The sequence below is a fragment of the Lepidochelys kempii genome, chromosome 5, assembly GCF_965140265.1.
Source record: "Lepidochelys kempii isolate rLepKem1 chromosome 5, rLepKem1.hap2, whole genome shotgun sequence".
Taxonomy (NCBI): domain Eukaryota; kingdom Metazoa; phylum Chordata; order Testudines; family Cheloniidae; genus Lepidochelys; species Lepidochelys kempii.
In genome coordinates this window covers 12578774-12650097 of record NC_133260.1, presented here as the reverse complement: position 1 = coordinate 12650097, position 71324 = coordinate 12578774, and the positions used below count along the sequence as shown (strand labels likewise).

At 46.8% G+C, this 71324-nt stretch overlaps 2 protein-coding genes across 2 annotated transcripts; one reads left to right on the top strand and one right to left on the bottom strand.

Annotated features, from left to right (window-relative positions):
- The first annotated feature begins 126 nt into the window (after window positions 1-126).
- On the top strand, window positions 127-2644 carry LOC140912008 (uncharacterized). The gene is made up of 2 exons (XM_073346155.1): window positions 127-1465; window positions 2054-2644. The coding sequence occupies exons 1-2, from the start codon at window positions 883-885 to the stop codon at window positions 2593-2595; spliced, it is 1125 nt and encodes a 374-aa protein (XP_073202256.1). The 5' UTR covers window positions 127-882; the 3' UTR covers window positions 2596-2644.
- Window positions 2645-15527: 12883 nt separating this feature from the next.
- On the bottom strand, window positions 15528-56532 carry LOC140911919 (urea transporter 2-like). Its single transcript, XM_073346080.1, has 11 exons — window positions 56032-56532; window positions 36785-36944; window positions 35851-36040; window positions 29215-29343; window positions 26598-26632; window positions 26440-26501; window positions 22031-22178; window positions 21034-21168; window positions 19002-19051; window positions 17278-18053; window positions 15528-15567 (listed from the first exon to the last, which is right to left on the bottom strand). The coding sequence occupies exons 2-11, from the start codon at window positions 36927-36929 to the stop codon at window positions 15528-15530; spliced, it is 1710 nt and encodes a 569-aa protein (XP_073202181.1). The 5' UTR covers window positions 36930-36944; window positions 56032-56532.
- Window positions 56533-71324: the final 14792 nt, after the last annotated feature.

Below are 71324 nucleotides of genomic sequence, written 5' to 3'. Positions count from 1 at the left end.
CACCAAGATGCATCTAAAACCACCAAGTGCCACCCCTTGGCACTGTGCTAGTTTGTTGTATCCTCTTCTGTCACCCTCTCCTCAGGGGTTTCTTTCCAGATTGCAAGCTCTTAGGGGTAGGGACCATGTCTTCCTATGTGTTTGTACAGCACCTATCACAGTGGGGCCTCAGCCCTGACATGGGCTTTCAGGAGCCTCGTTCCTCCTGCTCAACTCTGTCATCTCTTTACAGTATTCCTACCCCTTATTTCCCCATGCTTGTATCATCTACTTTTCCCCACTTCTGCTCTTTGCTCAGACCCATAGGGTTTTTTTTAAGGCCAGAAGGGACCATTCTGGTCATCATCTGGTCTGACCTCCTGAATAACATGGGCCATAAACCTTCCCTGAATTAATTCCTGTTTGGACTAGAGCAGATCTTTTCAAAAAAACATCCCATCTTGATTTTAAAATGTCCATGAATGGAATTCAAGCTAATCTATTTCGGTCACAGCCCTGTGTCCAGCCAGCAATTCCATGTGCCTTAGCCCTGGTCTACACTAGGACTTTAGGTCGAATTTAGCAGCGTTAAATCGATTTAAACCTGCACCCGTCCACACAATGAAGCCCTTTATTTCGACTTAAAGGGCTTTTAAAATCGATTTCCTTACTCCACCCCTGACAAGTGGATTAGCGCTTAAATCGACGTTGCCGGCTCGAATTTGGGGTACTGTGGACACAATTCGATGGTATTGGCCTCCGGGAGCTATCCCAGAGTGCTCCATTGTGACCGCTCTGGACAGCACTCTCAACTCAGATGCACTGGCCAGGTAGACAGGAAAAGAACCGCGAACTTTTGAATCTCATTTCCTGTTTGGCCAGCGTGGCAAGCTGCAGGTGACCATGCAGAGCTCATCAGCACAGGTGACCATGATGGAGTCCCAGAATCGCAAAAGAGCTCCAGCATGGACCGAATGGGAGGTACGGGATCTGATCGCTGTATGGGGAGAGGAATCCGTGCTATCAGAACTCCGTTCCAGTTTTCGAAATGCCAAAACCTTTGTGAAAATCTCCCAGGGCATGAAGGACAGAGGCCATAACAGGGACCCGAAGCAGTGCCGCGTGAAACTGAAGGAGCTGAGGCAAGCCTACCAGAAAACCAGAGAGGCGAACAGCCGCTCTGGGTCAGAGCCCCAAACATGCCGCTTCTATGATGAGCTGAATGACATTTTAGGGGGTTCAGCCACCACTACCCCAGCCGTGTTGTTTGACTCCTTCAATGGAGATGGAGGCAATATGGAAGTAGGTTTTGGGGATGAAGAAGATGATGATGAGGAGGAGGTTGTAGATAGCTCACAGCAAGCAAGCGGAGAAACTGGTTTTCCCGACAGCCAGGAACTGTTTCTCACCCTAGACCTGGAGCCAGTACCCCCCGAACCCACCCAAGGCTGCCTCCTGGACCCAGCAGGCGGAGAAGGGACCTCTGGTGAGTGTACCTTTTAAAATGCTATACATGGTTTAAAAGCAAGCATGTGAAAGGATTACTTTGCCCTGGCATTTGCGGTTCTCCTAGATGTAGTCCTAAAGCCTTTGCAAAAGGTTTCTGGGGAGGGCAGCCTTATTTCGTGCTTCATGGTAGGACACTTTACCACTCCAGGCCAGTAACACTTACTCGGGAATCACTGTAGAACAAAGCATTGCAGTGTATGTTTTCTGGCATTCAACCAAAATCCGTTCTTTATCTCTCTGTGTTATCCTCAGGAGAGTGAGATATAATTCATGGTCACCTGGTTGAAATAGAGTGCTTTTCTTCAGGGGACACTCAGAGGAGCCCATTCCTGCTGGGCTGTTTGCCTGTGGCTAAACAGAAATGTTCCCCGCTGTTAGCCACAGGGAGGGGGGAAGGTTGAGGGGGTAGTCACGCGGTGGGAGGAGGCAAAATGCGACCTTGTAACGAAAGCACATGTGCTATGTATGTAATGTTAACAGCAAGGTTTACCCTGAAAGAGAATAGCGATTGTTTTATAAAATGTGTCTTTTTAAATACCGCTGTCCCTTTTTTTTTCTCCACCAGCTGCATGTGTTTCAATGATCACAGGATCTTCTCCTTCCCAGAGGCTAGTGAAGCTTAGAAAGAAAAAAAAACGCACTCGCGATGAAATGTTCTCCGAGCTCATGCTGTCCTCCCACACTGACAGAGCACAGACGAATGCGTGGAGGCAAATAATGTCAGAGTGCAGGAAAGCACAAAATGACCGGGAGGAGAGGTGGCGGGCTGAAGAGAGTAAGTGGCGGGCTGAAGAGAGTAAGTGGCGGGCTGAAGACAGGGCTGAAGCTCAAATGTGGTGGCAGCGTGATGAGAGGAGGCAGGATTCAATGCTGAGGCTGCTGCAGGACCAAACCAGTATGCTCCAGTGTATGGTTGAGCTGCAGCAAAGGCAGCTGGAGCACAGACTGCCACTGCTGCCCCTCTGTAACCAACCGCCCTCCTCCCCAAGTTCCATAGCCTCCACACCCAGACGCCCAAGAACGCGGTGGGGGGGCCTCCGGCCAACCAGCCACTCCACCACAGAGGATTGCCCAAAAAAAAGAAGGCTGTCATTCAATAAATTTTAAAGTTGTAAACTTTTAAAGTGCTGTGCTTAAAGTGCTGTGTGGCATTTTCCTTCCCTCCTCCACCACCCCTCCTGGGCTACCTTGGTAGTCATCTCCCTATTTGTGTGATGAATGAATAACGAATGCATGACTGTGAAGCAGCAATGACTTTATTGCCTCTGCAAGCAATGATTAAAGGGAGGAGGGGAGGGTGGTTAGCTTACAGGGAAGTAGAGTGAACCAAGGGGCGGGGGGTTTCATCAAGGAGAAACAAACAGAACTTTCACACCGTAGCCTGGCCAGTCATGAAACTGGTTTTCAAAGCTTCTCTGATGCGTACCGCGCCCTCCTGTGCTCTTCTAACCGCCCTGGTGTCTGGCTGCGCGTAACCAGCAGCTAGGCGATTTGCCTCAACCTCCCACCCCGCCATAAACGTCTCCCCCTTACTCTCACAGATATTGTGGAGCACACAGCAAGCAGTAATAACAGTGGGAATATTGGTTTCGCTGAGGTCTAAGTGAGTCAGTAAACTGCGCCAGCGCACCTTTAAACGTCCAAATGCACATTCTACCACCATTCTGCACTTGCTCAGCCTGTAGTTGAACAGCTCCTGACTACTGTCCAGGCTGCCTGTGTACGGCTTCATGAGCCATGGCATTAAGGGGTAGGCTGGGTCCCCAAGGATACATATAGGCATTTCAACATCCCCAACAGTTATTTTCTGGTCTGGGAATAAAGTCCCTTCCTGCAGCTTTTGAAACAGACCAGAGTTCCTGAAGATGCGAGCATCATGCACCTTTCCCGGCCATCCCACGTTGATGTTGGTGAAACGTCCCTTGTGATCCACCAGAGCTTGCAGCACTATCGAAAAGTACCCCTTGCGGTTTATGTACTCGGCGGCTTGGTGCTCCGGTGCCAAGATAGGGATATGGGTTCCGTCTATAGCCCCACCACAGTTAGGGAATCCCATTGCAGCAAAGCCATCCACTATGACCTGCACATTTCCCAGGGTCACTACCCTTGATATCAGCAGATCTTTGATTGCGTGGGCTACTTGCATCACAGCAGCCCCCACAGTAGATTTGCCCACTCCAAATTGATTCCCAACTGACCGGTAGCTGTCTGGCGTTGCAAGCTTCCACAGGGCTATCGCCACTCGCTTCTCAACTGTGAGGGCTGCTCTCATCTTGGTATTCATGCGCTTCAGGGCAGGGGAAAGCAAGTCACAAAGTTCCATGAAAGTGCCCCTACGCATGCGAAAGTTTCGCAGCCACTGGGAATCGTCCCAGACCTGCAACACTATGCAGTCCCACCAGTCTGTGCTTGTTTCCCGAGCCCAGAATCGGCGTTCCACAGCATGACCCTGCCCCATTAGCACCATGATGCATGCATTGTCAGGGCCCATGCTTTCAGAGAAATCTGTGTCCATGTCCTGATCACTCACGGGACCGCGCTGACGTCGCCTCCTCGCCCGGTATCGCGTTGCCATGTTCTGGTGCTGCATATACTGCTGGATAATGCGTGTGGTGGTTAATGTGCTCCTAATTGCCAAAGTGAGCTGAGTGGCCTCCATGCTTGCCTTGGTATGGCGTCCGCACAGGAAAAAGGCGCGGAACGATTGTCTGCCATTGCTCTGACGGAGGGAGGGGCGACTGACGACACGGCTTACAGGGTTGGCTTCAGGGAGCTAAAATCAACAAAGGGTGTGCCTGTACATCAAGGAGTATTTCAGGCAGGACTGCACGGAGGGTTCCAATAAGAAATGGTGCACCTAAGTTATCATTGTTATTGGAACAAGGAGGTTAGCCTGGCCTCTGATTGATACATGGCTAGATTTACCTCGCTGCACCTTCTCTGTGAGTGACTGCAGTGTGATCTAGACAGGGGAGGAGGCAAATGAGTACAAAACAAATCTGGTCTATTTCTTGTTCTGACCCACTCCATCTATCTTTTACATCTTTGGCTGGCAGCAGACGGTGCAGAAGGACTGCATGCCATCCACATCTCATGGCTGCTCGGCAGAAGATGGTACAGTATGACTGCTAGCCATCTTCATCTCTTGCCTGCCTGGCATAAGATGGTACAATACGACTGCTAGCAATCCTCATCTCTTGCCTGCCTGGCAGAAGATGGTACAGTACGACTGCTAGCAGTCCGTATCGCCTGCCCGCTCACCATAAGACGGTGCAATAGGACTGCAGGACTAAAGAGAATGACCTGGTCAAGTCACTCCAAATTTAGTCCCTGTGCCCATGTCTGCCCAGGCGCTCCCAGCCGACGTGGCCAGGAGCACCTCGGACACGACGAGGACGACTACCAGTCGTATTGCACCGTCTGCTGCCAGAAGGCAATGGGTTGCTGCTACTGTGCAGCAAAGCCGTACCGCGTCTGCCAGCACCCAGGAGACATAGGGTGACGGTTACCTGAGCGGGCTCCATGCTTGCCGTGGTATGGCGTCTGCACAGGTAACTCATGAAAAAAGGCGCGAAATGATTGTCTGCCCTTGCTTTCATGGAGGGAGGGAGGGAACGGGGGCCTGACGACACGTACCCAGAACCACCCGCGACAATGTTTTAGCCCCATCAGAGTGCTCCATTGTGACTGCTCTGGACAGCACTCTCAGATGCCCGATTGTTTGCCATTGCTCTGACGCTGGGAGGGGCGCTTACAGGGTTGGCTTCAGGGAGCTAAAATCAACAAAGGGGGTGGCTTTACATCAAGGAGTATTTCAGGCAGGACTTCACGGAGGGTTCCAATAAGAAATTGTCCTTATTGGAACAAGAAGGTTAGCCTGGCCTCTGATTGATACATGTCTAGATTTACCTTGCTGCACCTTCTCTGTAAGTGACTGCAGTGTGATCTAGAAGAATGAGTCCCCTAGACAGGGGAGGGGGGGAAGCAAATGAGTACAAAACAAATCTGGTCTATTTCTTGTTTTGATCCACTCCATCTATCTTTTACATCTTTGGCTGGCAGCAGACGGTGCAGAAGGACTGCATGCCATCCACATCTCATGGCTGCTCGGCAGAAGATGGTACAGTACGACTGCTAGCAGTCCGTATCGCCTGCCCGCTCACCATAAGACGGTTCAATAGGACTGACTGCAGGACTAAAGAGAATGACCTGGTCAAGTCACTCCAAATTTAGTCCCTGCGCCCATGTCTGCCCAGGCGCTCCTGATCGACCTCACATAGGCGACCAGGAGCACCTCAGACATGACGATGATGGCTACCAGTCGTACTGTACCGTCTGCTGCCACAAGGCAAGGGGTTGCTGCTACTGTGTAGCAATGCCGTACCGCGTCTGCCAGCACCCAGGAGACATAGGGTGACGGTTACCTGAGCGGGCTCCATGCTTGCCGTGGTATGGCGTCTGCACAGGTAACTCATGAAAAAAGGCGCAAAATGATTGTCTGCCCTTGCTTTCACGGGGGGAGGGAGGGAACGGGAGCCTGACGATATGTACCCAGAACCACCCGCGACAATGTTTTAGCCCCATCAGGCATTGGGATCTCAACCCAGAATTCCAATGGGCAGCGGAGACTGCGGGAACTGTGGGATAGCTACCCACAGAGCAATGCTCCGGAAGTCGACTCTAGCCTCGGTACTGTGGAAGCACTCCGCCGAGTTAATGCACTTAGAGCATTTTCTGTGGGGACACACACACTCGAATATATAAAACCGATTTCTAAAAAAACGACTTCTATAAATTCGACCTAATTTCGTAGTGTAGACATACCCTTAAACAATGTCCCAGTTGGCAGCTTCTGGCTGGAGCCTGCCTGTTGTTTGTTTACCTAACTTTATTGCAAGAAGTAATGTGAAACAGCATGGGCAGCCAGTTCCCATGAACTTTCCTCTGCAGCCATTCCCAGGAATGAACTGGGCCATCAGTACCTCGGTAACAGGTTTGAACTTCCCTGCAAGACTCTAACTCTGCAATAGGTTAAATCAGAGGTGACTGTGGGGGAGGGAGAAGAGGGCACATGGAGGGGGGGGGGTCACATGCCCTACCCCGCCCCAAGTTGCTGGTTGGCTTGTACTGAGCATGTTTGCATGGACTGAGTTTGTGCTCAGTAACATCTGCCGAAGCCACTGCCCTCACTTTGCCCTCCCACCCCCTATTGGCAGGTACGTGTTGTCTCTGGGTCAAATCAAAATACCTGATACAAACAGCCACAAGTTCTAGGGAAGTTGTGATCTGGATTGAAAGTCAGTGACTCAGGCCTATCTCTAACAAATGCAGGATGTGCGCTTTAGCACCCAAATCCTTGAGACAGCACAGAACCCAAACTAAGAGGAAGAGATGGTGGGTCTTAAGCCATGTTTATGTTGCATCGATTCCCACACATCCGCCTTCTTACAGAGGTTCTGAACATGGGATTCCCGAGGATACCCTATTGGTTTAAAAGTTCTGGTGTCCAGGTCCTGTGAACTAATGCTCCTTCTGGATTAAATCCATCCACTGATGGGGAGTGTGTACAACAATCCTGTTTATGCTACAGAGCCTCCAGGGTACTTAGGCACCGGGTGGGTCTCCCTGGCTTAGTAGCCATGGAGGCAGTCCTCCATATTCTCTGCCTGCCAGACAGAGGGCTACACCCTGACTTTGACATGCTAGGACAGAGAGGACTAGAGAAGAAGTGCGTGTGGGAGGGAATATCCCAGTTGGAGCCTTCCTTACACAACTCCAGTTCTAGGAACTGCCTGATAACAGGAACAGCCATTCTGAGGGCTGCACTGCCCAAGAGGGGTGTGTGTGTGTGTGTGTGTGCGAACGTGCGCATGTTTAATCACTTCAGCTGTCTAATTCCTTGAGCTCTTTGTGAAAGTTGAGTGTTCCTCTCTTTTATAGCAGTGCCGCTACGGCCCCTCTATGCCCTACACCGGCCAGACTCCCTTTGATTTTACTGGGAGTTTTGCACCAGGAGGAGCTGCAAGATTAAGCCCACAAGGGCTGGGTAATAAACCTAGGGCAGTGTCTGGGCTGCAGGGTAAGAGCCCTGTTGAGCTTGTGCAAGGGAACTGGGTGGTAGACCTACTACTGCTTCCTCTGTAGGCTTATGTATGTCTGTTGGGAAGCCCATCCCGCTATGAGGAAATTGCTGCCCTCCCCCATAATCCTGCTGTGGAGTGGCTACATTAAAGAAGGGTCAGCTCTGTCCCCCAGAGCCCTGATTGGCGAGGGCATGGGCAGACAGGGGAGCTGGGCCTAGAGGACAAGGTGGAAACACCACCCACTGACTTCTTGCTGCCCATTAGAGGGCAGAAATCTCTCTCCAAAACAAGGACAGGGCACTGGCTACAGGGCATCCAATTGGCTCTGGGTTAATTGGCTGGATCAGGGAGAGGGCTAGCGAGTGAACACAGATGCTAAGGTCTGAGCATACAGGGTGGTTGTTTGCTGCTGTCTGGGGGGAGCAGTCCCAAACGCAGCCTGAACCTGCGGGGAGAGGATCGGCCAAGAGAACAGACCGGGGGCACGGCTGCAGCTGGGCTGAGGGAGGAGCCAAAGCCCAGCACAGGAGTCCTGACCAACAGGTGACCGTGGGGGTGGAAACCAGTCACTGCAGCATGGACCAGGCCTCGGTGCTCTGCGCTCATGCCTCAGGCTCATGCCACCCACACCACCTGCACATGCCATTTTATCACAAGAAAGACAGTTTTGGCTGGGGCTGGTCTTGCGGTGACGTGAGATGTTCCAGTCCGCTGGAGACTCTGGACCCTCTGATTGGTTGCCCTCCTGGGGCAGAGTAACCAGTCAGAGCTGCAGAAGGAAGGGCTCGCTCCCCATAGCAATTTGAAGTCATGCTCAGAGGGCGGAGCAGGAATTGCCCAGCAGCTCTGGGCAGTTCTGCTCCCCCCACATCCTTTGAGCAACAGGAACAGCTCACCTTACCTGACCACTCTGGTTACAGTGTGTCTGGTAACACCCATTGTTTCATGTTCTCTGTGTATATAAAATCTCCCTCTTGTATTTTCCACAGTATGCATCCGATGAAGTGAGCTGTAGCTCATGAAAGCTCATGCTCAAATAAATTCGATAGTCTCTAAGGTGTCACAAGTCCTCCTTTTCTTTTTAGGGACAGGACAGTTCCTCTGCTCCTGCCCCCTCCCCTCGCTGCAACATCCACCTGGGAAGGGGAATGAAGAGCCCCTGGAGCTGCCCCACCCTGGAAGGGGAGAGGGGTGTGATGGGATCCCACGGGGTGCAGCCTGGGACTGTGAGACCACTGTGCTCCCTTATCTCTCCAGCCTGGGCTGTCTCTCACACTGCTTTACTAGTGACAAGCAGCAAACCCCTCCAGGCGCTGTGATCACTCAGCCACCAGCATGTGGAGCTCCACCCACAGCTAGATTGTATGAATGCTCCCAGAGCCAGCCAAATCCCCCTAGCTCCCAGCCTTGTACCCCGAGAAGGTACCATCTTGCACTGCTCAAGACGAGCAGTGCAAATTTATTAATAGGTTCACCACTTCATCAATTGAAAGTGGATAAACACCAGCCTTTGCAAACCTGAGTAGATTTACCACACACTTCGGGCAAACTCACTGGTAAAGAAGTTGATTTACTACAAAAGATAGATCTTAAGTGATTATAAGTGATAGACAAAACGTCAGAGTTAGTTACCAAAAGAAAAATATAAGCACGGAGTCTAAACTCTCAACCTATTAGACTGGGCAACATCTAGATTAAGCAGTTTTTCTCACCCCACTGGATATTGAAGTTCATAGTACACAGGTTTCACCCTTGAAACCTGGACCAGTCCCCTCTGTTGGGAGTCTTCAGAGTGTCCTCATTGCTTGCAGTGTAGGTGGGGGAAGGAGAAAAGCCAAGTATGTGGCCACTGTGTTCTGTTTTGTACCCTCAGTTCCATATGCTTGTAGAATACAAGTCCAGGCATGTCTGGTGGGCATTGCTGAGTCCCCAGGCAAGGTTGAAAAATTTCCCTGATGTGGCCTTATGCAGGTGAGTCACTGAATTGTAGCTCCCTTGCTGGACAATGGCTGTTCAGCATCCACCCGGGTGTTGTTTACCTCCCTTGTCATTGTCTCTGGAGAGCTAGTATCTGGGTACCTTCCAAACTCACAGCATATTTTAGTGACAACCATACAACACATTCTCATAACTTCATATGCATTGATGATATACATATTTAGATAGAAAAATGAATTTCAGCAGATCATAACCTTTCCCCTGATACCTCACACAGCCTGCTTTATATGCAAGATCAATTATATATAAATGAGGAATATGGGGGTTACAGAGCGCTCCCCCAAGGTATAGAATGTCACAAGGGGACCCTGCTGTACCTCCCCCCTGGCCTGGGAGAGGGGGGTGAAGAACCTCAGAAGGAGCAGAGGTGAGGCTGGGGGGGAGGGGAGGGCTGAATGGATGAGGGGCAGCAGGTAAGCTGATCAGAGAGAGCCTGGGCAGGAGATGGGCAGATGTGGGGGTGAGAGCTCCTGCAGCAGGAGCTGAAAATGCCTTGACTCAATACATCTGGGCCCGTGGGCACCAGTGACTAGCAGCCAAACCCTTTGGAGCTGGGCAGGGGGAAGCTGAAAATCAAAAGACAGACCAAAAGAAATGCAACTTCAAGTTTTCTTTATCTTTTAACCTAAATTCATGATTTGTGGGGTCTGGCTCATGCCTTTTGAGCACTTGAGGTTGTCAACACTGCTTCTGTGGCCAGTTCTGGGGCAGAAGATGCCCTGATTGGGGCTGAGAGACTGCGGCTGATGGTAATATGGACTCCTGTGACAAAGAGGGTCCAGACATCCCAAAGGGAGAACCCCAGGAATTAGCCTGGTGAGGGGAGTGTTAAACCCCAGGAATAATTAGTTACATCAGCAGATTACATGTAGTGATTTTGTATTATTAAAATACATCAAGTACGGTCTTTTATGAAAGCTTGCAGTGTTCTGACCTGGATGGCCATTCGAAGCTATGTCTATAGACTGTGGTTAGGAACGGTTTAGTGAGCATTAACTTGTGTATTTGGGCACTGGGGACTGGGTGCACTGCGCTACTGGAGGGGGTGTATGCGTGACTCCCTATAGGGGCCCCTGAATCGTCCCTCACCTGGTCTCTGTTTTGATGAAACTGTTCTGGAAGCCTTTGTTTCTGGGGCTTATTCATGCCTCCCCAAGCATAGGCACGGGAAGGGGGGGTGCTGCAGCATGCCCAGGTTTTATGCAAGGCCAGTGGCCCAGTGCCCCGCTTCCCTGGCACTGGCTCTTCACATAAAACCTGGGGGTGTTTCCTGTGCCTATGCCCTGCTCCCAGCCTTCTGCGCACACTTTGCTCCCCAACCCCTCATCTCGTCTGGGGCTCGGATCATGGCTGCCGGCTCCACCCCTGCTCCCAGGCCTCCTCTCCCAGGGCCCACCCCGCTCCTGGCCCTGTGCCCGGGGCTCTGCTCCTGGGGCCCTGGCCCTGTGCCTGGGCCCCGCACCTAGCCCCACATGTGGGGTCCTGGCTGCCAGCCCCTGCCTGGGGCTCCGCTCCTGGCCCCACACCTGCCTCCAACTGTGGCCTCGGCCTCCTTTCTCCTGTCTGGGTCCCCCTTTCCCGAAGGCACAGCCCTGCTCCCAGCCTTTGGGGAAGGGTAAGGGGGCTGGCTTTCAGCACCCCCACTACTAAAAGTGTTCCAGCACCACTGTGACCCCAAGGGCTGTGGAAGGGTCCCAATGGGGTTCAGGCCAAGTCAGAGGCAAGTGGAGTTCTCAGGCACGGGGCGTGGTATCTAGGAAGCACTTAACCAGCCTGGGTGGTTCCTGCTCTTCCAGTACTTCCCAAGGGGTAGATTCCTGCCTCAGCAGGCAGAGCAGGCTATTGCCGCTCACCTCTCATGGCACGCAAAGCACTGGAGTGCTACCAAAACACTAATCTCCGTATTCTCTGAGCCATCTGTGTTCCTTGCTGGCTCTGTACCCACTCAGGCTCAATGATGCTCAATGCCTTCACCTGCCTCTTGAAATTTGAGGTGTGACGTTCCCCTCTGGTGTTATCTGGACCGGTGATCTGCTAGGTCATGCCAATCCTTGACTCTGGGAGCCAGCCTTACCCTGCTCTGCTGTGAGAACCCCCATTCCTGGGCTGTTCACGCACAGCCTCTGGCATGTAAGCTGCTCTTTGGATTGTGCAACCAAATGACACTAGCCAATATCTCCGGTCCCAGATGCAACCCTAGGAACCTCCGTCTGGCAGTATCCAGTTATGCCTGCTGGATGCTGCAAGCTTATATGAGTTCATCAATTTAACAAAGAAATTGATATGCACCAGGCTTGTTATCCCAAGGGGAGTCTCTGAGGCACTTCAAACCAAACACATGGCTTCAGGTAGAATAAACAAACAGATTTATTAATTATAAGGATAGATTTTAAGTGATTATAAGTCAGATTTGGTCAAATGAAATAAAAGCAAAATACATTCTAAGCTGATCTTAACACTTTCAGTGCCCTTAGAAACTTAAATGCTTCTCACCACAGGCTGGAAGGTTGCCCTTCAGCCAGGCTCTCCCCTTTGATCAGAACTTCAGTCGCTTGGTGGTGTGTCTGTAGATGGAGGTGGAAGAGAGAGGAAGAGCATGGCAAATGTCTCTCCCTTTTATCATGTCCTTTCTTCCCTCTGGGTTTTGTCCCCTCCCCTTCCGAGTCAGGTGGGAATTACCTCATTGCAGTCCCAAACTGACCAAAGGAAGGGGGGCAATTCCCTAGAGACTAGCAGATCCTTTTGTTGTTGCCTAGGCCAGCTTCCTTTTTTCCTGTGAGGGTGGGCGGGGTTTGTCCCATACATGCCCGGGTGAGGTGTGAACTGCCTCTCTGTTCTTGGAGAGTTTTTGCCTGGGCTGTCTTTAAGCCATGAGGACACATTTTCAGCCTCATAACTATATACATGAAATTATAACCTATAACATTATTGTAACAATTACTATAACATCACTATAACAACCATGCCTTCTGAAGACACCCAACATGACAAACTTTGCACTGAATCATAGAATATCAGGGTTGGAAGGGACCTCAGGAGGTCATCTAGTCCAACCCACTGCTCAAAGCAGGACCAATCCCCAACTAAATCAGATACCACACAATCATTTTACAAGGATGAACAGGCTTTTACAAGGCTGGGTGTTTCCCCAAGGTATAGAGCATCACCACAAGTGGAGTTCTCAGGCAGGGGGTGTGGGATTTGGGAATCACTTAACCAGCCTGATTGGTTCCTGCCGTTACGGTACTTCCCCAGGGTAGATTCCTGCCTCAGCAGGCAGAGCAGGCTATTTCCTCTCACCTCCCACAGAGTGCAAAGGGCAGGGATGCTGCCAAAACACTAATCTCTGTATTCTCAGAGCCAGCTGTGTTCCCTGCTGGCTCAGTGCCCATTCACACTCAATGACTGTCAGTGCCTTCACCTGCCTCTTGAGATTGGGGGCGAGGGATGAAGTGTCCCCCTTCTCCTGAGGGAGGTTGGATGGTTGTTGAAGAACTGGCAGCAGGAGTGGAGATGTGCAGATGCAGATACTGGTTGAGGGAGTCACAAATTTCATTGATGTGGGGTTATTGTCCAGGATGGGATGCAGAGGTCATTTATGTGGGTCTGGGAGCAGGGTGAGGTCGCAGGGGTAACTGATCTGACAGTGCAGGCGTGCAGAATTAAACTGATGTAGGACTAGACCGGGGGGAACATGTGAGACTGAATTAGGGGACACACAATTAATTAATTGGCATCCATGTTTTTCAGGAGGAGATGGAAATCCTTTGGTCATCAAGCAGAACTTGATGCAAACATTCTAATTTTATTCAAATGTAACTTTTTAATGTAGCTTTAAAAACTGCTGGAGGGGTTTTGTGACATGATATTGACGTTATGGGGGCTATGTAAGAAGGAGTAGGACAGAAAACACTCAGAGTGAACAGCTCCCTCATACTGGAGACATTTCTCATAATCCCAGAGTTGCTCATATTTCAGTGCCAAAAAAATGAGAATGCAAAAGACAGCTTGAAAACTCGCACAATTTGTGAACTCCGAGTATAGTTTATTTGGTATAAATGACAGAGAAATGCAACAACATAGCTTCAATAATAAGGTAAGTTATTTCTGTAAGCAAGGATGGAGCTGTTTGTTATCCTGCGAAACCGTAACAAAATAGATTCATGTAGATACAACAGTGAATGGCAGGGATTCCTGGACAACATTTCTGTGATAAATTAAAGTCTATCTAATATGCACAGTGTGGAGTAGACTATTTGTCATAGTGAGACAAATGCCAGTTCTGTATTTGATATATATCGTCTAAGGCACAGTTCACTGCCAGCGACATACAGGATCTTATGAATGATTTAAGAAGACACTTCATCTCTATTTTTTTCTGACTGACTTGCTTCAGTATTGCTATAACAACCCCGATTCTCAGTGGGTATAAACTGAAATAACTCCATTAAAGTCAGTGTAACGAGGCTGATTTCCACCACCTGAGGCTCAGGCCCTTAAAATGTATACGCCATATAATGCTCTAGATTTTGCAATATCAATAAAATCTGGTCTTCTCCTGTCCTCTGTGGTTTTTACCTTCTCTGTTGCAGATTCTCTTGACAAGGTAGAAAGAAAAGGAGTACTTGTGGCACCTTAGAGACTAACCAATTTATTTGAGCATGAGCTTTCGTGAGCTACAGCTCACTTCATCGGATGCATGCCGTGGAAACTGCAGCAGACTTTATTTATACACAGAGAATATGAAAAAATACCTCCTCCCACCCCACTGTCCTGCTGGTAATAGCTTATCTAAAGTGATCATCAGGTGGGCCATTTCCAGCACAAATCCAGGTTTTCTCACCCTCCACCCCCCCCACACAAATTCACTCTCCTGCTGGTGATAGCCCATCCAAAGTGACAACTCTTTACACAATGTGCATGATAATAAAGTTGGGCCATTTCCTGCACAAATCCAGGTTCTCTCACCCCCTCACCCCCCTCCCAAAAACCACACACACAAACTCACTATCCTGCTGGTAATAGCTCATCCAAAGTGACCATTCTCCCTACAATGTGAATAATTAAGATGGGCCATTTCCAGCACAAATCCAGGTTTTCTCACATCCCCCCCACCCCCATACACACACAAACTCACTCTCCTGCTGGTAATAGCTCATCCAAACTGACCACTCTCCAAGTTTAAATCCAAGTTAAACCAGAACATCGGGGGGGGGGGGGGTAGGAAAAAACAAGAGGAAATAGCCTACCTTGCATAATGACTTAGCCACTCCCAGTCTCTATTTAAGCCTAAATTAATAGTATCCAATTTGCAAATGAATTCCAATTCAGCAGTTTCTCGCTGGAGTCTGGATTTGAAGTTTTTTTGTTTTAAGATAGCGACCTTCATGTCTGTGATTGCGTGACCAGAGAGATTGAAGTGTTCTTCGACTGGTTTATGAATGTTATAATTCTTGACATCTGATTTGTGTCCATTTATTCTTTTACGTAGAGAATGTCCAGTTTGACCAATGTACATGGCGGAGGGTGAGAAAACCTGGATTTGTGCTGGAAATGGCCCACCTGATGATCACTTTAGATAAGCTATTACCAGCAGGACAGTGGGGTGGGAGGAGGTATTTTTTCATATTCTCTGTGTATAAATAAAGTCTGCTGCAGTTTCCACGGCATGCATCCGATGAAGTGAGCTGTAGCTCACGAAAGCTCATGCTCAAATAAATTGCTTAGTCTCTAAGGTGCCACAAGTCCTCCTTTTCTTTTTGCGAATACAGACTAACACGGCTGTTACTCTGAAACTTGACAAGGTAGATTTCAGTTCAGACAGAGAGAGCTAACACTTTCCACAGGAATACAGCTATACAGAGAAATATAAACATGCACATGCTCAGGACAAAATATGACCCAATCCAATACCCACTGAAGGGACCTGTTGACTTGCAAGAGAATTGGATTGGACTCTTATGCCTTGATATTAAAGACCTCATCCCGGCCTCCGGGTCTGCAGGCACAAAACTGGGCCTTCAGTTACCTGTGCTCACAGCTGCAGGTGCAAAAGCGAGCACTTGTGCATCTACTAATTGATTTGTGTGGCATTGTTCTAATGTAGAGGCAATTAATTGAAGATGTAAATTTGCATGAGCTAAAATAGGGGCTGAGTTGTAAAATCAAACCCTAAATATTGCATCAGGCTTTGGTTACAGTCTCCTAAAAATCTGAAAAGCCACTGATTTTCCTGTTGCTTGTCTTCACATAGAACTTACGTCTTCAAGCTCTTTTTGGTCTATTTGCTACCTTTAAGATCACTTAAACAATATGTACCTTTGAGAAAACTCTGTGACTAAACAGAGCAAGAAAATGCATATCTGACACCTAGATGTGCTATTTTTTATTAACACCACAAAATGCTCTGCAGAGCTTTAGCAAGTAAAGCATGGCAAACGGTATCATTTTTCAAGTGATTTTTGAAGCATTGTTCATATTTAAATATTCCAGTTTGAAAAATCAATAAAAAATTTTCAGGAAAATACTGCCTAGTCACCTTGAATATTTCTCTTTTGGCACTTGACTTACTTGCCTTCACTTTCAAGGCCCTTCACAGCTTATCCTCACCCTACCTCGCATCTTTCATTCAGTTTCAAGATGCTGACTCTTGCTCCCAGTAGGCCCAAGGTATCAGCCTCCTTTGCCCACTTGTTACATTTTCAATATCTTTTTGCTCTCTCCCATGTGGCCCCCCTCACACCTCATAAACACCCACCAGGTGTGGGGGAGCAGGTTCAGCCCGGCAGCAGGATCCAAGTGCAGAGGGACTTTGTGTGGGGGGGATCCAGGTGGGGGTAAGAGAGTTCTCTGTGGGGCAATCTGGGTGTTGGTGGCTTAGTGGGAGATCTGGATGCACAGAAGCTCATTGGGGGGGGTTCCGAGTGCTGGGGCAACGGGACTCTGCAGGGGATCCAGGTGAAGGTGTTTGGGGCTCAGCAGGATCGGGGGGGGAGGTGGGGTTCATTTGGATGAGGGTCCAGGTGCAGGTGATTGGGGCTCAGTAGCAAGGGTGTCTGGGGAGGGGTGCATTGGGGTGGTACAGCTGCAGGGGAGGTGGGGCTTGTCAGGGTGAGGGTTTGATGGGCCTGCTGAACAGGGGAGCCCCAGCTTCTGCCAAGGGGATGCCGCATGCTGGGCTCTAGCTTCCCCCCTGCCCCTGCTTGCCCCACCCCCTTCTCTTCCCCCTCCCATGCCCCTTCCCCACTGCTCCATCTCCTCCCCACCCCACCCCTTCCTTCCCCACTGCCTCTTCCCCCCTACCCCCGCTCCCCCTATCCTTTTCTCTTCCCCATCCCATGCCCCTTCCCCCCAGCTCCAGCTCCATCTCCTCCCCATCCCACCCCCTTCCTTCCCCCCTGCCTCTTCCCCCCCACCCCCACTTCCCCTATCCCCTTCTCTTCCCCATCCCATGCCTCTTCCCCATCGCTCCATCTCCTCCCCATCCCACTCCCTTCCTTCCCCCCTGTCTCTTCCCCTCTGCCCCTGCTTCCCCCATCCCCTTCTTTTTCCCATCCCCACTGCCCCATCTCCTCCCCACCCCACCCCTTCCTTCCCCACTGCCTCTTCCCCCTGCCCCCGCTTCCCCTATCCCTTTCTCTTCCCCATCCCATGTCCCTTCCCCACGGCTCCATCTCCTCCCCATCCCATCCCCTTCGTTCCCCCCTGCCTCTTCCTCCCTGCCCCCGCTTCCCCTATCCCCTTCTCTTCCCCATCCCATGCCCCTTCCCCACTGCTCCATCTCCTCCCCAGGCTTGGGGGGCAGGGGAGAAACCGCCCCCCAGCACAAGCCAGCGGAGCAGAGCGGGTTGGGGTCGGGTCGCTCCACTTCCTGCCGGCCGGCGGTTGCAGGGCGGGCCCGACCCCACACTCATGGGGCGTCAGGAAGTGGAGTGACACGGCCCCAGCCTGATCCGCTCTGCTCCCCTGGCTCCCAGCCTTGGGACTTGGGGGGTAGGGGGGAACCTTCCCCCAGCACTCACCGGCGGCGCGGCTGGGAGCCGGCAGAGTGGAGCGGCCTGGGGCCGGGTCGCTCCACTTCCCGGTGCCCAGTGAGTGCAGGGTGGGCCTGACCCCTGCTGCAGTCCCCCATGATGCATAGCTCAGGGAAGGGGGTGGAGTGTGGGTGGGGCTGGGGCGGAGCAGGGGTGGGAAGTGGTGGGGCGAGGGTGGAGCATGGGCGGGTGCAGCTTTCCTGGCCGGCTCAGCTGGCTGGGGGATCAGGCTGGCCGGGGCCCCTTCTGAGTCTGGGCCCGGTGCCATGGTGCCACTGGAGCTATGGTAAACCCGGTACTGCTTCTTCATTGTGAGGTAATACACTCGGTTGGCTTCTGGGTAAGTGGCTTTGGCGAGAGGTAACTTGTAGATGGCGGAGTTGTTTGTGGTTAGTAACAGAAAGGTGAGTGCAGACAAGCAGAAAGGCCAGGTAAATGATGGTAATCCAAACTGAAAAGAAGAGAATATTCATCATTTTAATCATTCTATGATCCTCCTTAACTTAATCCTCCAGCCTTAAACATAATTCAAAGCTAGGTGGTCCACAATGAGCCTTCTCAGGGGAGTCTTGTTTCCCAAGAGGGTAGCTGCCTTTTTCCTCTTTACCAAAGCATAGCCATTTGCTTGTGGGATGGTAACAACATTATGGGACCGGTCACATAAATGAGTACGGGCTGCACAGAGAATGGTATATGACTAAATCTTTCCCTCTGTCACATCTATGCAACTCCAGTGAGGTCAAGTGTGAAGCAGGGCAGAATGTGGCCAACAGGCTATAGATATGAATGCAGGAGTAGAAGCCAGAAAATTAACTCTGCCCTGGTTCTTGAACCAACGCCTTTTGGGGACCGGGGCAAGTTGTTGTCCTCATCATCATCATCATGACAAATCCCAAAGGGACCTGGCTTCCTTGCAAATTGAGGGCCATCTGGATCAATCTCTGGCTCGGTCCTTAAGGTGGTCTACCTGGGCAAGTCACTTAGTCGTATGTCCTCAAAGGCATTCAGGAGCCTAATTCCCATTGTGGGAGTTAGGCGCCTACATACCTTTGATGAGTGGGACTTTAGTGTCTTCAGCTGTAAAATATGGCTAATGATCCCTCCCTTGTGGAGATATTGAGGGACGATTAGTTAATGTAGGGCCTGCACTTTGAAGATGAAAAGTTCGAAGTTATTTATAATATATTTTACTGAGCACTGCAACTGTCCCATGTGGCAAAACCTGTTCCAGCTCTGGCGGGCTTGAGGGATGCCTTCTCAATGGGATGGATTGGCTCTATTCATATAACCTGTTTATACCACACTGGAGATTAGGAAACTAAATATCAAGGATTTAAATCTGTCTTTGGAAACACATCTCACTTCCCTATTAGTTGGCCCCGAGCTATTAAAAACTTACCACAGAAAACATATTGGCCACAGTTGCTCCCAGGTAAGCACAAAAGAATGCTGTGAAAAGAGACAGACAGACAATTCCTGATAAATAAGATTACTCACAGCACTGAAGAAACGAGTAAGGACAGCGGTTTTGGGCAAGACCTACCACTGCACTGTACAATCCCCTCCTCGTATCATTCATGAGAGCATAAGGATTAGTCTCATTCTGAACTCTTCTTTTCACAGAAAGTGTGTGCTCCTTCCAACCGTGCAAAAGGCACAATAGTTCATGCCCAGCAATAGAAATGAAACAACGAAAAGATCTAATCTACCTGGATTTCAGGAAAGCAGTCCCACATGGGGTATTATTCGTTACATTGGAGAAGATGGGGATTAATAAGAGAATTGAAAGGTGGTTAAGGAACTGGTTAAATGGGAGTCTACAATGGGTCATGAACTATCAGGCTGGAGGGAGGTTACTAGTGGAGTTCCTCAGGGATCAGACTTGCCACCAATCTTATTTAACATGTTAATTAATGACCTTGTCTCAGGGTCTCAGCTGACTGCTATATTTGGGATTGGGAAGGAATTTTCCCTCAGGTCAGAGACACTGGGGTTTTTTTCACCTTCCTCCATAGTGTGGGTCACTTGCTGGTTTGAGTTACTGTAAATAGTGGCTTCTCTGTAACTTGAAGTCTTTTAATCAAGATTTCAGGATTTCAGTAACTCAGCCAGAGGTTATGGGCATATTACAGGAGTGGGTGAGTGAGGTTCATGAGGTGAGCAGTAGGTCAGACTAAATGATCATGACCACTCCTTCTGGCCTTAAAGTTTACAAGTATGATGGGATAACATGATTTTGGCAATTAACTGATCTTTAACTATTCATGGTAAATAGGCCCAACGACCTGTGATGGGATGTTAGATGGGGTGGAATTTGAATTACTACAGAGAATTCTTTCCTGGGTATCTGGCTGGTGAATCTTGCCCACATGCTCAGGGTTCAGCTGATCGCCATATTTGGGGTCAGGAAGGAATTTTCCTCCAGGGCAGATTGGAAGAGGCCCTGGGGGGTTTTCGCCTTCCTCCGCAGCATGGGGCACGGGTCACGGGTCACTTGCTGGAGGATTCTCTGCACCTTGAAGTCTTTAAACCATGATTTGAGGACTTCAATAGCTCAGACATAGGTGAGAGGTTTATTGCAGGAGTGGGTGGGTGAGATTCGGTGGCCTGCGTTGTGCAGGAGGTCAGACTAGATGATCATAATGGTCCCTTCTGACTTTAATATCTATGAGTCTAAGTCTCAGAGTGTGACTGTGGAGAGAGAATCATTGGAAACATGTCTGCTGAAAATGCAAGGATGCACCACGAAGGCTGGTATGGAAAACACTATTCCCCCCTGTATCTCTTTTGTCTATAGGATACAGCCAGACTATAATGCGTGAAGCCAGTGAAGAAATCAAATCTCATTTGTTGACTGAGAAAAGGGTCCATTCCTGATGCGGATATACTGAAACCTGACATGGAATTGCTTTATAAAGGCATATCAAGAACTCTGTGCTAACTCACAATTCCACTCTCCATTTAAATAGGGATAGTAAGTTGTGCAATGTAGTTTCAGGTAGAGATGGATATGGAGCAGTCTGGTGCTGATTGTCTCCAGAGTTTAGGCATGTCCATATCTGGGGAAATAGTTTGGGTCCATCCCTAGTTTCAGCTATCCCAGCATGACATGTTGAAGAGCACGGAATAGATACATTTTATACATCAGAACATCTAGTGATAAGTCACAGAGTCATTAGGTAAACAGCTCTTGAAGGATGTTTCCTTTGGCATGGCAGAAAGCAAAGGTATCATTTTTGTTTTGATAGCATAAATTATAGGGATGGTTCCTAATCAATACCTTTGACGGAAATAATCTTCAGCCTTGCCTAAGTTCATCTGCAGACCTAGCTGTGAACTTTGTGGCTTCACCCCTCTCTCGTACAAAAGCCTCCTGTATTTTCGTTTTCAGAAGGAATCACCCTAGTAATAGACATCCATCAGGTACATACCACAGGCAATTGCTAGCAGGTGGGTCTGCCATGTCAGAGCATAGAACATGCCCCCGATAGCGATGCATGCGAGGCAACTGTTGTAATTCCACAAGCCAGCATAGATATTGCTAAAAGGTGCTGCTAGGCTCAGTGCTGTAAAGAAAGTCAGAAAAATGTCACTGCTGGGCTTAAGGAATAAAAGAAGCTAAGAATTAGAATGAATCAGACTTATAAAGGGTTCAGTTCTGCGCTCAGGGGTATCACTCCCATTGGGCCAAGCTCTGGTTTCATTCCCACTGGTGTAAATCCAGAGTTACACCAACAAAGCCAGTGGAGTTACTCTGGACTTCCTGGGTGACTGAGGACAGAATCCCTGTCTTCTATGACCTCACTGGCAGCCGATGAATTAAGGCAGATTTGGACCGTGAGGCCTAGATTCACAAAGGTATTTAGGCACCTAACTCCCAGGGGAAGTTAGCCATCTAGGTACCTTTGTGAATCTGGGCCTAGCAGCCCTACATTTCAGAACCACAGAAATCTCTTGTTCTTTGTACAGCTGGTCAAAAAGATTGGTATAGTTCTTGAACATTTTTTTGTTTTATTTGAACTTTACCACAAAATATATTTCAAGTTTTCAATGAAAAATTTCTAAACAAAATTTTAAAAAAGATATTTGAAAAATGTTGTTTCATTTTGGTCTGTAAAAATCACTTGCACTCTCTCTCTCTCGCTCTCTTTCTCTCACTTTTTTTTTTTAAACTGTTTGTCCATTGAGAAAGGGGAGAGGAGAAGTGAAAGTGGCTTTCCCCTCTCACTGCAACAAAATGTTTTTTTTTTTTTGAAAAAAGCAAAACTTCAACCAAAACGCTTTTTGGAAAAGTTTTCATTTTTGTCAAAAAAGCCATTTTCCATGAGGAAAACCATGTATAGATTGCAAATGTTTCCACCGGCTTTAATTCTTTTCATATTAAGTGATCGTGTATGACATCTGTAAGAGAGAAATAGTCTGTAATACCTGCCAGCATCCCCACTGTTGATCCAATTGCAGCATGCAAGCAAATGAGAGGAGAGGAGAGTAATAAAGCAATCAGGAAGATGCCACCAGTCCAGGGGTTATCACAGCCGTACACCTGGCCGACACCGACTGGAATGGATTGTAGCAGCTATAGACATTTTAAAAGGAGCGGTTAGTATATATTATTTGCAGTGCTGTTGTAGCCATGTTGGTCCCAGAATATAAAAGAGACAAGATGGGTGAGGTAATATCTTTTATTGGACCTACTTCTGAGGTGTTAATGCCGACTTCATTTTGAATATTTTCTTGCCACATGTGTTAACTTCTTACGCTTAACAATCAGTTCCACCTTGTATTTCTCAGTGACACTTGAGGTATGTCTACACTGCAATTTAACTCCCATGGCTGGCCCAGATCTGATGACTTGGACTAGGGGTGCTTGGGCTATGGGGCTGTATAATTGCAGTGTAGACTTTCAGGCTTGGGCTGGAGTCTGAGCGCTGGGACCCCACAAATCAGGAGGATCTCAGAGCCCAAATGTCTACATGGCAATTAAACAGCCCCACAGCCTGAATCAGCTGACTGGGTCCGGCTGAAGGTGGTTAACTGCATTGTAGACGTACCCTCTGATTACCTTTCCTAGTTCTGAGGAAGAGCCCTGTGATGCTTGAAAGCTTGTCTCTTTCACCAAGAGAAATTGGTCCAAAGATATTACCTCACCCATTTTGTGTCTCAGCTTGTTATAGAGTTCGTTATTTCATTTTTCTGAACATACAAACAAAACCAAATAAACGGGGATTTCCCATAGTAAGGACACAGGGATTAGGAGGAAGAAATCCTCACTTCTAGGGCCTTATGCATCTGAGAGGAGGGCGCTACTAGTGCTTATGGATTGGAGTAGCAGATAGAGCCCACATTCGCCCCCCCCCACTCATTTTGTGGCCCCATGAATCTGCACTGGACTTGTACCCCCAATAATGGAAAGATCCTGTATAATTTAAACTAATGGGATTCAATAAAAAGCCCTCCAAATACCTATAGAATTTAATAAAAATGCCAACCTGTTTCTATGCAGTGTGGCTGTAGCCAGGTCGGTCCTAGGATATTAGAGAGATGTGGTGGGGGAGGAAGAAGCAGCTCTGTGTGGCTTGAAAACTTGTCTCTTTCACCAACAGAAGTTGGTCCAAGAAAAGATATTCCCTCACCCACCTTGTCACTCTAACAACTTGTTAATAGTTTATTTTTTAATCAGCCTACAAAATTCTATAGCCTGGATGTAGTTTTGGATCATCCTATAGAATTCAGTAGAAAATACTCACAGAAAATGTATCTATTAAATTCTACAGGGATTTTCCATAGGGAATGGCCACACTCCTCGCCACCCACTTCCTTTAACCCCTGTGATGAGCCATGTAATTTTTAACCATGATGCACAGAGGATAGGATTTTGACTTTATCTGTGCTGGGTCCTCCTTTATGGAGCAGATCTTCATAGAAACATAGATTTTAAGAGCGGAAGGAATCATTATATCATCTAGTGTGCTTTCCTCTCTATCACAGACCATAGAATTTCATCCAATTACTGCTGAATTGAGCACAGTAACTTGTGTTTGACTAAACACTATCTTTAGGAAAGGCCTCCAGTCTTGATGTGAAGACATCAAGATACAGAGAATCCACCACTTTCCTTAGTAGTTTGTTCCAGTAATTAATCAACCTCACTGTTAAGAATTTGTAAGTGGAATTTGTCTGGGTTTAACTTCCAGCCATTGATTCCTATTATGCCTTTCTCCACTAGGTTAAAGAATCCTTTACTATCTGGTATTTTCTTCCCATGAAGTGACTTATACACCACGATCAAGACATTTCTTGATTTTCTTTTTAGATCAGCTAAACAGATTGAGTTCCTTAAGTCTCTTACTGCAACTGCTGCTCTCAGTCCTAATGCAACTGCTTCACTGCACACTGTTGAGGTAGAAAAAACACCAGAAAGGCCCCCTTCTGCCCCTCAAATTCCATATGAAAGTCTATGGGAGAGTTTAATCAGAGTGAAGTCCTGGCAGCAAAGCTGAAGCTTAAACAGTGGAAAGAAAAGGAGGACTTGGGGCACCTTAGAGACTAACAAATTTATTTGAGCATAAGCTTTCGTGAGCTACAGCTCACTTCATCGGATACATTCAGTGGAAAATACAGTGGGGAGATTTATATACATAGAGAACATGAAACAATGGGTGTTACCATACACACTGTATCTCCCCACTTTATTTTCCACTGAATGCATCCGATGAAGTGAGCTGTAGCTCACGAAAGCTTATGCTCAAATAAATTTTTTAGTCTCTAAGGTGCCACAAGTACTCCTTTTCTTTTTGCGAATACAGACTAACATGGCTGCTATTCTGAAACCTGTCGTTAAACAGTGAAGTATTTCAAAGCCAGGCCTCAGGCTTTCCCAGTGATTACTGCCAGTCTGTGTTCTGTGGCTGCCACCACCTGGATCTCTTGGGGATTTTACATTTCATCTGATAGCACAAGGCCTGATCTAATTCCCATTATAGACCATAGGAGTCTTTCCATTGACCACAATGAGCGTTGGATCAGGCCCATGGTCCCTGGAGTTGAAGAAGGCTGTTTGTTGTTAGTCCCTCCCCTGCCCTTGCATTTCAGCATTCTAGATCAGCACCTCAACATTCTCTTCGGCCTTTTGTTTCATCTGCACAGGAGAGAAATTAGCCTAGTGTAAATAGGCCAAAGCTCCTTCAGACCTCCTGTCAAATTCAGGCGCTGCGATTTCATATGTATCAGCCTCCTTTCACTTTGCAACAAAGCAGTTATTCTGAAAATTCTATTCAGGGTGTGCCAGGGGGCTGACACTACTGACCGTGCCTCTCTGTGACTTACTCTCTGATTGTCCTGCAGGGTTTTTCGCTCTGTGCAAACCTAACCAAGGGATGTGTTAATAAGTAATCCAGAAACGAGCCACGTGGATGGTGAGCCTTGGTAGTCACCTGTTCAAAAGCACTGACAGCTTTCACCTTTTCCTGCTTCAGGCTGCAGACTTCCTTTGAAGTATTAGATATTGCAAGGCGAAGTCACCAGCCGGACATTTTTTTCCCATGACTGATGTTGTGTTCAAATATTGATACCAGAATAAATGGAAAGCTGATGCTTTGGCCTCCCCCGCCCGCCAAAAGGCCTCATTTTAATGAACATTAGTTCCATGGAAACGGCTCTTTCTGTCAGCAGATAGTTCTTACAGGTTTGGGTAGCCAGCTGGCATTTCTAGATGATCTTCTCTTTCACCTTTCAAGTCATTTGTGAAGATAAGAAGATGTTTCTAATTCTTTCCTTTAATATTAATAAATCTCCACTGAAGCAGCGTTTATGTGGTCTCTAATAAAGATATTTTCCAGGTAAAGGCCAGGCCACATTCTTTGCTGTCATAAATGGGCCTCCTTCCATTCACTTCAAAGGAGCTTTGCTCATTTCCCTCAGCAGAGAATCTGTTCCTTCCTTTGCACCCCAAATTCTCTTTGGAATCAATAGGCATTTGAGGTGTGCACGGATTGCAGTGTTGGGGAGGTCACCAGCCACATATAGAGTCATTTGCAGTTTTGACTTAGTTCTATGGCTCTCATTTGATGATGTGCCCTGTGGAGTTGTACTTTGTTTTATTGCTCTACATATATTTTAAATTCTTGTTAGAAGCTTATAAATAACATCTATTATCATTGGGGTTTTTTGGTTTTTATTGTTCTCCACTTGGCAAAGGTTGATTTCCTTTTCCTATCGGTCTTAACAAGTTTAAAATGGAAATACCCATTTCTACAAGCTTTTTTTATACATTGGCATTAATTAATGATGGCAGCACAACTGGTTGGTATATAGTAGAGGGACCACTAAAGTATAAAAGATTGTTTTTGTGTAGGTCCAGCATAAATATTGGCTATAAAAAAATCTGGATGTCCTCCTGTATATGAGTTTCTAATGATCCCATCCTGGTAGTGTCTGTGCCAATTTCTTAACAGAAAGGTGGTTTTAAAAAAAAAACTTAATGGACTATATTAATCATATGTGATACAAAGGTGTAATCCCGGCATTACATGAAAATTTGAACAAAACTATGGAGCTATGTCTCCATGGTAATGGATTACTAGAAGCCAAAGAAATTCACTGAGGATTATAGCATGTATTTAGGTCCAGTTGTGTGCTTAAGATACTTGGCAACTCTAAAACTGAAGTCACCAAAACAGACAGTTGCCATAGTAAAGTATTACATATTGTTTACTTGTTACCATGTAAATACAGAATTGTATTTTGGGGCTCTGTCTTTGTCATGCAAAATAAAAGGACATGACTGTTTATTGGCCTACTGTGTAAATGGCGTGGAATGTTTCTTTAGTGACTCTTACCTTTGGCACATCAATGTTGGACCAGGTGATATTGGGCACTGATGATATAGGTTTAATGAGGACTGTAGGGAAGAAAAGGTTGTAATGTCCAGTGGCCGCAGAGTATAATGTCAGTGCTGCATTGAAAGGCAGGGTGAAAACAGGAATATCCCACTTACTGAAGATTGAGCCTAAAGCACTGGAGAAAACAGGGCTGAAAGAGAAAAACAAAATTATCTCATTAGAAGCTCATGAAGATTAATTCCTCAGATCGCTCAGCCAGGCAAAAACTGTCCATTATCCTGACAAAAAATTTAGGAAACGCATACTCTTCATGCCTTTTGGTTTTTGTTAGGAGCTGTTTGAGTTCCAAAGGTCCTTCTGATACAATCAGATTTATTTCAGGTTATCTTGAAAGTCCTGCATCCATACTTGTGCATTGCAATCAGCAATATTCAGATTTCCTCCCTGCTTTAATTACCCTAAAAATATTTAGGGACAGATTTTCAGTTGATGTGAACTAGTGAAGCTTTATTGACTTCAATGAAGCTGATTTACACCAGCTGAGGATCTGGCCTTAATTTATTATTGCTAGAGAGGGGCCCAAATCAGACCAGAGCCAAGCCTTGAGCTAGGAGAAAGCTTGGAGTCTATCCAAGCTTATGGGTTGGGACCCTGGATAATTAAAACAATAGACAAAACCTATGACCATTCGAGTTACAGCAACAAAACTGGTTATAATTCACCACCTGATCTTCAGGCAGACAAGAGAATCTATGAGTTTCAGCCCTTTCCAGCAAAATGTCCTGAGTTCAGAAGATGACTGCCAATCTGCCTGGGCACATCGTTGTTTGATAGGCCAGTAAAATATCATTAGTTGTTTTCATTATCATCCATCATCATGGTTAAGGGCAGGTGAGTAGGTTTTGTGCCTGGGCTGGTAAATTTTTATAACATTTTTACAATACCCATTTATACAAGTAAAAGAATAAATGAAAAAAATATGGTTTACAAGGGCAGGGAAATGGTGAAAATAATGTTGTTCTTCACATTACAATGGGCAACTGACATACAGCCATATGGCTAACATTGAGGACATTGAATTAATTTCAGTTAAACATGGAATTTACATGTAAACTGGGAATTTATTTTAGAAAGGATTAATCTAAAATGTATAAAGGTAAATGACAGCAAAAAATCACAGCTTTAGAAGCCAATACCTGTGTGGTATACTCCTGAGGGAATTCTGCATCCCTCCCCCCAAAATTCTGAATACAGTATTTTAAAATGTTGCAAATTTTTTCAATAAATAAATGTGGAGTCTCCCACATGGCCATGGGGAACAGAGGCCACTGGCTGCACAGAGGTGGGAGATCACCCTGCAGCCCCCGGCCCTGGCCCCGGACTTGGCGGTGAGGCTGCACCTGCCCCAGAAACACCCCAGGGCTCTGCTTCTCCACCCAGGCACACCAGGTGTGGCTGGGGAGGCTCAGCCTGGCAGGAGCCAAGTGTGGAGGGGTTTATTGTGGGGGATCCAGGTGTAGGGTGAGAGGGCTCTGTGCAGGGCAATCTGGGTGTGGGCAGCTCTGTGGGCGGTCTGGGTGCGGGGGACGGATCTGGATGCACAGGGGCTCATTGGGGGACAATTGGACTCTGCAGGGGGATTCAGGCGAAGGTGGTTGGGGCTCAGCAGAGGGGGTCTGGGTGTGGGGGACTTAGGGAGGGAGTGGGACTTGGTGGGGGTCCAGATGCAGCTGGTTGGGGCTCAGTGAGGTGAGGGTCCGGGTGGTCCAGGTGCAGGTGGGATGGGGCTCACCAAGATGGGTGTTTGAGTGCAGGGAGCTCAGTGGGGGATGGTCTGGGTGCAGGGGTGGGGGTCCAGATGCAGGGAGGGTGGGGATCAGGGGAGTCCGGGTGGGGAGGTGGGGCTTGGTGGGGGAGTCCGGGTGCAGGGAGGTGAGTCTTGGTGGAGTTGGTGATTGGTGGTAAAGGTTCTGGATGCTGGGGGAGTGAGGCTCGGTGGGGGATCTGGGTATGGGGGGATCCGGACGTGCAGGCTTTGGGCAGACTGGGGAGCAGCTCCCTATACAGTGACCCATCTCCCCATGACTGAGGAGCGATGGGGGCAGGAAGTGCATGTGTGTGTGCGTGACAGCTTCCTGCAGCCTGAGGAGGTTTCTGGGAGTGGGGCTGACCCAGTCCTAGCCGCTCCTTTCAGGAGAAGAGGAGTTATGCCTGGCACAGGGTAGGAGCCACCAACCAGGGCGTTCCCATCCCCTAACCCCCGCGCTGGTGCAGTGATTTCCCTCTCTGCTAGCTGCTCCAGGTGCCTGAAACGACTTGCCTGCGCTCCTGGGGAGGGGCTCATGACCGCTCTTGCGGCTTCCCTTTACTTCCCTGTCAAAAAGTCATTTTTCTGCAGAGAAGCAAAGAAATCTGTGGGGGACATAAATTCTGCATGTGCACAGTGGCCCAGAATTCCCCCAGGAGTAAGAGTAGCATGATTTTATTAGATATTATTAAAATAAATGCAAGACAACATATGACAACCAATGTCTCAGGAACAGAAGGAATCAGAATCCAAGCACCGGTGCACCTCAGTTCCTCTTATTCTCTGCCTGTGACACATAGGAGTCTAGTCTGTGGGGGCTGTAATATTTTGGTCTCATTTCAGTTGTTGGATTTAGTGGGTGGGTGTTGGTGGTCTATGATATGCAGGAGATCAGACTAGATGATCTGGTGGTCCCTTCTGCCCTTAAATTCTACAACACAGAAGCCTAAAAGTGTGCGACTTACCATGTCATGGATACAAGAGCAACAGGCAGTAGAAGCCACCAATAGAAATCTCCCTTGTCAGAGAATACAGCTATGAGCAGTCCCACCAGGACCCCATTATAGCCATGCAGTCCTGCTGCTATGGATGATCTGTGGGAGAAAGACAATTGACTTGAAGGTTTTGTTGTTGTTGAAATGCATCATCACTTAACACTGTCCCTTCACCTGTTGTGAATCGCTGCTTCCTGTGCTGGAATGTAATTTCCAGGTGTGCTGCATACCAGTGGAATTATACCAGTGTAAAACCAGTGTGAGAGAAGAATCAAGCCCTAAAAGTCCTGGCTGCCAGGTCCTTGGTCTTGTGGTTAAGGTACTGGACTGCTCATTGAGAAATCTGGATTCAAGTCTCACCTATGATACAGGCTTCTTGATGACAAGGAACAAGTCATTTAACTTCCCTGGGCTTCTGTTCCCCATTTGTAATGGGGAAAGTGATACTTTCTTTCTCCCACCCTCTGCCTGTCATGTCGATTGAGACTGTAAGCTCTTTGGGGCATGGATTGTCTCTTACTATGTGTATGTACAGTGCCTAGCACAGTTAGGGTGACCAGGTGTCTGGTTTTCGACCGGAACACCCAGTCGACAAGGGATCCTGGTGGCTCTGGTCAGCATAGCTGACCGGGCTGTTGACTATCTGGTTGGCAGCACCATACAGCAGGGCTGGCAGGCTCCCTGCTAGCTTCTGCACCATGCGTGTCCCGGGAAGCAGCCGGTATGTCCCCACTCCGGCTTCTATGCATAGGGGAAGCCAGGAGGCTCTGCACTCTGCCCCCGCCCCAAGTGCTTCCCCCGTAGCTCCCATTGGCCAGGAACCAGAGCAGGGTGACATGGTGGGGGGCAGCATGCAGAGCCTCTGCATAGGAGCCAGAGGGGTGACATGCTGGCTACTTCTGGGAGCTGCTTGAGGTAAGCGCCACCCAGAGCCTGCACCCTTGACCTCCTCCCGGGCCCCAACCCCCTGCCCCAGCCCCAGCCCTGATCCCCCTCCCGCCCTCCGAACCCCTCAATCCCAGCCTGAATCATCCTCTTGCACCCCAAACCCCTCATCCCCAGCCCCGCCCCAGAGCCTGCACCCCCAGCCAGAGCCCTCACTCCCCCCTGCACCCCAGGCTCCTGCCTCAGCCCTGATCTCCCTCCCGCCCTCTGAACCCCTGAATCCCAGCCTGAAGCACCCTCTTGCACCCCAAACCCTTCATCACCAGCCCCACCCTGGAGCTTGGACCCCCAGCAGGAGTCCTCACTCCCCCCCCTCCCACACCCCGCCACACCTAGGAGCCTAGAGCCTCCTCCCGCACCCTGAACCCCTCATTTCTGCTGAACAAGACTGTGGAACATAGATGTTTGCTCTCCCTAATACTGTCTGTTTCCCCCCCATAGAAAATAAAAGATGCCCCCAAAGAAGCTTTCAGGAGCTCAGTATAGGAAGTGAAAAGCTCAGGTGCAATCTCGTTTGCAGCAAGGGGCAAATTGGATGGGAACATATCTGAAACAGAACAATACAGACTGGGCTTTAGGCACTAGTGATCATCCCAGTGCAGAAGAAATTGAAGAGCAAAGCATAAATGATGGAAGTCCTGTTACTAAGGAATTAGCAGATTTACTTAAAGATAAGGAATGGAAATGTGAGGAAAGTGGTGAAGAATTGTCCAGTTTTCCTGGCGGTGTAAAGGAGAGTGATGATAAAGAAAAATCTGGTTTACATGAAAAGGAGAGAAACAATAGAGAAGAATCAGCCTTGCATGATGACAGAAACAGCAGTGAGAAAAATTGCACCCCACAAATCGATACATCAGGTCCCGCTTTATGGCCAGTGATCCTAAACTCTGCCGATACTGATCGTACAATTTTGAATGGGCTGGGCAAAATCAAGGACATGACATTTCCAGTCAGTGAGCAGAAGCGACACTTCTCAAAGTCACACTGCAAAAGAGTGCTCAAGAATGGTGAGAAGCTGACTCGGTGTTGGCTAGTTTACTTGAAATCAACTGACAACATATTCTGTTTTTGTTGCAAAATATTTGACCAGAATACTAAATCGTTGCTTGCGCTTTCCGGGTACAGCTCCTGGCATAACTTAGCTGATGATCAGAAGCAACATGAAAAGTCACCAGGTAATTTTACAGCCTACTCCCAATGGATGGAAATCAAGTCCAGGCTCAAGTTGAATAAACGCATAGACACGGAAAACCAGCAGAAGACCATTTTCTGGTTTGTGGATGATGCTACTGGAAAAGGCCTAACAGAACTGTTTATGAACCTTTTGAATGAGAATAAAATAAAGCTTCAGGACTGCCACGACCAAGACTATGACAGTGATGCAAACATGAAGGGAAGAAACAGTGGTGTCCAGGCAAGGATCCGTGCGCTGAATCCAAGAGCTTTCTTCGTGTCTTGTGGCTGCCATTCCCTCAGCCTGGTTCTGTCAGATGCAGTGTCATCTTCATTAGATTCAATATCTCTCTCCAGAGTACTGCAAAGGAGATACATCCTGTCTTCAGCGTCAACTATCAGATGGAAGATCCTCACAGACAATGTTACAAATCAGTGATACTCACTGGGAGAGTCGCACTGACAGTGTAAGGCCAGTGAGATACCTCAGTGACTGAGGTTTACAATGCCCTGATGGAACTGGCACAATTGAGTAAAGCGGAAGCCGGAATCTGACATGAGGCGTAAAGCCTGGCAAACCACATCACCGACTTCAAATTTCTGGTCTCAGTTGTGGTTTGGCACGATATCTTGTTCCAAGTAAATGTTGTAAGCCAGGGTTTATTACAAACCTCAGTCAGTGGACATCGCGACTGCTACTACTTTGATGAGAAGCTGCCGTGATTTCACAGTGGCCTACAGAGACAATGGATTTGAAGATGCTACCACTACTGCCAAAGAAATGGCAGAAAACTTAAAGAGTTGAGCCTGTCTTCAAGGAAATTTGTATTCATTGGAAGAAGAGACAGTTTGCTTATGAGGGAAGAGATGAGGTGATGGGAAGCTTGGAAATAAAATTCAAGAGGAGTTTTTCTGCATGCTCATAGACACTGCTCAAGTGTGTATCAAAGAAAGGTTTGGACAAATGAAGCACCATGAAATGACCTGGGGGGGTTTGTATGACCTTAGTAAGCTGCTGGCGGACAGGAAAACACTCTTGAACAATTGCACGGACCTTTGCCGGACGCTGACACATGGGTAATGTTAGGATGTCAATGATAAAGGCCTCTATGTTGAATTGGACAACATCCGCCACATTTTGCAACACGGGAAGCACTCTCCATTCCAAGTTCTCCAGTTCATTCATGAGGCAGAGCTGAAGGACACTTTTCCTAACCTGGGGGTAGCTTTGAGGCTTCTGCTCACGGTGCCGGTCACAGTTGCGAGTGATGAGTGCAGCTTTTCGAAGCTGAGGCTTGTGAAACCTATCTTTGACTGATGATGATGACTGGTGCCTCCCTATATTTGGGGGGGCACCAGCTAAAGTGGAGGACACGTGACCTCCCCACGTGTCTCCTCCCTGCCTCAACCCCAGCCCGGGGCCCTACACTGTCCCTGCCCCCTCACCCCACCGTACGTTACCTGTGGGGCGGGGGGAGGGGCTCTGTCCTTCTGCTGTGCCAGCTTCCCCTTCCACCCCCGGCTATGTTCAGCTGCTCTCCCTGGCAGCCTGCCCAGGGCTGGGAGCGGGCCGGAGCTGCTCCCAGTCGCTGCTGCTCGGTGCAGCCTAGTCAGTTGTCTGGGAGACAGCCTGGCTAGAGAGGGGCGGTAGCGGCAGCCCACTCCCTGCTGCAGCTCAGCTTCCGGGACACAGGCTGAGCAAGCTGGACCCCCCCTCCTCCTTTCCCCCCCCCCCACCGGCATGCTCTGTGCGCAGCAGCACCTGCCTGGGAGAGAACCTGGTCAGGGAGGCGCGGCAGCAAAACCTTCTCCCTGCCCAGGCTTGGCTTCTGGGGACTTTAGGGGGGCTCCAGCTTGCTTGGCCACTGTCCGTGGAAGCCCAGCCTGGGCAAGGGGCAGCCACCACAACCAGGTGCTCTCCTAGGTAGCTGCTGTGCTCCGGCCCCACCTCTTCCAAGGCTGTCACCTATTTTAACACTATTTGATACCGGTCCACCCAGTGCTGGTCCACACTTCCATTTCTTGATGTCAGTTATACTTAAAATTAAAAAGTTTCTATAAGCTTAGAGGAGATCAATTTTTTAAATTTGCTTATATATGGCAAGAATAAATACAGATGTACAGATCCTAGCGTGCAAATTTATCGTCTTGTGTGACAGGGATAAATCATGTATGCAAATCGTGCATCAAAGTCATGCAATGAGCTACAATGCAATAAAAAATAAGGTATTCAAAAGTTTAATGGAGGGGGAGGGGCGCCAAACACGCTCCTCACCTGGGGTGCCATTCGGGTATAGGGCCAGCTCTGGGGAGGGGTTGCAAGGGCTTTGGAGGATAGGATGAAAATTCAAAATGGTCCGGACAAACTGGAGAAACGGTCTGTAGCAAACAGGATGAAATTCAATAAGGACAAATGCAAAGTAGTCCACTTAGGAAGGAACAATCACCTGCACACATACAAAATGGGAAATGACTGCCTAGGCAGGAGTACTGCAGAAAGGAATCTGGGGGTCCTAGTGGATCACAAGCTAAATATGAGTCAACAGTGTAACACTGTTGCAAAAAAAGCAAACATCATTCTGGGAGTGTTGTAAGCAAGACACTGTAGCTCACGAAAGCTTATGCTCAAATAAATTGGTTAGTATCTAAGGTGCCACAAGTACTCCTTTTCTTTTTGCGAATACAGACTAACACGGCTGTTACTCTGAAGACACGAGAAGTAATTCTTCCGCTCTACTATGTGCTGATTAGGCCTTAACTGGAGTATTGTGTCCAGTTCTGGGTGCCACATTTCAGGAAAGATGTGGACAAATTGGAGAAAGTCAGGAGGAGAGCAACAAAAATGATTAAACGTCTAGAAAACCTGACTTACAAGGGAAATTTGAAAAAATTGGATTTGTTTAGTCTAGGGAAGAGAAGACTGAGAGGGGACATGATAACAGTTTTCAAGTACATAAATGGTTGTTACAAGGAAGGGAAAAATTTTCTCTCCTTAACTTCTGAGGACAGCCATGGGTGGTGTGCGACTCCTGCATTTGGGGATGCTGTGTGCAAGTGCCGGACACTCCCTAGAAGTGGGGGACCATGCCCCTTGCTCTGCTTCGAGGCCCACACCTGCTTGGCCTTCTCTCCCTAAGGCCCCACCCATTCTCCATCCCCGCGAATGCGGATATAAATTGGATGTCCGTGGAGCTGCAGGGCTTTACTGGGAACCGCTGTTCCTAGTCATGCAAGTGGCTGCACGCTCCTGGACAAGACTAGTGCGACCAGGGACAGCTGCTGGTGAGCCTGGTGCCCTTCAGCCACACTGGAAGAGCTGCCGGCGCAGGGCATGGGTTCCTGGTAGCAGCGGCCCAATGTGCTGCTGGTTTTGCTGTTGTGGTTCCCGGTAGAGCCCTGCAGCTTCACGGATATCTGATTTATATCTGCAGATATCTGCATCCATGGATATACCTTCGGATCCATGCAGGGCTTGACTCTTCACCCCTTCCCCCAAGATCCCCTCCTGCCCACTGCTGGCCCCTTTTCACCCCCTTTCCAGACCTGCCCTGCCTGCCGGGGGCGGAGAGGTGTGAGTGGCAGGTGGGTGGGGTCTCTGGGTAAGGGGAGGAGTGGGGACAGGAAGAGGGGGAGCGATGGCGGGCCTCAGGAGGAAGAGGCGGAACATGGGTGTAAGAGGAGCAGCGTGGGCAGGCCCATAGCCCCAGCACCCTTTCAGCAGTGGCTCTCCAAAGGTGGCAGTTCGGCGCTCCTCCATAGGAAGGTGGCTTAGCCTCCCCTGGCCTATTATACCCACAGCTCATGAGGGTAGGACAAGAAGCAATGGGCTTAAATTGCAGCAATGGCGGTTTAGGTTGGACATTAGGAAAAATTTCCTAACTGCCAGGGTGGTTAAGCACTGGAATAAATTGCCTAGAGAGGTTGTGGAATCTCCCTCATTGGATATTTCAAAGAGCAGATTAGACAAGCACCTGTCAGGGATGATCTAGATAATACTTAGTCCTGCCATGAGTGCAGGGGACTAGAGTAGACGACCTCTCCAGGTCCCTTCCAGTCCTACGATTCTATAATTCTATGATATAGCTAGCTCAGACTACAACCGCAGTGAAGCCATAGCAGCCTGGGTTGTACAGCCCCGCCCAGCATTCTGGTATGTACTTCAGCAGCTATGGCTTCACTGTTATTGTTATTCCAGCTGGCTAGGCCAAAGCTAGCTCAGGTTTGTCTATTGCAGCGTGCACCTATCCTAACTCCTGGGCTTGTTTTGCCTCAGTTAGGATTTCAGGAGCTCGGGCCATGAAGGTGTAGGAAAAATGTATTTCTTAGTGAAGACAGCATTCCCCAGAGGTTATGTTTCAGAGTATAACAACCTATATAAGCACTTTTTCTTTCTATTAATATGTTAAGCTAAGGCAGTACTAGCTACTCAGCACATCAGGATCCTATTTCTCACTTATCGCAATATTCTAAATCACAAGAACAACCTACCTGTCCTGACTCAGAATAAGTGCTGTTAACGTTGAGACAACAGTTCCTAAACAGCCTGTGAGCGTCCACCAACGATTCTGGACAAGGAACCCAACAATCATGATAAGCCCACTGATAGGGTTATTGACGAACATCACCTGGGATGTCCCTCGCAGGACCCAGTCGACAAACTGAAACGGGAGCGGTTTATCTGAAATAGATCACATTGTAAACACTTGGTAAATGAGATGGTCTGTCCAGGATGGTTTTCTGGAAACGCATGGAGAAATGCAAGGATGCCGCACTGCTTGGCAGCAAAACCAAGGCATGTATCAACGAGGCTGTAAAACTCAACTCAGATTTTATGATTGCCTGGATAATGGTCTGCAGCTGGAAAACTAACTGAGATGAATAGCACAGCTGTTAGAATTCCCTATTCTAAAGCATACGGTGCCAGATTTATACAAACTGCTGACGTATGATGTCTGCATCTTGGATGGCAGGTTAGGTGAGTATCTTGATGCTGATTTATTGAGAGATCAAAACCCATGGATGAATGATTTAACTTCACACTGGCGTTTGGGCATGATAAACATTAGTCTGTGGGAAAGAAAGGGGCACATGATAAGGAATGAGCCAGCATTGAAATAAACATCCTCTGTTACGCTCACAAGATGAAATTCACTCCTCTGCAGAGGGGCCGGCACAATGGGGTGAATTTCAGCTTATGCACCCTCTGGACTTGGATGGTGGATGAGCCTTGGTTTGGCTCTTTGCACAAGGGGGCATTTCCCCTACAATGTAGGAATGGTTCAGTATTATCATTTCTGTTCTGCAGTTTATTGAACCAGCTCATCCTTGAATTAGTTAATACAGATCGAACATGCTGGTCGCTATTTATTAGCCACAGTGCTTTTCTGATGTATTCAAATTGGCTCAGTTGAAATGGGCTTACCTTGAAGCCAGTCTCCAAACTCTTTCATGTCTCCTGTGATATAGCAAATGGCTTTGCAGACTTGTTTCCCACATTTTCTCACTGGAGTCTGGTTTTGTGTCTTCTTTTCGCCTTTCATTTCTATCTTGACTTCAGCACCCTCCATGGTTGCTTTCAGAGCCTTTGAAGGAATTCAGGAAAGGAGACAATGCATTACGATGCCCCAATATGTCTGTTATTTATTCCCTCTGCCACTTAGTATGTATTGCACACTGGAATTGGGAGCAATTAGAGAGAAGGTGGTCTATTATGGAACTATCTGCTTTTCTTTAAAGTATCACTCTTCACTGGAAGAGAAGGTCATATCTTTAATCTCTCTCAGGTTCTCTGTATTGCCCCTCACCACAATACCCAAGGTCAAGATTTTCATAGTTTCATAAATCTGAAGGCCTGAAGGAACCATGGTCATCTAGAATGACCTGAGGCATAACCTGGGCCATAGTTTATCTCAGTAATAACATGTGGTTCAGCTACAACCTAGAAATAAATCAATCCTTGATTTAAAGGGTGAAACCATGGCCCTATTGAAGCCAATGAGAGTTTTGCCACTGATGTCAGTGGAGCCAAGATTTCGTCCCAAAACTCCATGTTATGGAGAATCCACCACATCCCTTGGGAAGCTGTTCCAATGGATATGTACACTCACTGTTAACATTTTTTTCACCTTATTTTTTGCTTGAATTTGTCTAGCTGTTTCTTCCAGCCATCAAAAGAGAGTGCTTAAAGTTAGGACCACATATCCATATTTAATCACTTAAATGAAGTCAAATACAGCAAAGCACAAAAAAAACCAGGCTTAACTTCAAACATGTGCATTGTCCCTCACACCACTACTCCCTTGCATAAAGATAAGCGTGTGCTTATATGTTTGGCTGAATTAGGGTCGTAGGTGCAGATCCTCAAAGATATGTAGGTGCCTAGTTCCCATGGAGATCAATGTGAGTTAGGCATCTAAATGTCTTTGCGGTTATAGGCCTGAATGCCTGATTTTCAAAAGTGCTCAGCACTTATTTAAGAGACTAGGGGCCCGATCTGAGGACTGTTGAAGTCATTGGAAAGACTTTATGAATGTAGGATCCTAATCACACAGACAATTTTTGAAACTCTCGTCTCAAGTGCTTAGGGAGCAATTCCCAATTTAGCACCACGAGCTCAAAATCCACAAAGCTTTCACTGGAATTCACTCACTATTTGGAGTGATAGGACCCATCCAGGCCAATTGTTGAGGAAAAGAAGACATTGCAGTGAACGGCAAACTAAAGCTACATCTGTTCTGATTGGTGGACTATTGCCTACACAGGAAGCAAAATGTACTAGGGCACCCCTACTGGTTAAGACAGTGAGTAGATAATTTAAATATGACACTATATTTCACACACAAAGATTATAATAAATCTATAGCTGGTTAGGACTTAACAGTTATCACTATGCTGCACATTATGGTCATTTGGAGCTTCATGGCAGCAGTAGGGATAGAAATCATGCTCCAAAAGTACAGGCCCTATTATTTACACTAAAGGAGACTCTCCCTTAGCTGTAGCAGTTTAGGGCCTATAACACACAGCTGAGCAGTTCTGACTCAGTCTGGAGGAACACATGGTTACATGCACACACTGGTCACCAGTTTACTGCCATAGACTATGGCACAACTTTGAAAAAAATATAAAAATCAGTTTTTGCCCAAACATACAAAAATCACATTTTTTTTTGAAAAACCAAAACTCTGCTAGTGTAGGTGCCTCACCAAAACCAGTGCAGATGTGATCCCTGCTTGGAAGAGCGTACAATCTTACTTCAGGTGTGTGACCCAATCAATAGGCGGTATCAACAGACCAGTAAGGGGAGCGAAAAGGAAGAAAATGATGACAATAATAAGATCATGTGGTTACTCAGTGCAGCACGGGCTGTGCGTACATATCTCCATGGTTCTGTTACTCATTTTTGTTTTTTGTTTAATCTTCCCACGTTCTTCACTTTCCTAGGCATAATCGCTGCACCAGATGTGTTGTACTTTTATTATTTTTTAAATCTTTCATTTCAGAATGGGGTTCTACTTGGCCATTCCAGTATCAAAAATCAAGTATCAGAATTTTCCCATCCGAGAAAAGTGCTTGCAGGCAATGGATGAATGTACAAACAAATGACTCAGCACTTAAACAAAATAATGATTCCCCCCCCCCCCCGTTAATTATTATGCAGAAAAAAACTGGCTACTTCATAAAACCAATAGAAAGTGTGTTTTGGGTTTGGCAGAAAAATGCAATCTGTATGCAGCATTTAGCATTCCTCACATGCTTCCTTGCATTCTAATGGAGTAACTAGGTATTTGTGTACACGATAAGCCTACTGATAGGGTTATTGACGAAGATCACCTGGGATGTCCCTCGCAGGACCCAATTGACAAACTGAAACACGAGTGGTTTATCTGAAAGAGATCATGCAGTAAACACTTTGTAAATGAGATGGTCTGTCCAGGACGGGTTTTTTAAAACACACAAAGAAATACAATGACGCCACACTGCTTGGCAGCAAAACCAAGGCATCTACCCATAAGGCCGTAAAACTCAGATTTTATGATTGCCTGTACAATGGTTTGCAGCTGGAAAGCTAACTGAGATTGTTTACATCAAAGTAATTTGGAAATGTTACACAGTAGGGAACATAATGTCCCTACTAAGAAGGGTCTGCATACCTGGTCAGGTAAGTTGTATAGTAGAGATGAAAATGGTATATGCTTAAGGCCTAAATTCAAGACAGCACATACTTAACTGTCTGTATATGCACGAGTCCATTCCTATTCAGTAAGGAATTTAAAAATAGGCTTATTCCATTGAAGCCAACAAGGGATTTAAGTGTTCTGTTGAACAGGAGCCTACATTAATAGTGAAATTTAAACTTTATTGGTGCGTACTGTCTATGCAGAACCTGCCCTGTGATGAAAAACATGGTTAGGGCAGCTTCCAATAGTTTTCGCTCTTTGTTCAAAGGAACACTTGCCCTGGGATATAGATTAATGCTGGCACATTAGTGCTTTAAGCTTCAGTGAAATGTGGAGTTCTTAATGTAAGAGAATGTGTGAATGCCAAGAGGACCTAGTCATTATGTTATTCATCAGGTCACGTGTTCTGAAATGCTTAAGGGGACAGTCAATTAGTTTAAATACAATTATCTTATGGGACAAATTCTGCTCTCCACTATGCAGGTGTACATCTGGGGAACTCCACTGAATTGAGTGGAATTGCCCTGGATTTTCATGGGCATAACTGAGGGCAGAAATTGCTCCAGTTCTCTGTGACGGGCAGCGAGGCAAAGTGAGAGGAGAGTGTGACATTTGTTTGGATGTCCTGAACATCCACTGTCCTGGCCTGAACTTAATCCTCAGAAGAAGCTGCATTAAAGCTATGCCTATCTGTTCTTCCAGCATATCCAAAAGCGGCACTCTTGCAGGGAGGTCTGGAGAGTGTGCTGGCCAGAGGTGGTGCTTTCACTCAGATTCGTTAGGCCTGCGTCCATCAAGAGACGAGTCAGCCGAGAGTGGCCTACTGGAGATGTCACAAATATGGCTCAGAGAACATCCATTCATTCCTCCTACATGTGTGTCATGTGTGATAAAGGGCAAGCATAAGAAAATCAGTAGGAAACATGCCCACAGCAGCATGGCATGTAGTAGGCAGAGTTCATGATTAATCTCAGGAAGGGTCATGGGATTATTAAGGGCCAAATCCTGTTTTCATTGACTTAAATGATGCAGGATCAAAGCTTGGATTCCAAATTACTGGCTTATTCTTGTATGAAATGGCTCATCTATCAAAATAGCTATGTAATGTGTCCTGGCTTTCTTGCCATGATATTAGCAGTATGCTTGCTGCTGGAGGATGGGGAAATCACCTTATTTTGCCCAAAAGTCTTGTATGATTTGGTCTTTATATTGTTATAAACAAATATATTAATAAAGAACAAGATGAGTATCTCTCCTACCCAACCCTGCCCCTACCCAAAAGGACAGAGAACTCTGTACAACCTGCAAGGTGTAAACTAAATATTTATGGCTCCATCTCATGCTCAAAGGAAAGCTGAAGTGAGATCTGACCCATTGAAAAATTGAGTCTGACAGAGGAGGTTTTTGAATGTTTTTAATGAAACTGCAGACTTACAGAGGTTTTCATTGCAGTCTAAGATACTATAAGGTAATAACATGAAATCTTAAGTTGAAAAATGTGCTCACAGGGCCACATTCTGATGAAGGTTACATGGGAGTAAAGTTGGAGTAAGTCTCTTGAATTCATGGTAGTTATTCAGGCCAGCAAGTCGTCCTTTAATAAATAAATATGCTATTAAAGTAAAATTAACATTGATTTTTACTCTTCTAAAGAGCATTTTAAAGGAGAGGTGAGGAGGAACTGGAAAATGTACATCAAGGGACAATTCTGCAGTGACATGTGACTGGAATAATTGGCTTCAATTTCTTTTGTTTCTCTCTGAGTTTCGTGATCCTGTAAAAAAAAATGTTTTTTTTTTGTTCTAAGATTCCAGTGAATGGTTAAATTCTGTTCTTGATTATGACAGGTTTCAGAGTAACAGCCGTGTTAGTCTGTATTCGCAAAAAGAAAAGGAGTACTTGTGGCACCTTAGAGACTAACCAATTTATTTGAGCATAAGCTTTCGTGAGCTACAGCTCACTTCAGATCCGATGAAGTGAGCTGTAGCTCACGAAAGCTTATGCTCAAATAAATTGGTTAGTCTCTAAGGTGCCACAAGTACTCCTGTTCTTGATTATGCCTCTGTAAATCCAGAGTAACTCCATTGGTCTCTATGGATTTACAGTGATAATGTATAACATGTGCTCCCTACTGGTTTGGTATGAAATCATTAAAAAAACAAAAACAAAATCTGCTGGTTGATCGATAGAACCTACAATAAAAGTAGATGAGCTAAGGAATATTCCTTATTTTGTGGGAGTTTCATTTGGAACACGATACAACTCAATGTATGGGTCTGCTCCAACTCCTATTTTATACAGCTCAAGAGTGAGAGATAAACACCCAAGAACTGCATTTAGAAAGTGATCAGGATGCAAGGAATTTATCTGGCCAAATTCTGACCTGTCACATCACAGAGTTACTCTATTTACTGCTGATTTACACAAAGTGGGTGCATTGCTTACATTATCCAAAGATTCCAACTACTTTTTTAGACTCCCCTTGCCTTGAGAATTTTGAGCTGTCAGATAAAATATCTCACTGTAGCCGTAAGTAAATTATAGCCTTTCGAAGAACAATACTGTTTAGTTAAAATATTTCATAGTTATAATGAAATAGCCCTATCGGAAGAAAAAAAACCTACATGAATTTCTGATGTACAAAAATTAAGCTACGGAAGTGATTCTTCTGCAGTGAATGAGAAGCCAATTGATTGTTCTCTCTCATCTATCCAGAACCAATATGTCTTAAATGGAGCTCTGGGTATTGCATAAGTTTATCCTCTCCCCAAATCAAGTCAATTCCATTCTGCTGTACATTGCAACCATAGCATTCTGCTGCCACCACACCTACAGGAGTGACCTACTAAAGCTGAAGAGAGGTGAAGTGGATGGTGGGGTTTGAATCCTGGAACATCTGGCATGGGCTGTAAATATTATTTCACATATTGAAATAAACTTGTACATCTAGTAGTCCATTCATTAGAAAATATACATTATAATACACGAGTACAAGCTCTACTTATAGCGGGTAAAGGACCAGAGACTGTCATTAGAATTATTAGCTCAATACTCACAGATAATGCTGATTTCCAACTTCTCTCCTGTGCGTTTTGAGGGGAGGAGGGAGTTGATCTTTGCCTACTGATCTGCAGATAGAAAAGGTATTCTCTTCCCTACACTAGAATTTCTCTTGTTGCCAATGTGACCCTGAGGATTTTCAAGTTTCTCTATAATTTTAAGAGGATTTAAAGCCCCAGGTGGTCCTTCTTTATTCCAGTAGATTCCAGCATGCAGTTACATTCATTATATCTCACTTCCTTCAGGATTGTTATTGTGAAAGATTTTGAGCTGGCGTAAGTCAATGTGGCTCCATTGACGCTGATTAAGATCTGTTCCCATATATCTAAGTTCATGTTGCTCAATATTAAGTACAAAATGCATATTTTGTGATGTGGATGCGTGCGCACGCACACACAATCCCAAATGTTGGCAAGCTTCTAATGCATTTATTATGCTTGCTAGACATGCTCCATTGCATAGGGTAAATGTGCAATTAGAAAAGTAGAGTTAGCTTACATTTGGTTAAGAAAATAACATATTTGGTTTATCGTTTGTGACTAGTAGGAAGAAGGCCCCAACCAGCAAGTAAAAGAAGGCTGTGAGAATAATAATTAATCTTACTTGTTGTGTGGGAAGGATGTATAGGAGTATAACAGGGTTTAAAAGAGAACTGGATAAATTCATGGAGGTTAAGTCCATTAATGGCTATTAGCCAGGATGGGTAAGGAATGGTGTCCCTAGCCTCTGTTTGTAAGACGGAGATGGATGGTAGGAGAGAGATCACTTGATCATTAACTGTTAAGTTCACTCCCTCTGGGGCAATTGGCATTGGCCACTGTCGGTAGACAGGATACTGGACTGGATGGACCTTTGGTCTGACCCACTATGGCCATTCTTATGTTCTTATGTATGATTCCAAAACTAACTAATAAAATAAAGAGCTGCAGTAACAAGACAAAGGGAAACTGTCTTCAAAGAAACAAGCCCAAAGAAACAAGCCTGTTCTGCGGGCAAGCAAGGATGGGGAGAGAAATAAGAAAGGAAGGCCTTGGAGGAAGGAATGAGCAAAGATAAAGTGCTTCAAACTGGGTTTTTGCTAAAACTAACAAGTTAGCTGAAGAGTATAAAGACAGACATGAAACTATAGGTTCTTGGTCAGACCCTACCTGATCATACTGAAAGACGCCAGAATGAGATGGTCATCCCTAGGTTTGGCCTATTTGTAAGTATACTGCTCACAAATTTAAGAATACTCTGTTACTATATTGGGTGTGGTGACTGCTTATTTTTAGGCTGACATGTTTACAGCAACTGCATAAAATACCATTTGGGCTTTGGATTTAATGAAGAAATTTATAGTTAAATTAGTGTTTGGTGATTTCTCATATTATTATTCATTATTCCAACATTTTGATGATCCATGAAGGGACCGCAGAAATGAACATCAGTTGCTGTAAACCCCCCAGAATGAAGGGGTAGCAATCTATCCTCGGGGGCCAGTATACAATTCTCTCCTCAAGAGAAATTCAGTAACACCAGGGGAACCGAGGGAGGTACTTTGGATACCGCTGTAAAAGAATGCCTGACAGAGCATGACCAAGGTCTGCTGAATGCCATAAAGAAATTCGTGACAGAGCCCTGCAAAGGCCTGGTGAACGCTGGGAAAAAGGCTGGGGAAAAGGCTAATGTAGTGCCCATCTTTAAAAAAGGGACGGAGGAGGATCCAGGGAACTACAGGCCAGTCAGCCTCACCTCAGTCCCTGGAAAAATCATGGAGCAGGTCCTCAAGGAATCAATTCTGAAGCACTTAGAGGAGAGGAAAGCAATCAGGAACAGTCAGCATGGATTCACCAAGGGCAAGTCATGCCTGACTAATCTAATTGCCTTCTATGAGGAGAAAACTGGCTCTGTGGATGAGGGGAAAGCAGTGGACGTGTTGTTGCTTGACTTTAGCAAAGCTTTTGACACTGTCTCCCACAGTATTCTTGCCAGCAAGTTAAAGAAGTATGGACTGGATGAATGGACTATAAGGTGGATAGAAAGCTGGCTAGATTGTGGGACTCAACGGGTAGTGATCAATGGATCCATGTCTAGCTGGCATGCGGTATCAAGCGTAGTGCCCCAAGGGTCGGTCCTGGGGCCGGTTTTGTTCAATATCTTCATTAATGATCTGGAGGATGGCGTGGATTGTACCTTCAGCAAGTTTGCAGATGACACTAAACTGGGAAGAGAGGTAGATACACTGGAGGTAGGGATAGGATACAGAGGGACCTAGACAAATTGGAGGATTGGGCTAAAAGAAATCTGATGAGGTTCAACAAGGACAAGTGCAGAGTCCTGCACTTAGGATGGAAGAATCCCATGCACCGCTACAGACTAGGGACCAATTCTGCAGAAAAGGACATAGGGGTTACAGTGGACGAGAAGCTGGATATGAGTCAACAGTATACCCTTGTTGCCAAGAAGGCCAATGGCACTTTGGCCTGTATAAGTAGGGGCATCGCCAGCAGATCGAGGGACATGATCGTTCCCCTCTATTCGATGTTGGTGAGGCCTCGTCTGGAGTACTGTGTCCAGTTTTGGGCCCCACACTACAAGAAGGATGTGAAAAAATTGGAAAGAGTCCAGCGGGGGGCAACAAAAATGATTAGGGGGCTGGAGCACATGACTTATGAGGAGAGGCTGAGGGAACTGGGATTGTTTAGTCTGTGGAAGAGAAGAATGAGGAGGGATTTGATAGCTGCTTTCAACTACCTGAAAGGGGGTTCCAACAAGGATGGATCTAGACTGTTCTCAGTGGTAGCAGATGACAGAATGAGGAGTAATGATCTCAAGTTGCAGTGAGGGAGGTTTAGGTTGTGTATTAGGAAAAACTTTTTCACCAGGAGGGTGGTGAAGCACTGGAATGCGTTACCTGGTGGAATCTCCTTCCTTTGAAGTTTTTAAGATCAGGCTTGACAAAGCCCTGGCTGGGATGATTTAGTTGGGGATTGGTCCTGCTTTGAGCAGGGGGTTGGACTAGATGACCTCCTGAGGTCCGTTCCAACCCTGATATTCTATGATTCTGTGATTCTATGCTGTAAATAGATACATTATTGGCAAAGCATGACGGTGGGCCATTAAATGCCGCTAAAATTGTAAAGAATTTTAAAAGAAATTTGATGACCCTGGAGACAAATATCAATACTGCCTTCTTAAGCAATCCGAAGGTTAAAGAAAGCACAGACTAAGGCAGCTGTGTTTCAGGCACTGGACGCGGTGGTGAAGTCTGTCCGGGCAAAGAGCACCACCTTGATGTAGGAGTGCAAAAAACCCCAGAAATAAGTTCTGTGCTACTGAGAGAAATCAGCTGGTGAATGTATGTCTCTTTGGGAGATAAGTAAGTGATTTAAGGAAAGAGAGTGAGGAGTTCAAAGGAGCATTTGCACAAATTAACGCTACAGAGTTTGGAGGGTGTTGTGGAAATGGTAGCGTGAAAGTGTTATAAGAAGAGAATGCTTGGTTTGATAATAAAACCCACTTATGGCAGTACAGCTTGGTACACTCATGCCGGGTGGAGCCCTGGCAGTCAAACAAATTATACAGGAGGGTGGGGAGGGGAGGGGTCAAGGGGCAGCAATTACTACCACTATGCTTTTGTCCCCAGGAATCTTTACAGCCGTCCTGAAGGAAAATTGGGCCTTTTCTGAAAGGAATCACCTGAAAATAAACAATTATAAATGACAGCTGCAGGCAGAGAGACAGTGTGATTTGAATAATTTCACTATGAACGATTTAGTCAAAGTTACTAAAAGGAAATCAGGGTTTTCCATTGGAACTTGACTGGGGAGTGTAATCTGGGTACAACTGTGTAAAAATAATTAGACCAGTGCCAGGGACGTTAAGAAAAGATTTTTTTTTTAATGTAAAACTCTATTTGTGTAATTAGGTAAGGGGTTAAGGACCTAAAGAAACACTTCTGGTTTATAAAACCCTATTTTGTATGTTTAAAATGAACTGGCTTTTTAAAAATGCCACTAAAAATCCATTTGAATTGTTCATTCAAAGTTGCAACAATGATAGACACATTTTGCCAAACACAGCTAGCTAGTGTTGTTTGGCTTTGTTATTTAGCATTTAATCCTTTGGGTGTCTCAGTGTTTTTATAAAGTTCAGCGTCCTGGTCGTGGCTGTGGTGGCAGGGGCAGCCAGACCCAGAAGAGCGGGGAGAGACTCTGGATCCTTTTTCAGTAATAAAACAGCAGCTCAGAGCTGCTGGAGAAGAATGAGAAATTAAAATGACAGTGCCCCTCTGGAGCAATGGCAGGGGTGAGGTACATAAGAGATGCAGTTAGGAACACTGGGCCTTAAGGTGGCTCTGAGTAATCAGACAGTCACGTTGATAATTGTGCATGGAAATTCTGACAGGTTTCAGAGTAGCCGCCGTGTTAGTCTGTATCCGTAAAAAGAAAAGGAGGACTTGTGGCACCTTAGAGACTAACCAATTTATTAGAGCATAAGCTTTCGTGAAGTGAGCGGTAGCTCACGAAAGCTTATGCTCTAATAAATTGGTTAGTCTCTAAGGTGCTACAAGTCCTCCTGTTCTTTTTATGGAAATTCTGTGAGCACAAAATAAATGGTTATACTTCATGTGAAAACTGATATGGCTATTATAATGTTGTAGCAAATAAAAAGTGCATGGTGAATTATGGAGGAATGTGTATGTCCCCATAGCATATGCAGGCGTAAAAGGAATGTAAACAAAACATGCTCCTTAATTAAAATCCTATGAGGGCTCCAGAGAGGAGCCATGGTAGGTTGTGTTTTCTTTTTCAGATTGCTGCGTGCTTTGGAACCACAACCCCGCGCCAAGAAAGATCAGTAAATAGAAAAAAATGGTGCTTAACCATGAAAAATCGTATCTAAAAATTATGATTAACTGTGGTGTAAAGTAAATGTTATTAGGGAGCGAAAAATCTGTCTGGTGGTCTTTTGTAAGTGAAAAAGAATAACTGTATTGAAACTAAAGCAATAGTAGAAAAGATTAAAATGCCCGAGATAGAAAACAACTTCATCTAATTAGTGTTAAACCTATGAAGAAAACGTGCAATTTGTAGACGATATTCTTGTGCATCTTACTGACGGGGAAAGCCATTTCAAAGTATTGGAAGCCCTGTTTAAGGTTTCGATGAAAGCTGGACTCAAGCTAAACTCAGAAAAAGGCCCAGCTAGTGAAATAGGAGGTTTCCTTCCTGGGACTAACCCTGCAACCCAGTCAGCAGGCTCCAGACAAACAAAATATTAAAGTGATTTTGGAGCTGCCCCTCCCTACCTCAGAAACAACACTTGGCATGAGAAGCTTTTGCTGGGATTTTGTTCCTGACTACCTCAGCCACTGCGGCACACTGCCGTCTCCCCGCTGCAGCGGAAAAAGGTAGAGTGGGAATGGAACCTCCAGCATATCCAGGTAGTGTATTATTTCAAAGAGGTTTGGACTCCAGTCCCAAATTATACAAAACCTTTTGGACTATTTGTAGCAACCAGGGACACAGCCATTTCAGCTGTGTTAACTCAGGGCTATCACGGGAGAGGAAAACCTATTGCTTATGCTTCCAGAGTACTGAACGGAGTTGAAAAGCAGTAAAGCCTCCGTGAAAAACACGTATTAGCTTTGTGGCGGTCCGGGACACATTTCAGATGTCGGGTGGGTTGGGACACGTAAAACTGTAATGACAGTACAGTGTCTAGTCCTAGTTTAACACAACCGCTGGCTGCTGAGAGCAGCAAACTGCTGTCTGTCCTCTTAAACAACCCTCACCTTTGCCAGGGTGGGAGTCTTAATTGATGGTGCTCCAGAGGAGTGTCCTGGAGGAATTCCCTCTCAAGAGGGGCCCCCTCACCCTTTTATCCCAGGTGCAGTACAGAATCTAACTTCTGAAGGGCTGCAACCTGAGCGGCTTATGTTAGGCTGACCCCTCTCCCTATATCACCAGAAAGGGACCCACTCACAGGATTTGCTCAATGCTTAATTTGTAATGAAAGAAGGGCGGGGGCTCAAGCAATTAGGGGCTGGGCCCAAGCAATTCTTTTGCTTTCATAACTGACGTCACAAGCCCAGAGGCACGAGGGCTATGATCTGCCAAGCTGAGAGGTGCTGGGGCTCAGCCCTGGCACAAATTAAGCCCAGGATTTGCTGTTTGTGTGGGTCCAGCCCCTAATTATCCAGTCCTTGCTGGTACCACCTGAGCGCAAGCAGAAAACGGTGATTTAGTAACACTGCAAGAGTCTGATCCAGGGCTATCTGCTTTTACACCCAAAGTAACACACGGGGAGCTAAACCAGCTGAAGGGTAAATGGCTCCTTGCCAGGGGAAACTTGTTGCTTAGTGAAGGGGATGATTTAGATGACCCGGTCTGGATTCCCCTTAAAAGGGAAATGTTAAGACTGGTGCATGATGTGCCATCAGGGGCCCACCAAAACGCTGATGCCACTTATCAGCGACTAAGTAAGGTGGCCTGGCGGCCCAATAGTAAAACAAACGTAAAACTTCATGTTTTGTGCTAAAAACAATCCACCAGGGAAAACAAAACGTGGATTTAGCCAGGCCCAACACTGCAGGGGGTCCTGGGAAAGCTTGCCAAGTGCCAATGCAGGGGAGTTACCACTTACAAGAAGAGGCAACCAATATTTACTTGTGGCTATGTACACACAGCAGCTTAAGTGGGTATAAGCTATGTCACTCAGGAGTGTGAATAACACCCCCACCCCCACCCCGAGCGATGTAAGCTGACCTGAGCGCCGGTGTGGACAGCACTATGCTGGCAGAAGTGTTATCTTTTGTTGGCTTAGAGCCTCTGTAGGGACAGTGTACAGTGGCAGAGCTGTAAGCGCTGTAGTGTAGCCATAGCCTGTGATTGCTGATGCCTTTTACTAAATGGATAGAGGCCTTGCCTACTTGAAAAGCCACTGCACCTGTTACAGCAAGATTGTAGAATGTCTCTGCTAGGTGGGAATGCCCCAGGGCGTAGACAGTGCTCGAGGAACAACTTTCACAGGGAAGGCAATGAAAGGTGCTTTCATCATTCTGGGAAAAGAGCAAAAATGTCACATACCCTATCAGCCCTAGGCTTCTGGCTTGGCGGAAAGGACAAACAGAACAAGTGAAACAACACGGTGTGTGAATCAGGCAAAGACTGGGATGAAAAGTGGCCTTTGATTCTTATGGATTTAAGGGGGAAGCCAAAGTAAACCAGCCGGTGTCACTCCTTTTATTGCCATGATGGGCGGAGAGATGAGACTCCCAGAATATTTGTTTGCTGTCCTCATTGCCAAACCTAATGAAGGAAGGGTTGGTCACAGCTCAGCCGGTAAGACTGCTGGGAGAAAATTTATGAGACATGTAAGTGTCTATTGCACAGCAGCAGGGGCAGGATCATGCCAAAATGAGGGCATACTTTAACAAACAAGCCGGAACTGTAGATTGGCAAGTTGGGGACAGAGTGATGGTGCAGCTGACCCCAGACAACCCCCCATTTTTGGCATCTAGGTGGGGAGGTCCATACTATATAATATAAAACCTCAGCCCTGCCGTTTATTTGGTACAAATAGAAGCAGGACCTAAAAGCAAGGATCGATGGCTCCTGCTACTCAGTGAAAGTTGCACAAAGGTTCCCGTAAAGGGAACACCAAAAATTGGGTTGGATTTTTCAGACTACTGTCAGTGTATGAAGAAGCTGGTGTCATTGCACATAAGAAGTCTACCACTGCGGTACATGGAAAATGCAACTCAATAAACACAGAAATAACAATCTACGTTTGGAGATATGAAGAAGTCTCTGTCACTGAGGTGAGAGCCAGAAGCCCTGGTCAGTTGTGGGGTGAAATAGACAATGCCTCTGGATATTGCATTCAATTCTGTAAGTGGTCTAAGAACAAGCAAAGCCATGATACTTGTGTAAGAATTGACAGGCATCGCACCAATCCCTATTTAGGGAACAGTACCTTGAATATTCCATATGGGTATGCTAGGCCTGAGGGGCATTATACAGAGTTTGTGTTTCCTGTAAAAGTTTATGCAAACAGGGCTTATCAATATGTACCCTTCTGGGGATCAGGAAGGGTAGAAATAAGAGTGGCACAAAAGTACATTGAAAAGAAAAACTCAGAGTGCTTCAGGGTAGAGGCAGGACCCGGTAATGGATTGGTATTAAGGCCCCTTAAAGAAGAGCTATACAACAATGTTCAATGTAGACATGTACCTGTGTTGTTTAATTTGATTTCATTGCCTTTGCCAAAAGGATTCTGTCTGCCGGAGCTTGGCTAATTGTATGGCAAAATGATAAAGGACTATTGGGAAGACTTTGTTGGTACAAATGCAGAAGTAAAGGCACCCAAATCAATTCAAAGGCAAAGCCAACGGAGCCTATCTGCCAGTGATGTAGCAGGTGGTTTGGAGCCAGAGCATCAATCTGAAACCAGGCAGACATTGAGCCCTTGTGGGAACATGACCATGCATTCCAACGCCAGGACATCCTGAGCCCAGTGACTGAGCATAGGAAAGAACTCATTAATCAATAACTTTTGAATGTATATAATATGCAGTTTGTTTAAGGAAGTACAGCACAAAGTCAACGAACAAGTTAACCAAACCAATTAAGGTTATCAAAGTGGGGCAATGGCCAGGGCCATACCCTGTTCTATGCCTGGAGAGAATGTATTAGCCAAAATCAAGGCCACTCTCACTGATATGGAATAAGGTAAATTGCCCTCTTGTATAACCCCAGAGAAACTGAAAATGTGATGAGGCTGATTGGTGTAAAACTATAACAACAAAACCTCTCCAGGCTCCAATATCATGAAAAGAATACAGGACTCCTTATCCCACCTACGCTATCTGTCCCAGTAATTGCAGATCAGGTCATTCAAACCCCTGTTAAACCTCTCAAAGTTCTGGAAGATACGGCAACTAATTAAGTTGGAAAAGAGTTTGTTTCTCCTCCTCAAATACTGTTGCAAGATGAGGACAAGGTCTTGAAAGCACTGAGCTTGTCCTGTTGCTCACACCTGGGAGACACCAATAGATGCCCATGTAATGTCTTACAGACAGAGCTGCTGGCATGTGAGTTAACTCTGCGGGAGCAATCTCCAAACTGCACAGTACAGTAGAGATGCTGGGGAACTGGTGAAATGAAAACTGCTTATGCTGGGATTGGTAAATATTGCTTGGTGGATGGCAATAGCCACTTTCAGTGGCTAGATCCAAAAAATGTTATTCTGATTGGCCAATTTTTTGTACCCCACCAAAATTCACTGCAGTGATAAATGGAAAGACTTTACATCCCATACCCATTTTCCATAATGTAACTGAATGATGGGCTGAATTCAGATGAGAGGAGAATGCTTGAAAAGCAATACCCAAATTTGGGCATGCTATCCTCACTTGAACCTGGATCTTAAAAGCTTAATAGCCATGCACAGAGAATTCGGCAGTTAACTAGCTCCACCTGGTGGGAACAAGGGTACAAAGTGGAATTACATTCATGGTGAAGATTTGCAAAAAGAAACGGAGTATTTGTGGCACCTTAGAGACTAACAAATTTATTTGAGCATAAGCTTTCATGAGCTACAGAAGTGAGGTGTAGCTCACGAAAGCTTACGCGCAAATAAATTTGTTAGTCTCTAAGGTGCCACAAGTCCGCCTTTTCTTTTTGCGAATACAGACTAACACGGCTGCTACTCTGAAACCTGTCATGGTGAAGATTGTCATTCAGAGCTTTGATAGTTATCAGTGTGATTATGGTAATTGTAGTTTTGATTTTGTATTGTCAAGTTTATTAGTTGTACAAGATGTTGCAAAATTATAGATGTATGTTTAAAATGCTTAATGTAGTAAAGCCCATGTAGTATGTAGGGTTCTAAGGTGGTGAATGTAGGATAATTATGAAATTAAACAATTAGCGTTAGCATAAGTTTGGTTAAGAAAATAATGTATTTGCTTTATGGATTGTGGCTAATACGGAGAGGGCCTCAAAAATCAAATAAAAGAAGGCCGTGAGAATAATAAGTAATATAACTCGTAATGTGGGGAAAATGTATGATTCCAAAACTAACAAAGAGCTGCACCAACAAGACAAAGAAAAATTGTCTTAAAAGAAAGAAGCACAAAAGTTTCCACTGTTCTGCTGGCAAGCAAGGATGTGGGGAGAAGACAAGAAAGGGAAGCTTGGAGGAAGGAAAGGGGCAAGCATAAACTGCCTCAGACTGGGTTTTTGTTAAAGCTGTCAAGTTACCTGAAGAGTATAAAGAGAGCCATGAATCTGAAAGTTCTTGGTCAGACTCTACCTGATTATGCTGGAGACTCAGGGCTGGATTAACCTTTTGTGGGCCCAGCCCCAAACATATTTGTGGGCCCCCACGGGGGCAAAGGAGCATGGCGTGGGGAGTTTGGTCCCCAGAGCAAGGGACCAGCCAGGGGCAATGGGGCATAGCACGGTGGGGCCGGCCCTGCTCCACCCAGCCCAGTGCAAGGGCACTGTATTCAAACCGGCAGTTGTCAGACGCACACTGGCCCGCCCAGCCCTGTGCTGCCAGTGTGCCCCTTCCTCTCGGGGGTGGGCCCAGGCTGTGCCACACAGCCCCCAACTCCCTATGCCCAGCATCTCCCGGAACTGCTATGCCCAGCAGCCCCACACACAGACCCTCCACCACAAACGCACAGCGGCCTGCACTCCCCCCCAACCCAGCACCCCCCCTCCCCACACACAGCCGCACCACTACTGCCCAATGCACTTCCCCACAGCCCACCATCACAACTACACAGCATCCCACTCAGACCCCCCACTTCCCAGCATCCCAACACACAGACCTCCCTCCCCACCCCAAGACTCCCTCAGGATCCACTTGCCTGGAGATAGGGTGACCATACGTCCCCGTTTGGCTGGGACTGTTCCCTTTTTCAGCTCTGTCCCGGCCAGCCTGACTATTTTGACAAAACCGGGCATTTATCCTGTTTGCTCTTGCACTGATCAGTTGGCAAGAGCAAATGAACAAATGCCCAGTTTACCAAAAAAGTCCAGTGTGCCCCCCCATAGCGGGGTGTGGAGGAATGTGCGTGCGGGGAGCGGCGATGCGAGGTGTCAGGCAGCAGGGCTTGAGGGGTCAGCCCCGGACCCAGCCAGAATGCAGCTTGTGGGGGGGGGGAGGTTTAGGGGCCAACGTCAGCCCCTGGCAGCGGTGTGGGGAGCTGGGGCAAGGGAGGGGTCAGCCCCAGTTCTAGCAGCAGCACGCGGAGCTCGGGGAGTTGGGGGGGGGGAGGGTCAGCCCCTGGCTGCGGCGTGGGGAGCTGTGGGGGAGGGGTCAGCCCCAGTGGTAGATTTAAGGTTAGTGGGGCCCTGGGCTCAGCTTCATTTTTGGGGCCCCTCCTTGGGACCCAGCCGAGAAAAAGAACGTTCTCTTTTAGTTCCCCCCCTGCCCCCATTTTTCATTCTTTTTTTCTTCACCCTCCTCCTGTAAGTAATAGCGAGTACACGAAAATAGAGTGAGATAGCTTGATTGTTTTTCTAGTCTAACTTATTCTTCCACAGGCCACCTGAAAATCACTGCGGGGGGGTGTGGGGGGGGTCTCGGGGGACCACTTAATGATCTTTCCAAATATTGTTTGTACCTTTAGCTACCTACTGTAAAGCGCTTTGGATAAGAGCACTTTATATAAAAAAGAAAGTAAAAAAACCATCGGGGTGTGGGGTCTGGCCAGGAGTTAGGGTGTGGGAGGGGGCTCAGGCCTGGAGCAGGAAGTTGGGGTGTGGAGCGCTTACCTGGGGCAGCTCCTGTTTGGTGCGAGGGGTGGAGGTGGGAATGTGGTTGGGGGGAGGGGTGTTGGAGTCAGGGCAGGGAGCACCCCCATGACTCCAGCCCACACCCCAGCCCCCTGCCCTGAGTGGCTCACGGCGGGGGGTGGGGAGGATGGGATGGGGGAGTGCTGGGGCCCCGCCTTTGCTCCGCCCTGCCCTGATTCCACCCCCTTCCCCAAGGCCCTGTCCCTGCCTCTTTTCTGCCTCTTCCCCCAAGCATGCTGTGGCCCCACTCCTCGCTCCCCCTCCCGGAGCACTGGCAAACAGCTGTTTGGCGGTGGGGGAAGCGCTGGGAGGGAGGGGAAGGGGTGGGAATGTGGCACACTCTGGAGAAGAGGCGGGGGAGCTTGGCTGCTGGTGGGTGTGGGAGGAGCCAGCCTTGCAGCAGGAGCCCAGGAGCCGGCAGGACCAAGCTTCTGCCTCCCCCGCAGGAGAGAGTGGTGGGCAGGGGCAGAGAGGAGCTTTGGGGGCCTTGCAGCCCAAGCAGAGCGGATTGGGGGCAGGGCCCCTTTGGAGCCTGGGCCCGGCACTGTGGCGCCATGGGAAACCTGGTACTAGCTGGAGTACACCAGAATGAGAGGGTTAGCCCAAGGTCTGGCCTATTTGTAAGTATACTGATCATATACTTAAGAATACTCTGTTACTGTATTGGGTGTAGTGACTGCTCATTTTTAGGGTCTTAGCTATATTTAGAGCTACTGCATAAAGTATCATTTGGTTTTTGGATTTAATAAAGGAATTTATGGTTAAATTGGTGTTTGGTGCTTTCCCATAAGAATGGCCATACTGGGTCAGACCAATGGTCCATTTAGCCCAGTATTTTGTCTTCCGACAGTGGCCAATCCAATTGCTTCAGAGCGAATGAACAGAACAAGCAATCATCCAGTGATACATCCCCTGTCAATCCCACCCAGCTTTTGGTAATCAGAGGCTAGGAACACTCAGCACATCAGTTTGTATCCCTGACCATCTTGGCTAGTAACCATTGATGCCTCCATGAACTTATGTCGTTCTTTTTTGAACCTAGTTATAGTTTTGGCATTCACAACATCCCCTGGGAATGAGTTCCACAGGTTGACTGTGTATTGTGTGAAGTAGTACATCCTTTTCTTTGTTTTAAACCTGCTGCCTATTCATAATTCCAGCACATTGCTCATAGATAAATGCCTTCTTAAAACACTCATTTCAAATGTAGCTCAACTGTGACAATCAAACACGCATTAAATCCATCCATAGTTCAACTTTCAAAGATCTGTCCAATATTAGAATATCTCTGGCTTTGCTATCACAGTTGATCCTGATCAGTTTTGACTGGTCATTTTTCATTTGCAAAATTAAAAGGCAGTAAACAGAACAGATAAGAGAGAAGCAGTGCATGTATCAAAGGTACAGTCAGTCGGGTTAATAAATGTAATTAGAGTGCCTAGCAGAAAAGTGCTGGGAATGAATATGATTGAGGCAGTCCCCGGGTGCTGTTTCACTTACTCTAATCTGCTTTATTTACTTTCATTTACTTCCATTCAAGAGTTTTGTTAACTGTCTGTATTTTCCTATTCATGGGGGAAAAGGCACAGATACATAAGAAATTCAAGCTCTGCATTAAAACAAACTCTTCTTACCTTCCAGCTGAGTCCAGCAAGGCAGCTGTTGCTATGCAGTATCTGACTATCTATTAAAGAATGTGTGCCGAGCCAGAGATAGTAGACCAAGTGCCCCACCAGTTTATATAGCGAGAACAGCTCCTATCGTAACGCAACAAATTGAGCACTCCTCCTACCATTTCATGTTACATGGCAGATTGGAAAGACATGCTAAAAGGTAGCCACCTGCTCCACCTTTTGTCTTGGTTTCTTGCCAAGTATCTTACTAAACCCCATCTTTCCTGCTGCTGTTTTGCATTTTCATCAAGCCTACACTTTTCCACTCCACATTAAAATTCAATTATTTAATTGTGTAACTTTGCCTGTTAGGTCACCAAAGAAGAATCCGGAGGAGTCTGAACTTATTTCTATGGTATGTCTTTGTCCATTTTAATGCATCTATACACACATCAGTGTAGATGGCTTCTTAGCAGAGAGGGGAGTCAGCTGCAAAAATTTGAACCATCCAACACCCCCAAACCTGAGGAGGGAATCGGAGCCAGGATTTTGCTTTGGTCAAGTCCTGTGATATGAACCAGTTACGATATATGGATTTGGCTTTTGAAACTTCCCACCCTAACCCCAAATTCTAAGGCTGTATGAAACTGCTTTGGGCTCATATTTGCTTCTCAGCAGAATTCCGTGAGCCCAATCCTGTAATGTGCTTCTGCTCCAGGTGCTTAGCACACTTATGACCTTTACTTTGTGAACTGGGTTTTTCCTAGTCACTTGAGAAATTCAAGTTATTTTTTTCACCGGGACCCCCTGGCCTGTGGGAGGAATCTAGCATAGTAGAACATTGGCATTTTTGAGAAGTTTATAAGGCAAACATACATAGCTGTGAAAGGTAGAAAGAGGGTACCAGAGGGGAATCTAAGAAGGGTGAATAGTGCAAGAAAGGACAGTGAAAACCCCATGAACTTAGATCTAGAGCTGGCCAAAACGCAGGATTTGCAGTTCACAGGAAATTTTGCTTTGGTTCAGTTCCAAAGGGAATAAATCTATTATTTTAATGTTGTTTTTTTTTTTTTTTAACATTTCCTGCAAACTGGAAATCTTAAAAACAAATTCATTTAAGAAACACTGACACACGGTGCTTCTGACACAAAATCCACTCCCCACAGCTGCTGCGTGGAACTTACATTCTTATAAAGTAACTAATTTGTTAGTCTCTAAGGTGCCACAAGTACTCCTTTTCTTTTTACATTCTTGTGAATGTCATGGTTGCTGTTAGCCCCGGGGCAGTCTGCATGGTGGATTTGCCCTAGAAGAGCTGATTCTGGGAGACCACCCCAGGGCTTTCGGTTCCTAACTCTATGGCAGGGAGAGTGGAAGCATCGGAAGTCCCCCCAGAGCTGCATTCCCTGGAAAACTGTGGTTTTGGCAGGCACGCTGCCGTTGCGGTGTATGCTGAGCACGAATGACCAAATCTTTGACAAGCTCCTGAAGGACCCCGCCTTTGATTAGCTGAAGGTTTCATGTTCCATGAATCAGCATTCTCTGAAAGCCCTCTGTTTTGGATGTAAAATTCCAACCAGCTCTGCTTAGATATCTTTCACATGAATTAAAGACCCAGTTTCATAGATTTTTAAGGCCACAAAAGACCATCGTGATTATCTCGTCAGAAGAACACAGACCATAGTATCTCTCCCAGGAATTCCTGCATCAAGTCCACCAGCTTGTAGTTGAAGTACAGACCACATCTGGTTTTGTGGCTTTGCTTCCTACCCTGTAGAAATACAAGCTCTTGCTCTGCAGTAACTGAAAGGAGGATATTCTATTTATATATATTGTAGATGCCCATCCCTGCCTATGAATCACATGCACCATATTCTGATCAAGATATTTTTAATGGAAGAATGTTCTTACTTTTTCTTAGCTGGGTCTGTGCTCGCAGTTTTCAGCTTCAATTCATTAGTGTGAGCTGGTCCCCGCTTAATCTCCCAGGCACCATCCTTGGGACATCGCCAGATTGTGCGATAAACTGAAGCTGTGGCTCATAGCACATGTGTTATATAAGATAGCGTGATGTTATTCTAGGAAGTGCTCAGTAATAATGTTTGCCTTTTCTCATTGTTTGTTACTCTTGGGGAGCCCTTTACTTTTCTTTCCTGTTCAACAAACACCAGCCGCTCAGAGGAAGGAAAAGGATTTGGGCGGACGGTCCTAATATAAAGAGTTTGACCACAAAACCTCTGTTCCAGGACCTTACCTCTAAGCTACCTTTATACTTCCCACATTCTGGGGCTGTTCAAATGCAACCCTGGCTCCTGGTGTAAGGTAAAGCAGGCTTTCTATTACTCTATATTGTATTTGCACTGCCCCAGGCCTCCTAGGTACTACATGCTAGAGTAGATTCATAGATATTAAGGTCAGAAGGGACCATTATGATCATCTAGTCTGACCTTCTGCACAACGCAGGCCACCGAATCTCACCCACCCACTCCTGCAATAAACCTCTCACCTATGTCTGAGCTATTGAAGTCCTCAAATCATGGTTTAAAGACTTCAAGGTGCAGAGAATCCTTCAGCAAGTGACCCGTGCCCCATGCTGAAGAAGAAGGCGAAAACCCCCCAGGGCCTCTTCCAATCTGCCCTGGAGGAAAATTCCTTCCTGACCCCAAATATGGCGATCAGCTGAACCCTGAGCATGTGGGCAAGATTTACCAGCCAGGTACCCAGGAAAGAATTCTCTGTAGTAACTCAGATCCCACCCCATCTAACATCCCATCACAGACCATTGGGCCTATTTACCATGAATAGTTAAAGATGAATTAATTGCCAAAATCATGTTATCCCATCATACCATCTCCTCCATAAACTTATCAAGTTTAATCTTAAAGCCAGATAGGTCTTTTGCCCCCACTTCTTCCCTTGGAAGGCTGTTCCAGAACTTCACTCCTCTGATGGTTAGAAACCTTCATCTAATTTCAAGTCTAAAGTTCCTGATGGCCAGTTTATGTCCATTTGTTCTTGTGTCCACATTGGTACTGAGCTTAAATAATTCTTCTCCCTCTCCGGTATTTATCCCTCTGATATATTTACAGAGAGCAATCATATCTCCCCTCAGCTTTCTTTTGGTTAGGCTAAACAAGTACGAAGGTGCTGCAACCCCCGCCCTCATTCCTTGGGACTGCCCCCACAGAATGCCCCCAGAACAACCCCCTATGACACTAGATAGCTAATTAGCATTAAGGCGACTCAAGGAGGAAATGCATTTCTCAGCAAAATGTTCACAAGCATCCCTGTCAAGTTCATCTGAAAAAAAAATCTCTCGGGCTAATTCAGGCATACCATGTTCAGGTCTTGCGGGGCAGAGGCACGCTTTAAAAGGGAGAGTGACAAACTGGAAAGGGTTCAGAAAAGAGCTGCAAGAATGATCAGATGCCTGGAATACATGTCTTTGCAAGACTCTAGCTGTTTATCTTGTCAAATAGAAGATCTTATCAAAGAGTAGCTTGATCATGTTCTATAAATTCCTTCAGGGGGAAGAGATTTCCGACAGTAGCTGGCTCTTCAATCTCACAGACTAAGATATAACAAGACCCAGTGGCTGGAAGCTGAAGTTTAACAAATTTAGACTAGCAATATGGTGCACAATAAGAGTAATTAACCATTGGAACAACTTACCTAGTTGTCACATGAGGGCTTTAAAGAAAGACTGGACGTTGTCTGAAAAGATCCATTTTTGCTCAGCCAGACAGCCTAGACTTGATGCAGGAAACACTAGTGGCCCGATCCAGAAAGGCTCTATGTGCCTAACTCCATCCTTTCAGTGTCACCGGCATTGTCAGAGCCATTGACTAACTCCTTAAATACCTAAGCCCCCTAACTGGCTGCTGGTCAGCATTTTTGAATTGCTGCTGCCACCCCAATGAGCTGCTCAGAGCCTTCACTCTAGCTGAAGCCCCAGAGAAACGAAGCATGGAACACCTGTCTGAGATCATGCCTAGCACTTGGTACCAGTCAGACCTGGCAGCAGGACTCAAGCTGCTGATTGATGGTGGAGGGAAGGAGCCCGGCACCCACACAAAAGACAGCTGTAGGAAGGGGGAAATGGAGGATGTGCATGATAGAGGTGAGAGGAGGGGTGGGTTGGGGTGGGGGGGGAGACAGAGAGAGAGGGAGACATTTCTGCTGGTAGGACATGGGCTATCTAGGTGGCTGACCTGGCTTAGGTCCTAACTCCAGGAGACGGTTCACAACTCAGGATCCTGAGCAGAGGGAGATCCCTATCTCTGGCCCATCAGCCAGATGCACCAGCTCAGCCAGCTAAGCCCTTCTTCTTGGTATTGCATTCCTGGCTACCGTAGGTGGCTCCCCATTCAGCTGGTTGGCTTCTGAGGAGCCCTGCCTAGCTGGCTACCTCTCCCCATGGAGAGCCTGGACACCTAGCTCTGGCTGAAAATGCCAGAGGGCAGCAGGCTGCCTATGTGTTAGGTGTTGTAATGCCTTAATACCTTTAAGGCCCCGGGCCTTGGTGAAAGTCTGTGGCCTGGGTCATGTAGGAGGTCAGACTAGATAATGATAATGGTCCCTGCTGGCTTTAAAAAGCCATACGTCGGTGACTGCAGATCTCACTTGTGCCAGCTTTACACCATTGTAACTCATCTGACTCCTGCGTTAGACCAGTGTAAGGGAGCTCAAAACCAGTCTGGAGCTGCCCATTCTAACCTCCAATCCCATGAGCTGTCAAGAGATGGTACCAAGTACATTCCGCACTCCCAGAGTCACCAAGTTAACTGGCACCAGCGGGATAATCAGGGGCATAGGGGTGACTAGCTTTACTTGAAATTACTAGCGCTCAGATGCTTTTTGGAAGGAGGAGGAGGTGGAATGCCCTGTTCGCAAAGACCCATTACAACAGTGCCCTACTACAAGTTAATAAAGCCTGGACTGCTCTCCCCCAGATGCTCTCCAAGCTGTTCCTTCAAGTGTGCCGTGAGCTCTTCCCTTGGGGCAGAGTGCTCTGCCACCACATCCCACCTAGCTACCAACAGCTTGGAGAAGTGCATGCAGCAGTCGATTGCCAGTGGACTGGGCTGACGTCACATTTTGGCTGTATAACTATGCTCAGTGTAAGCCGACTTAGCCTAATGCGTTGCCCCCTGAGACTCAGATGGAGTCAGACCCCTAAAAAGTGGAACGCTGAGGAACGCCACGAGATAGGTGCATGGATGGTCGTTTTCAGCAGCCTTGTGGTATGATCAGATCTGAGGGAGCAGGTCAGGCTGCTACAACCAGTGATGCAACATGACGCAAGAGGAGCGTCCATCAACAACTCTGTGGCTCTCCAAGTCCTAAGCCACGTTACCACAAGCCATTTCCTCTTAGGAACACATCAGAGGCTGAGTGGAAAAGCGCACACAACAGGTCTGTCACCATCCTGCACGTGTTTGTTGAGGGGACTATTTTTTTATTTATATACAGTGGGAATGCCCATAATCTGGTGTAAGTGGGGGTGAGAATCCATCCCTTGAAACTGGCCCATAATAAACTTCTCTTTGGCAACCTGCTGGATCATTTGATGTCCTGAGTGCACAGGCAGCCACCCCACTATATTGATCTCTGTGGAGGCAGTTTCAGAAGAGGATGGGATGAGATGTGGCAGGGAGAAGGCAGCACAGCAGTTGGGGCAAGGGGAGCCATTGCTGGAGTCTAGATTATATGTGGCTTCGAAGGCTGCAAAGCTGGCATTTTTCTTAAGCAACTTTGTCACTAAAGCAATAAAACATTCAATTATAGATCATCCACCACAGTCTATTATTCCCATTAGGCCATATTGCCAGGTGGGTCATTTAGCAGTCTTTGAGGGTCTTGGTTTCTCGATTTTAGTGTGTTTCTCTATGGAGCACAAAGCTTGTGCAGCTGTAACATCAATTCTGCATGACGTGCTTAGGTGCGGAGGGGCATGTCATATTAAAACCCCCTCCATCCGCTGCTCAGTGTGTGCTGGGAAGGGCTTCAATGGATGTGAAAACCCGGGATGTCATTAGTGTGGAATTGCACTTTAATTTCTTCTGTAGAGTAGAACCTCAGTTGTGAACACCAGAGTTATGATCGATCAACCCCACGCCTCACTTGGAACCGGACGGACGCAATCAGGCAGCAGCAGAGACCAAAAAAAGCAGCAAAATATTGTACAGTACAGTACTGTGTTAAGTGTAAACTACTACAAAATAAAGGAAAGGAGTAATTGTGGCACCTTAGAGACGAACCAATTTATTTGAGCATAAGCTTTCGTGAGCTACAGCTCACTTCATCGGATGCATCCGATGAAGTGAGCTGTAGCTCACGAAAGCTTATGCTCAAATAAATTGGTTCGTCTCTAAGGTGCCACAAGTCCTCCTTTTCTTTTTGCGAATACAGACTAACACGACTGTTACTCTGAAACCTGACAAAATAAAGGGAAAGTTTAAAGAAGAGTTTCAGTGTAGCAGCCGTGTTCGTCTGTATTCGCAAAAAGAAAAGGAGGACTTGTGGCACCTTAGAGACTAACCAATTTATTTGAGCATAAGCTTTCATGAGCTACAGCTCATCACTGGTGAAAGAAAAGATTTGCCAAGGTAAGGAAACTGTTTCTGTGCTTGTTTCATTTGACTAAAGACGGTAAAAGCAGCATTGTCCTTCTGCATAGTAAAGCATCAAAACTGTATTAAGTATTTGTAAACCTTTGAAAGAACTAACATAATGCTTTGTTCAGAGTTACAGACATTTCAGAGTTACAAACAACTGCCATTCTGGAGGGGCTATTGTAGTTAAAAAAATACCAACCTTCATGCAGTCTTAAAAGAAGGAGTATTTGGTATGCTCTGTTGTTTTGGTGCCCTCTGGTGGCATATTTCAAAAATACCAACATGGGCCATTGTGAAATCCTTCACTCTCCTACTCCGGTGGGTGGATGTGTAAACGCTGATACGCCATTCCTGGCATAGCCACAATTCCCATGCATACATATCCCCTGGGCACAGGCCTTACTGAATTGCTGAAGCTCCTTACAGAGGCTGTGTGAACGAGTATAAACTTGCTCCTTTTTACCAAACCAAATGAGATGACTCATGTGGGGGGATGGAAGTGAGATCTGGATTAACATCTTGGATGAAGGAACCGGGTATGTTTTGCTTGGAAAAGAGGTGATTAAGGGGAACATGAGAGCAGGCTTGAGATACTTGAAAGGCTGCCATAAAAAAAATGGAGAAAAGTTGGTCTCTTTTGCCACAGGAGGGCAGGTCAAGAGGCAATGGGTTCAAACTACAGCATCGCAGATTTAGACCAAATGACAGGAAGCACTTCCCAGCTGTAAGAAGAGTAGCACAATGGAACAGACGCCTCGGGAGGTTGTGGAAGCTCCTTCACTGGAGGTTTTCAAAAGGAGGCTGGAGAGCGGGGGCGGGGGGGGGGTGTCACACAACAAAATTTTTTTTGCAGATTCAATAATAACAATAATGGACAGTTGTATTTTGGTGTCCCTGGCCCCCTGCTGCCTCTGCTGGCCTCTACAGAGCCCTCTAGCCTCCCCTGCCTCCCCCAACCTCCCATCACCATGCTGGGCCCTGCTGTTCCCCCTCATTGTCCTGAGCTCCCTTCCATGGCCTTGCAGCCCAGGCTCACCCCAGGGACACCAGAACGGGGGGGGGGGGGGGCGCAGGGGACTGTGGCTCCGTCACTTTTTATTGGCCATAAGGGTGAGTGACGGGCGGGGGAGAGGGGCGGAGAGGCACTCATTGGGGGCTGGGGTCTTGGGGGGGCGGAATGGGTGGTGTGGGAGGTGGGGCCTCAGGTAGAAAGGGTGATGCGGAGGGCGGGGGGGAACGGGTCAGGTGTCAGTGGGCCCCCTTCCCACTTTGAGGGAACCTTCTGCCACTCCTGGCTCACCCTGCTCCTTGCCTCTTGACCATGGTGACGTCTAAGGCAGACGCTGCTGAAGACCTGCCGCCAGAGCCCCATGGGCTGGAGCCAGGAGAGGGATGGAAGGGAGTTAAGCCCACCCCAGGAGCCATGCAGTTGAAGCTGGAGTGGGTTGGGGCTCAAGCCCACCGTTGGAGCCTCCTGCTGAAGCGGGGGTGGGGAGGGTTTGAAGTCCACCCCCGGCGTCCCACAGCTGGGTCACCCTAACTCTGCATTGTAGACCAGGGCTAAGTGATGTAGGAGCCTAATGAGCGTGAATGCTGTTTGTTGGCCCAGCTGTGAGTAATTTACACCTCAAAGAGACAGGACAGCAGGACAAGCAGCTTGTTCAATATCTTCATAAATGATCTGGAGGATGGTGTGGATTGCACCCTCAGCAAGGTTGCAGACAACACTAAACTGGGAGGAGAGGTAGATATGCTGGAGGGTAGGGATAGGATACAGAGGGCCTTAGACAATTTAGAGGACTGGACCAAAAGAAATCTGATGAGGTTCAACAAGGACAAGTGCAGAGTCCTACACTTAGGACGGAAGAATCCCATGCACTGCTACAGACTAGGGACTGAATGGCTCGGCAGCAGTTCGGCAGAAAAGGACCTAGGGGTTACAGTGGATGAGAAGCTGGATATGAGTCAACAGTGTGCCCTTGTTGCCAAGAAGGCCAATGGCATTTTGGGATGTATAAGTAGGGGCATTGCCAGCAGATCTAGGGATGTGTTCGTTCCCCTCTATTCGACATTGGTGAGGCCTCATCTGGAGTACTGTGTCCAGTTTTGGGCCCCACACTACAAGAAAGATGTGGAAAATTTGGAAAGAGTCCAGCGGAGGGCAACAAAAATGATTCAGGGACTGGAGCACATGACTTATGAGGAGAGGCTGAGGGAACTGGGATTGTTCAGTCTGCGGAAGAGAAGAATGAGGGGGGATTTGATAGCTGCTTTCAGCTACCTGAAGGGGGTTCCAAAGAGGATGGATCTAGACTGTTCTCAGTGGTAGCTGATGACAGAACAAGGAGTAATGGTCTCAAGTTGCAATGGGGGAGGTTTAGGTTGGATATTAGGAAAAACTTTTTCACTAGGAGGGTGGTGAAACACTGGAATGTGTTACCTAGGGAGGTGGTGGAATCTCCTTCCTTAGATATTTTTAAGGTCAGGCTTGACAAAGCCCTGGCTGGGATGATTTAGTTGGGGATCAGTCCTGCTTTGAGCAGGGGGTTGGACTAGATGACCTCCTGCGGTCCCTTCCAACCCTGAGAGTCTATGATTCTATGGAGGGGTGGCCAACCTGAGCCTGAGAAGGAGCCAGAATTTACCAATGTACATTGCCAAAGAGCCACAGTAATACATCAACAACCCCCCGCATTAGCTCCCCCCCCACTCTGCTTCTCGCACCTCCCACCCACCAGCAGCCCCGCCAATGGGCACCTCCCCCTCCATCCCCACACCTCCTGATCAGCTGTTTCGTGGCATGCAGGAGGCTCTGGGGGGGGAGGGGGAAGAAGTGAGGGCACCTCAGGCTCAAGGGTGGGATGGGAAGGCATAGCGTGGGGGCAGGGCCTGTGGCAGAGCCAGAGGCTGAGCAGTGAGCACCCCCCGGCACATTGGAAAGTTGGCGCCTGCAGCTCCAGCCCTGGAGTCGGTGCCTAAACAAGGAGCCGCATGTTAACTTCTGAAGAGTCGCATGGGGCTCCGGAGCCACCGGTTGGCCACTCCTGAACTAATGGGAGGGTGTACCAGAAACATGGGGGTCTCAGTCCTTACACTTTCCCAAGACAATTTACATGGGGTTGGTCTTGTCTGAGTCAATGTATCCCCTTGGTTAGACCAAGACCTCATCACATAGGTAGACCCGCCTAAATTCACGGTCCATTTTGGTCAATTTCATGGCAATAGAACTTTTAAATTTAGTAAATTTCGTGATTTCAGAGGTTTAAATCTGAAATTTCATGGTGTTGTAACTGTTGTGGGGGTCCCGACTCAGAAGAGGGTTTGGGGGGGATCACAAGGTTACTACAGGGAGGTCACCATACTGCCACCTTTTCTTCTGCCCTGCTGCTGGTGATGCCTTGCTGGACAGCAGGAGAGCAGCAGCTGCTGGTCGGGAGCCCAGCTCTGAAGGCAGCACCAGTACCAGCAACAACACAGAAGTGAGGATGGCCCGGTGCGGTATGGCATGGGAGTGTCACCCTTACGTCTGTGCTGCTGCCTGAAGAGCTGGGCCCTCAGTCAGCATCCGCCACTCTCCAGCCACCCAGCTCTGAAGGCAGCAGGGCAGAAATAAGGATGGCCTGGTATGGTATTTCCACCCTTACTTCTGCGCTGCAGCTGGTGGGGTGTTGCCTTCAGAACTGGGCGCCCAGCCAGCAGCCGCTGCCTTCAGGACCGGCTGCCCAGGTCCTTGTGACCCCAGCTCCTTGTGACCCCTCCCCCCCCCCCGTGATTCTCTTCTGTTGGGACCTCCTGTTTGAGAAACACTCGTCTGTCCCGTGAATTCTGCATAGTATGGGGTAAAAGCACACAAAAGGCCAGATTTCACAGCCATGAAGTTGGTAGGGCCCTACACCTAGGCTTAGAACCTCAAATAGGTGACTAAAGCCGTTTGAGGCTCTTGGCCTTTGGCCTGCTTTCTCTGTACCTTCTTAAGAAACAAAGACAAGCAAGGAATACCTGCTCCAGGAATGGTGCAAGGATTTCCCCATGATGACTGTTTCTGTAACCCTTTTGGGGTTTAGCGAGCATGGCCCCTTTAAACCTTTGCCCTGAGGGGAAGAAGTGCTGCTCGTTCGAGAGAATGTGTGTGTGTGTTCCCCCCCCCCCCGCTAAAAGGGTTCTTGTAGTGAGTAGGCATTCACATAGTGAAGCAGCTGAAGCTTGGGTGTAGGGTTACCACCTGGCCAGTACTTGACCAGCCTAGCCGGTTTTTTTATGGATGTGCAGTTGCGAGGAAAATTATTTACTCTGCTGGGGTTTTTTTAACCTGGGTGTAAGGATTTGTGTTATTATCACAATACACTGGGATAGCTAATGTTAAAAGTTTCTGTGTCCAGCTAAAGATGCTGCAGTGTTCCCACTTCCACAGTTTAAGTGATAACAGATCAGAACGGTTGAAAATACAGCAGCTGGCTGCCCACCTAAAGGCAAGCGCACTGCCTGTGTGTTGAACGAGGGTTTGAGTCATGTGAGTGTGAGGAGACATGCAAGGTATAATTAAATAATAGAAGAGCAGCACTACGGTGTGAGTGATCTTACTTCACCCCCGGAAAAAAAGCTTGCATCAGAAACAGCCCAGTCAGTCACAACTGGTTAAACAAACCAGACTACAAAGCCTAGATGGCAAAATGTGCTGATAAAACAAAGTCCCGTAATTTATCATTGATATGATCAATCATATCTATATGGGCTATCTCTCCAGATACTATAAGTCGCTGTTGAAGGTAGCGGTTGCGGAGTTGCCTTATGGTTGGGGTTGCCTCAGACTTGCCGTGAGGAGGACGGGCTGGCTGGGTATTTTTGCATTTCAAAGGCTGTAACCCTACCTGGGAGGGACATAGTGGCCAACAGGATCATCCCAGGACTGTGTTATACCAATAAAATAAAAACCAGCAGGATCTTATTAAAGGAGAAAAGACAAAGTGCCACATTTATTGTGAATACAGAAAGAATCATAGTAAGCAGTTAGAAAAGGAGTACTTGTGGCACCTTAGAGACTAACCAATTTATTTGAGCATGAGCTTTCGTGAGCTACAGCTCACTTCGTCGGATGCATACCGTGGAAAGTTTAGAAGATCTTACATAGCTCTAACATTCCATTCAATTTCATATTTATTCACACATTCATTCATACACACACACACACAGACACACAGGTTCCGCAAGGTTGTTATCATAGTTACCAGCCTTAGAGTTGCTCATGCCAAGCCACTGGCCAGGTGGCCTGGACATGAGGAGGGAGCAGGGCCTTGTCAGATGAGCATTTGTGTGTTTGAGTGAATGTGTGAATAAATATGAGATTGAATGGAACGTTAGAGCTATAACTAGCTGCTTACTGACAGGTTTCAGAGTAACAGCCGTGTTAGTCTGTATTTGCAAAAAGAAAAGGAGGACTTGTGGCACCTTAGAGACTAACCAATTTATTTGAGCAAAAGCTTTCGTGAGCTACAGCTCACTTCATTGGATGCATACTGTGGAAAGTGTAGAAGATCTTTTTATACACACAAAGCATGAAAAAATACCTCCCCCCACCCCACTCTCCTGCTGGTAATAGCTTATCTAAAGTGATCACTCTCCTTACAATGTGTATGATAATCAAGGTGGGCCATTTCCAGCACAAATTTAGGGTTTAACAAGAAAGTCTGAGGGGGAGGGGGAGGAAAAAACAAGGGGAAATAGGTTACCTTGCATAATGACTTAGCCATTCCCAGTCTCTATTCAAGCCTAAGTTAATTGTATCCAATTTGCAAATGAATTCCAATTCAATAGTTTCTCGCTGGAGTCTGGATTTGAAGTTTTTTTGTTGTAATATCGCAACTTTCATGTCCGTAATCGCGTGACCAGAGAGATTGGTTTATGAATGTTATAATTCTTGACATGTGGTGTGGTCAGGGTGAAAGCTGGAGGCATGTAGGTAGGAATAGCGGTCAGTAGGTTTCCAGTATAGGGTGGTGTTTATGTGACCATCGTTTATTAGCACTGTAGTGTCCAGGAAGTGGATCTCTTGTGTGGACTGGACCAGGCTGAGGTTGATGGTAGGATGGAAATTGTTGAAATCATGCTCAAGAAACTCCCTGAAAAAGCACAAGATCAAATCTGCACAGACACACCCCTGGAACCCCGACCTGGGAAATTCTATCTACTACCCAAGATCCATAAACCTGGAAATCCTGGGCGCCCCATCATCTCAGGCATTGGCACCCTGACAGCAGGATTGTCTGGCTACGTAGACTCCCTCCTCAGGCCCTATGCTACCAGCACTCCCAGCTACCTTCGAGACACCACTGACTTCTTGAGGAAACTACAATCCATCGGTGATCTTCCTGATAACGCCATCCAGGCCACTATGGATGTAGAAGCCCTCTACACCAACATTCCACACAAAAATGGACTACAAGCCATCAAGAACACTATCCCCGATAATGTCACGGCTAACCTGGTGGCTGAACTTTGTCCTTACCCATAACTATTTCACATTTGGGGACAATGTATACCTTCAGATCAGCGGCACTGCTATGGGTACCCGCATGGCCCCACAGTATGCCCACATTTTTATGGCTGACTTAGAAAAATGCTTCCTCAGCTCTCGTCCCCTAACGCCCCTACTCTACTTGCGCTATATTGATGACATCTTCATCATCTGGACCCATGGAAAAGAAGCCCTTGATGAATTCCACCATGATTTCAACAATTTCCAGAAGGAACTCCAACCTCACCTTTTGTTAAAAAACATTACACCTGTTAAACAAATCCTTCAAAAATCTGGGCACAGTCCTCGGACTAAACAAGCCCTAGCTGATGTCTGCACTATTTCGGACCTAGAGGATAGATGGGCTAAGTATATCCTCATATACAAACCTTCTAGTGCTGCCAAAAGAGTTGCAGCAATTTGGTTGTTGTGGGAGGCATGTAAGGATTCTTACCGCTGCTTGTCTTCATGTAAAGAGGAAAAGGCACAAACGGAAAAGGGAGCAGACAATTGGAAGGTGCTGGCTACAAATACCCAAAGTCAGCTGAAAATAGTGAAAGAGGCACTCCAGGAATGCAAAAAGAGAGAAAGATTCCTGGCAGACCAAGCTAAAGCCTCTGAGAAAATTGAAAGAGCGAATCATGTACTCCAAGGTGTGGTAAAGAAATTAACCTTGAAGCAGGGCAGAGCACCTGCAAATCATAGTCATTGTGAATCACTAATTAAGAGTCTGAGACAAAAATTGGGCTTTGCCTCTAAACAGGTAGCAGCCCTTACAGCAGGTGAAGGGGGAGAAGGTCCTATGTACGACACCCCCAGGCAGAATTACAAAGAGAAAAGAGAGTGAAAAAGTTAACTCTGCAGAGGTTGGAGGGAATTAAGCAGCTAAACTTTGTGAAAATGTTAAAAAGGAAAAGTGTTAGAGAAAGAGCATTCTTGGGGTATGTCTACACTATGAAATTAGGTCGAATTTACAGAAGTCGGTTTTTTAGAAATCCTTTTTATATAGTCGAGTGTGTGTGTCCCCAAAGAAAATGCTCTAAGTGCATTAAGGGCATTAACTCAGCGGAGCGCTTCCACAGGACCGAGGCTAGAGTTGACTTCTGGAGAGTTGCACTGTGGGTAGCTATCCCACAGTTCCCGCAGTCTCCGGAAATGAGATTCAAAAGTTTGCGGCTCTTTTCCTGTCTACCTGGCCAGTGCATCTGAGTTGAGAGTGCTGTCCAGAGCGGTCACAATGGAGCACTCTGGGATAGCTCCCGGAGGCCAATACTGTCAAATTGTGTCCACAGTACCCCAATTTTGACCCGGCAAGGCCGATTTAAGCGCTAATCCACTTGTCAGGGGTGGAGTAAGCAAATCGATTTTAAGAGCCCTTTAAGTTGAAAAAAAGGGCTTCATCGTGTGGACGGGTGCATGTTTACATCTATTTAACGCTGCTAAATTCGACCTAAAGTCCTAGTGTAGACCAAGGCTTGGTTTCTTTGCAGCCATTCTGAAAGAAAAATGGGCCCTTTTCCAAAGGAATGTCTGTAAATTAGCCAGGCAAAAATAAACTATCTGATTAAAATCATTTGACTGGACAATTTAGTCAGATTTGCTAAAAGAACATGAGGGGGTTCTATTGGAACGTAACTGCCTCAAATGTATAAAGGGAATGTAAGATGTAAAAAACAGAGCAGTGTGGAAGGGATGTTAAGGAAAAGAAAATGTGTATGTATCTGTCTGTGTGTGTGTAAATATGTAAAGTTCTAAGGATCAATTTGTTTTGTTTTTGTTTTAAATAATGCCACTAAAAATCCATTCGACTCTTTTATTCAAAGTTGCAAAACTGACAGACCTTTTTGCTAGACACAGGTAATTCGTGTTGTTTGGCTTTGGGATTTGGCATTTAACACTTAAAAGGTAACTCAATGCTTTACAAAATTTAAAATGTTTTTAAGTTGTGGCTGCAGCAGGGCAGTCAAAATCAGGAGAATAGAAAAAAAAATTCTGGATTCTTTTTGTTTGTTTGTTTGGTTTTTGTAACAAAATAGCAGATGAGAGCTATAGTAAATAAATAAATAATAAGAAATGAAAAAAGACAGTGCCCCTCTGAAGCAACAGCAGGGGTGAGGTGCACAAAACAAAAAGAAGCAATGTTAGAAACACCGAGCCTTAAAATGGCTCTGAGTAATCAGACTGTC

What these genes read in the sequence shown, in the direction of transcription:
- LOC140912008 (XM_073346155.1), top strand. Translation starts at nt 883, where the DNA reads ATGCAGAGCTCATCAGCACAGGTGACCATGATGGAGTCCCAGAATCGC. An exon ending in AGGCGGAGAAGGGACCTCTG is followed by an intron (nt 1,466 to 2,053) that starts GTGAGTGTACCT and finishes TTTCTCCACCAG; the next exon opens with CTGCATGTGTTTCAATGATC.
- LOC140911919 (XM_073346080.1), bottom strand. Translation starts at nt 36,929, where the DNA reads ATGGAGGGTGCTGAAGTCAAGATAGAAATGAAAGGCGAAAAGAAGACA. An exon ending in GCTCTTGTATCCATGACATG is followed by an intron (nt 26,633 to 29,214) that starts GTAAGTCGCACA and finishes TTTCTCTTTCAG; the next exon opens with CCCTGTTTTCTCCAGTGCTT. An exon ending in TGCTTTAGGCTCAATCTTCA is followed by an intron (nt 26,502 to 26,597) that starts GTAAGTGGGATA and finishes TCTTCCCTACAG; the next exon opens with TCCTCATTAAACCTATATCA.